At 43.7% G+C, this 72,089-nt stretch overlaps 2 protein-coding genes across 3 annotated transcripts in view; one reads left to right on the forward strand and one right to left on the reverse strand.

Annotated features, from left to right (window-relative positions):
* The first annotated feature begins 2,059 nt into the window (after positions 1–2,059).
* ZBTB5 (zinc finger and BTB domain containing 5) lies at positions 2,060–23,735 on the forward strand. Of its 2 annotated transcripts, none has more exons than XM_040361533.1 (2): positions 2,060–2,453; positions 21,276–23,735. In XM_040361533.1, the coding sequence occupies exons 1-2, from the start codon at positions 2,446–2,448 to the stop codon at positions 23,311–23,313; spliced, it is 2,046 nt and encodes a 681-aa protein (XP_040217467.1). In that variant the 5' UTR covers positions 2,060–2,445; the 3' UTR covers positions 23,314–23,735. The 2 variants fall into 2 exon arrangements, with proteins under 2 accessions (XP_040217467.1, XP_040217475.1); XM_040361541.1 differs by lacking the exon at positions 2,060–2,453 and adding an exon at positions 6,533–6,626.
* A 23,829-nt stretch (positions 23,736–47,564) lies between these two features.
* GRHPR (glyoxylate and hydroxypyruvate reductase) overlaps positions 47,565–72,089 on the reverse strand; it is a 76,653-nt gene continuing 52,128 nt past the window's right edge. The window contains exons 6-9 of the mRNA XM_040361557.1: positions 62,448–62,552; positions 62,208–62,343; positions 54,558–54,688; positions 47,565–48,247 (exon numbers count right to left, since the gene is read on the reverse strand). Coding sequence (XP_040217491.1) covers positions 48,126–48,247; positions 54,558–54,688; positions 62,208–62,343; positions 62,448–62,552 — 494 coding nt within the window. The 3' untranslated portion in view covers positions 47,565–48,125. The remainder of the gene's footprint in view (positions 48,248–54,557; positions 54,689–62,207; positions 62,344–62,447; positions 62,553–72,089) is intronic.

The following is a 72,089-nucleotide window of genomic DNA, read 5'->3' on the forward strand; positions in this document are numbered from 1 at the left end:
TGGGGCAGTGGCCATTTGTTTGTACTATTGGAATACTCATGAGGAGATGCCATGGCCGCCATTAGGGATGGTATAGGCAGTACACCTGTAAGGGGCCCGGAGGTCCCCGGGGTAGATGGCAACCCCCCTTTTTTTATTTATTTTTTTTATTAAAAAAAATTATATATATATTTTTTTATTTTTATTAAAGGGCCCGGAGGTCCCCGGATGGCAACCCCCCCTTTTTTTTTTATATATATACATTTTCTTTTATATTTTGTTTTATTTCTTTTTATAAAAGGGTCCAGAGGTTTCCAGTGCCCCGGATGGCAACCCCCCTTTTTTTATTATATTTTATATATATATATGTTTTTGTTTTTATTAAAGGGCCCGGGGGTCCCCAGATGGCTACCCCACCTTTTTTTTTTCTATTTTTTTTTGTAAGGGGCCCAGGAGGTCCCCAGGGGAACCCCCCCCCCAATTCGTGGCACCCCCTGCTTCTCAATTTGCGGCAGCCCCCCCCCCCCGCTTCTCAATTTGAGGCGGCAGCTCCCCCCCCCCCACCCCGGTTCTCTGCTCCAGGGGGTCCATGCCTGAAGCTGTGTAAGGGACCCCATAATTCCTGATGGCGGCCCTGGGAGAAGCACTAGACACCTTTGTTGCCATTGTGCTACATGCTGGGTGTCCAGTGCACCCTTGTGCCTTTAAGGAGGTCTTTCCATGTGCTCCTTGCTGCAAAAGCCAGTTATAGGCGAGGGAAGTGGCCTTTGTACTGTTGGTGTATGCTCATCACTAGGGATGAGCTCCGGCGTGTTCGCATCGTACACGTGCAGAGTCCGCCAGGAAGTCTGAATGGTGCTGCGCTAATCACAGCCAGGGAGACATTGTCCCGATCTCTGCAGCCGAGCATCGGGACAATGTCTCCCTGGCTGTGATTAGCTCAGCGCCGTGCACACCTCCTGGCGGACTCTGCACGTGTACGATGCGAACGCGCTGGAGCTCATCCTTACTCATCACTAGCTGTGATCGTAGGAGTTTACAGAGCAGGGTGGCTTGGCATACATTTGCAATGTACAGGTTGGGAGAACGGGGAGTAGGTTCAGGCCTCCTCCAAACTCACCCCTTTTTGAATATCATTGTTGTGAGCGGCCGTTCCATAAGCTTTGCATGCTGGGATAGTTGTGGGGCGCCGACTCATAGGTTTCTATGAGTTATTTTTTTTCCCCAAGCCACATGATTAGAACCTGAGGCTCTAATTGGCTTGAAAAAGTTTGGGCTCGGGTCGCAGAGCACTGCACCCCCGAACCCACCCACTTGTGACACTAGCGAACCAATATTTGCTATTGTCTTCTTCTGGCCAATCAGGACAGGAGGCGGATCGGGTTGGCCTGGAGGAGAAGCTGAGGAAGACCGTGGAGGGGTGAGTGGGGACCTGGGGGGTTTGTTTGCTGCCCCCCCCCCAATGGTTTAGCACCAGCTGCCACTGCTTGTAGCACATGTAAACAACGGGGTGGGTGCTGATGCTGGCACTGCCCTAATGACTTTGATGTTGGATAGAGATGAGGATGGAGGACGCCTAAACTCATCTCAAATTGGGAATATCCCTTGTCTTCTAATGGTATATTTTTACATTTATCTATGATTGCAGGAATTTGTGGATTTCACATAAGGTTCCAATTGCAATGAAAGGGAAATGTTATATCCTTATCCTGGTGAATAAAAAGCTCCTTTGTTCTAGATGAAGCATTTGAGCAGTGATGGCCCCCGCTAGATAACAATCTCCTCTGCAGTGAAGATCAATACCCTGCCTGCCAGCAGACTCGGATGAAGAGCTCTGCTCTGCTCTGCAGCATGTACAAATAGCCTAGGTGACAGGAGTGGGCGGGGCGAGCACAAGACAAAGAGGCGGGGCGAGCCTCTCGGTTTACTCACAAGCCATCCATTGAATGGGGGAAGCTCGTGCGCGTGTCATTGCGGCGCGGGCACGCGACTAGAACTTGGGCGGAGAAAGACATTTATGGGAAGTGAATGGAGGGCCGTGTGTGTGTGTGTGTGTTATTCGCAGACACGATTTGTTACCGTCTCACTGGCACAAATAACACGCCACATAAATACGACCGCAGGCAGCCACAGAAGGCGGCCAATCACAGACGGAGCCATAGGGGGGAATGACCAATCGCAGCGCGGCGTGTCTCCAGCGCTGGCAGTCAGCGCGGGGACTGTGTGAGAGGAGGTGACAGCCGTCTGCCAGTGTTCACTCCTCCCCGCCCCCTCTGTCTGCTGTCTCCTCATCCGCCCCCCGGTCTGCTCGTCACGTCCGGTAGCCGGAGGAGGAGGCCAAGAGCACCAGCACCCCGGGGGAGCCGTCAGACACAAAGAGGCCGCTGTGTGACCGAGGCCTGGGGGCCAGGTGAGGGGAGAAGAGGCCGAGTGACAGCTCCCCCCTGCTCCCGTGTGTTTCCACCTATGTACATGTATGTAGTGCATGTCTGTTTATGTCTGGGGTATCTTGTCATTGGGAAGGCCCTGAGCAGAAAGGGGAGCCTGGGTATCACCACATCTCATTACAGGAGGCCTGTGTGTGGTGGGAGAGGGTCACGTGTCATCCTGGATACAATGGACCTTAGAGAGGAAGAAATGTCCTCCCTATGGAAGTTTTCCTACACATGTAGCAGTGGTACCCCCTTGGCTCTAGGTTAGGGGGGGTGGGTAATCTGGTGCAGGACTACAAGTCCCATCATGCCTCTGCGAGTCAAGCTTGTGGCTGTTAACCTTGCAATGCATCATGGGACATGTAGTTCCACGATAGCTGGAGGGCTGCACTTTGCTCACCCCCTGTTCTAGGTGATGCTTATCCCTGTGCAGAATACTCCTGCAGCCTTTGATGCTCTTAACAACTTTAAGGATCCATTTATGGAAATGTTGTGTTTCTTTGTAGATGCTTTTGTTATGTGTCAACATACATGTCTTTTAAATTGATAGATTAACAGATCTTGCCTGTGGCTTGTGGGGCTTCATTCACACAGGGGGGCATACTAATGTGGAGGGCTGCGTTTATCCTCTCGGGGATGCACAGGTAGTCCTGCTCATGTCAGATGGTATATGTTCAGGGCCATAGACCCACACAGATGTCAGATTGGGAGCTGGACCTGTGTCTGTGCTGCTGCCAAGTCCCAATTGACATTAAAGCGTTACTAAACCCACAACAGTAAAATCAGTCTGTATATACAGTAAAGCATGCTTGTTATACTCACTGTGTTTGATCCTGTCTCTCTGATCCTCCCCTTCCACTGTGCCCTAATAATCTCCTGATAACACTGAGTCTATGGAGTCAGGCTGCACATACATAGTGTGTATTGCTACAGAGGTTGGTTTATTTTATTTTTTGGAAGGATGCATGTAACCAGCACAGAGCCAATCAACACTTTTCCAGACAGAGGGTCAGGGATGTTGCAGTCTCATAGGACAATCGGAAAACTCCTCCTACAAGCCTTAAAGGGGTTGTAAAGGTTAGTTTTTTTATTTTCTAAATTGGTTCCTTTAAAGGGGTTGTAAAGGTACAATTTTTTTCCCCTAAATAGCTTCCTTTACCTTAGTGCAGTACTCCTTTACTTACCCCATCCTTCGATTTTGCTTTTAAGGCCAGGTTCACACCTATGCGAATTGAGTGCGGCTTAAACCGCATCTAACTCGCAGGACATTTCAAAATACATTGTTTTCAATGAGGCTGGTTCACATATGTGCGATGCATCCGCACTGCTTATTGCCTCCAAACCGTGTGCGGTTTTTATGTCTTGCGGTGCGGTTCAGGTGCGAATTCAGTCCCATTATCTTCTATGGGTACGCAGCTGAATTCGCAGATCTGTTCATTTCTCTTCAGTATTTGTCTCATTCAGTTCAATACACTTCCCCCCTTCCCCTCCCCTCTCCCAGGTCTCCAAATTCGCACCTGATCTGCAACTAAAATGCAGTTGATCTGCAGAACACCTTATAGAGAAATTCGCAAAGACAACAGAGCTCCAAAACGCAACGCACTAGTGTGATTCTGGCCTAAATGTCCTTCTTCTTTCTTCTGAGAAATACTCACTTCCTGTTCTTCTGTCTGTAACTCCACACAGTAATGCAAGGCTTTCTCCCTGGTGTGGAGTGTCGTGCTCGCCCCCTCCCTTGGACTACAGGAGAGTCAGGACCCTCTCTATGTTGCAGATAGAGAAAGAAGCTGTGTGTTAGTGGGTGTCCTGTCTCTCCTGTACCCCAAGGGATGGGGCGAGCACGACACTCCACACCAGGAAGAAAGCCTCGCATTACGGTGTGTAGTTACAGACAGAACAGGAAGTGAGGGTTTCTCAGAAGAAATAAGGACATTTAAAAGCAAAATGGAAGGATGAGGTAAGTGAAGGAGGACTGCACTAAGGTAAAGGAAGCTATTTAGGAAAAAGAAAATTGTACCTTTACAACCCCTTTAAGCTAGTGCATTGTTGGTTCACTTACCTTTTCCTTCGATTTCCATTCTAAATGTTTTTTTCCCCCTCTGTCTGAATTTCTCACTTCCTGTTTCTTCTCAGTAAGCTTTTCACCATCATCTGAGCCGTTCTGGCTAGGGGTTAATCAGCATGCTCGCCCCCTCCCTTGGGACTACATCCCTGCGGGGAGATGATGTGAACACAACGTCTCCCTGCAGGGATGTAGTCCCAAGGGAGGGGGCGATCACGCTGACTAACCCCCAGCCAGAATGGCTCGGATGATGAGGGCAAGCTTACTGAGGAGGAACAGGAAGTGAGAAATTCAGACAAAGGGGGAAAAAAAAACATTTAGAAGGGAAATGGAAGGAAAATGTAAGTGAGCCAACAATGCACTAGCTTAAAGGAACCAATTTAGAAAAAAAGTTTAGACTGAGATCTGTGGTGTGCCGACAAGATATTTTCACTGCCTGCATGAGGATGCATTGAACGCCTGTACATCCAGTGTGGGTAAAAACAGGTGTAGGCTTCATTATGTCTCATGTGAACGAGGCCTTAGCAATGCATCAAAGCTTTTTCATACACTGACCTCCAAGGGCCTATGCACTAAAATGCACAGTGGTGTATTTTTTTTTTCAAAACTCACTGAAATGCAAACAAATACTGTTATGACAAATCACAACACAAGCGTTTATGCATGTCTGACTATATGTGTTGAAATGCAACAGTGTAAATGGGCTGGGCAGGAAGTGAGTGGTTCTAAAGGCAGAGTTTTTTTTACCTAGCTATAGGGCATGCTATACGATACTTTGCAGCTTGTTATAGGGGCACTCTGAAGGCAGGAGGAGCCAGAAATGCTGGTGAGGGACACCAGAAGAGGAGAATTGGTGCTTCTCTGTGTAAAACCATTACACAGAGCAGGTAAGTATAACATGTTTGTTTAAAAAATATATACAGGCAGTACGGCCTGGCTGCGCAAAACCGCGTACAGGTACGTGATTTTGTGCGCATGGTTTCTGGTGGGAAGGGAAAGGGATCACGTGATTCAGCCAAGTTGAGTCATGGATCCCTCTTCCTTCAGTGTGACACTGCACCTCCCTAGGGAACATTTAAAGCACTTGTATACCCGCATATTATTATTATTATTTTTTTTAAGGCAAAAAGCACAATGAGCTAGTATGCACCGCATACTAGCTCATTATGAAATCCTTACCTTAGAACAAGGCGTCAGCAGGTGATCCTGGTCCACGCTGAGGGAGCTGAAATTTTTTCCTTGGCATGTCTTCCGGGTTTTGCAACTCCAGCGCTGTGAGTGGATGGAGCCACGATGTCGTCACTCCCACGCATGCGTGCGGGAGACTTCTTTTGGGCAAGGTCTGGCAGCGTCTGCCGGACATTCGGACCGCTTGTGCCGCTGACGTCAGTGGCTGCATGCAAAGGGAATATCACCTAAACCATAGGAGATATTCTTTTTACCTACAGGTAAGCCTTATTATAGGCTCACCTGTAAGTAAAAAAAAAAGTATACAACCGCTTTAACGCTTTGATTTGTTAACCCCTTTCCTGCCAGTGTCATTTATACAGTAATCAGTGCATTTTTATGTCACTGGTCCCCGAAAATTTTCACTCGCTGTCAGATTTGTCCTCCACAATATCGCAGAACCCTCTAAAAATCCCTGCCAATACTTTTAAAAACAATAAAAAATAAAGTACCTAAATCTATCTCCTATTTTGTAGTTGCTATAACTTTTGCGCAAAACAATCAATATACGTTTATTGGGATTTTTTTTTACAAAAAAATATGTAGCAGAATACATATTGGCCTAAATTTATGAAGAAATTTCGATTTATTTTTTATTTTTTTGGGAATGTTTTATAGCAAAAAGTAAAAAATATTGTTTATTTAAAATTGTCGGTCTTTTTTTGTTTATAGCGCAAAAAATAAAAAGTGCAGAGACGATCAAATACCACCAAAAGAAAGCTCTATTTGTGGAAAAAAAAAAGGAAATCAATTTTATTTGGGTAAAGCGTCGCACGACCGCGCAATTGTCAGTTAAAGCAACTCGGTTCTGTATCGTTAAAAATGGCCTGGTCAGGAAGTGGGTAAAACCTCCCGGAGTTGAAGTGGTTAAAGACTGTGCAGGGAAGATCAGCATCTGAACCCAGAGAAGGTGGAGACTGATAGAGGTAATATAAGGCATTACAATTATATTTAAAGTAAACTTCTACCAGTATTGTGCAATATATATAAAATGATCATATCCATGAAAACGTTACGATTTATAGCTAAAATGCCCGTATATCCTACTTCTGGGTGTATTTATTATGTATATGATATAAGTAATATATATTACTTATTTTCACTGTTTCACAGTATAAATGAATCCCTTATAGTAGCGACTATCTGCTCTTTTTGTACTTTAAAGGGCTAATGTTAGGTGTTTTTTTTATATATATATATACACACACTCATGATGGCAGGTGTTAAAAATAAAGCATGCTGCTGCTACCAAACGTCTTTGGCCTGGGTCACATCTATGTGTTTTTTTTTTGGTGCCCTTTGCAGAAACGCACTACAGTTCATTAAACATGGTTTCATATGGGACATGTTATCTATGCTTTTTTTTCAGCTGCTGACTATTTGGAAAAGGTCAAGGACTATTTTCAATGCAAAACTGTGCTTTTTTTTTATTTTTTTTTGATTCAGTAGACTTCAATGGAGAAGCTGCATTAAAAAAAATGCAAATAGCAGCCAGCAGACACGAATCAAAAGCCGAACTGCATAGGTGTGAACCGAGCCTTATGCTGGCCATACACGTATCGATTTTTGGACGAGAATATTCTGACGAAAAATCTTTGTAAATTCACTGAATGAAAGAATACAATGTTGTTTGAATTTTTTATTTTTTTGTTGTACTATTCTTTATTTATGACTGTGTTCTTTGGCAAAATTGTGAGTGAGCCCACTTCCTTGGTTGAGAAGCAACCCCACACATGAATGGTCTCGGGGATGCTTCACTGTTGGCATGAAACAGGGCTGATGGTAGCGTTCACCTTTTCTTCTCCTGACAAGGTGCCCCAAACAATCGCAAAGGGGATTCATCAGAGAAAATTACCCCAGCCCCCCCAGTCCAATTCCTGTACCTTTTGGAAGAATATCAGTAGGGTTGTCCCGATACCACTTTTTTAAGACCGAGTACAAGTACCGATACTTTTTTTCAAGTACTCGCCAATACCAATACTTTTTTTTTAATCTCATGTGACAGTGACTCAGGGCACATGTGTCAGTATGTTGTGTGTGGTGTTTTTTTTTTTTTTTTGACCTATGACATCTTTCCTTTGAGACAGGGAAAGGGACTAGGGACACATGTTCCCCTGTCCCTTTCTCAGCAGCATCAGCTGCGCTGAAAATTAATAGAGTGAAGACAGCGTCTTCTCTTTATTCATAAACTGAAACATTTGTAAACACAGGAGGTTACAATGTTTCAGTTATGTGAATGGACAGAGTAAGGCCCCTTTCACATTGAGGAGTTTTTCAGGCGGTAAAGCGCTAAAAATAGCGCTGCTATCCCGCCTGAAAATCTCCTGCACTGCAGACTCAATGTGAAAGCCCGAGGGCTTTCACACTGAGGCGATGCGCTGGCGGGAGACAAAAAAATCTCCTGTCAGCAGCATCTTTGGAGCGGTGAGAGGAGCGGCGTGTATACCGCTCCTTCACCGCTCCTTCCCATTGAAAACAATGGGAACCGCGGCAATACCGCCCGCAATGCGCCTCTATAGAGGCGCATTGCGGGCGATATTAACTCTTTATCGGCCGCTAGCGGGGGTTAATACCGCACCGCTAGCGGCTGATACCCGCGGCAATTCCGGCGGTATAGCGCCGCTATTTTTAGCGGCGTTATACCGCCACCGCAGCTCCCGCCCCAGTCTGAAAGGGGCCTCAGTGATCACTGACTCTGTCCATTCTGAGCAGTAAGGAGCCGGATTTACCGGCTCCTACCCCACTCTCCATCCTGACAATTCCAGGGGGTGGGAGAGAAGCACGGAAGGGGAGAGATACACGGCGGCATGCACGGGATACACGGCGGCTTTCAGTTAAAATCGGCGGTGATCGGTGCTTGTAACTTCCCCACGCACTGATCACCGCCGACAGTACAAGTATCGGGTGAAGCATCGGGAGCATTTGCCCGAGTACAACCACTCAGGCAAATGCTTGGTATCGTTCCCGATACCATACTAGTATCGGTATCGGGACAACCCTAAATATCGGTCTATCACTGATGTTAATCCTGGAGAGAAGTGGCTTCTTTGCTGCTCTTCTTGACACCAAGCATCCTCAAAGTCTTCTCCTCACTGTGCCTACAAATGCGCTCATATCTGCCTGCTGTATGTAACAAGTGATGATTGTCTGCGCTGTGATATGGCTTGGCCAGGTGAGTGAATGAAGGGAAGGTGAAAGATCGGGCTGATTGGGCCTGCGGAGTGACAGGTGATGCAGACACGAATAAAGTAACCTGAAAAACGGTATTTAAATAGGTACGGTCCTAGCTGGGCTGTATAATATAACACAGTGTGAGTCTTCAGTGAGAAGCGAAAAACATGTATGTGAAAATCAAAACTAAAACATAAAATCCTGGATAAGTGCAAAACAAAAAGAAAAGACCACAGTTCCACACTAGAACTGATGCAGCAGTGAAAAAATAAATGGTTGAAAATGGAAAAAGTTCCAGATTCTGCATAGATGAAGATGTGCAGTCCAGACAGATCCAAAAAGCATGCAGCCCACACCTCAGTGACTCGTGCAGCTTACCTTCCAGCTGACATTCAGGATCAAACACATTACCAGTTTTCCTATTGGGTAGGTATCTTGCTGCCAGTTCTCAATGGTTGGTCATACATATGAAAAAGAATAACAAAGAAGCTGTAGCCTTATCCTCCTATCACTCATATAACTGTGGGGAGAGGGGTTCAGTTTGTAAGGTAGCAGGTCAAGTATCCAATTACACAACTTACACAGTGTGTAGGGAAAGAGTGCATATCTCCACGAGTGCCGAACTTGTTTCCTAGTACTTCTCACTGCCAACACTTTGCCTCTTTAGCTTGTGTGAAGCCGTCCGCTCGTGTCAGGGTGAAGGAGGCAGGGGAAGGAGGAAGGGGAAGATGCACATCGCATAAAACTGTACAGCAATTTTAATAAAAACTAAAAATAATCAATAAAAAACTCACATGGAGCAGTAGGTGGCGATCGTGTATCCACGAGCACCGCGCTCGTCTGCCGTTCGTTCGGTACTGCTCCCGGTTAGTGCTCTGAGTCCCATATCTGCCTGCTGCCATTCCTGAGCAAGCTCTGCACTGGTGGTGCCCCAATCCCACAGCAGAATCAACTGTGGAGATTGTCCTGGCACTTGCTGGACTTTCTTGGGCACCCTGAAACCTTCTTTACAAATGCAGGGGAAATGTTTTTTTATTTATGGGATTAAGTTAATTTTCATGGCAAAGAAAGACTGAAATTGCAATTCATCTGATCACTCTTCATAACATTCTGGAGTATATGCAAATTGCCATCATAAAAACTAAGGCAGCAGACTGTAAAAATTAACATTTGCGTCTTTCTCAAAACGTTTGGCCATGGCTGCATGTTGGGGATTCCTGTCGGATTAAATGCTAATCCTTTGGTTGATGACGTGGGATCAGTCATCTTAATGTGTTACCTGTTGTTGGAACTCTTAAAGTGGTTGTAAACCCACGGGGGAACAAAATAAACCTACAAGACAATCATAATGAGCTAGTTTGCATAGCATATTAGCTCATTTTGAAATGCTTACCTTAGATCGAAGCCCCTGCAGCTGTCCCTGCGCACCGCTGTGGCCGGCGACATTTCTACCGGAGTTATTTGCAGGCTTCAGCACTGTGATTGACAGGGGCCGCGATGACGTCGCTCCCGCACGGGACCTGCTGGTAACGGCACAGCAGCTGAAGAAACGGCATGAGCGAGCCGTTTCTTCAGTACGCATGTGCCGATGATGTCGGCACATTCTGATACAGTGAATATCTCCTAAACGGCTTAAGTTTAGAGATATTCACAGTACCTTTTTTATTATAGGCTTGCCTATAGGTAAAAGTGGTGTGTAAGGGTTTTTAACTACATTAAATTAGGGATGCACCGAAATTTGGTCGCCGAAACATTTAGTCCGAAAATGACCTTTTCGGCATTGTGCCGAAAGATAATTATTGCCGAAAATGGGGCGGGGCGCTGCCCTGGTGCCACCCATTATGGGGGTGTCCTGGCACGGCACGTCGCCCTCCTCCTCCCTCCTCCACCAATGGTGGGATATTGAATCGATGTGATCACAGGAGGTGGGACATTGTTACTGCGGCCTGTGTAGTTAAGCTCCGTGACCCACAGAGATCGCCGCGAGGAGGGAACTGGCAAGCTGCATCTGAGGGGCACACGCAGGCTGCATGACCGGTAATGGTGACGCTGCATTGATCTCTTGTACCATGTCCGCAGTCTCCGACGTCATTTTTAGTATCGGCCGTTTTCGGCCTAGTGTATTTTTCATTTTCGGTATTGGTTTTGCCACCAAAAAAAACATTTGGTGCACCTCTAGTTTAAAGTGTATGTAAACCTGATCCATAAATTTTGAGCTGGGCACATGTATCTTCAAAGCACTATTTCCCGTAGTTGTCCCCTGCTCCGTTCTTCTGTTATCATCCATATAACGCCTGACAAGTTCTCATATGATAAAAGCAGTCAGAGTTTTTTGTGTTGGGGAGGATGCTATAAATAGATTAGCACAGAGCTGAAAGTCTCTACCTAATGGAGGGAGGGGGGTGCCTTTCCTCCAATCAGCTGTTTTGGCTGTATTCCAACAATCCACTCCCAGTGCTAACCAGGAAGAGAAAGTCTAACACGATGTGTCCTTTCTATACAGTATATAAATATGAAGACAGCAGATATACATGTAAAACCACTTTAAGCTGCCCATACACAGATTTTCATTTTAACAAAGTTCTGAATAATCATCCTTTAAAGCGTTCTATGATGTCATCATGAAGTCAACTTTAAATTGAAAGTCCTTTTAAAATTTTGTGCAGTTTCAATACCAACGTATAGAACAGGGGTACTGAATCAAAATTCAAGGTCTGGTCACCAAAATTTTCTTTGGGCCGAGGTCCGAATTTTTTAAGTCTGTGCTATGACCTGTGACTACAAAGATTGTAGTCACAGGTGTCCCCATCATACCACTCCTTTACATCAGGTGTCCCCATCTCAATGCCCCTTTACGTCAGGTGTCCCCATCTCAGTGCCCCTTTACGTCAGATGTCCCCATCTCAGCGCCCCTTTACATCAGGTGTCCCCATCTCAGTGCCCCTTTACATCAGGTGTCCCCATCTCAGTGCCCCTTTACATCAGGTGTCCCCATCTCAGTGCCCCTTTACATCAGGTGTCCCCATCACAGCGCCCCTTTACATCAGGTGTCCCCATCACAGCGCCCCTTTACATCAGGTGTCCTCATCTCAGTGCCCCTTTACGTCAGGTGTCCCCATCTCAGTGCCCCTTTACGTCAGGTGTCCCCATCACAGCGCCTCTTTACATCAGGTGTCCCCATCACGGCACTCATTTACATCAGGTGGCCCCATCACAGCGCCCCTTTACATCAGGTGGCCCCATCACAGCGCCCCTTTACATAAGGGGCACTCTAAATTGGCACATTTTAAGGGGCACGATGATGGGTATATTTTTAATGTGCACGCTGATTTTATGTTAAGGGGCACTCTGATGGGCACAACAAAATATGCCAATCACTGTGCACATTAAAAATATACCCATCAGCGTGCCCCTTAAAATTAAATGTGCCCATTAACGTGCCCCTTAAAATAAAATGTGTCCATCAGACTGCCCCTTAACATTAACAACTATTGCCCAGCAGTGTGCACAATAAAAATATGCCCTTTAGTGATCACTATTGGCCCTCATACCTTGAATGCAGGAGGGCACTGAAATACCGAAGGGAGTGGAAGCTGCGAGATAAGGAGCCAGGACTCTGGAATCGCGAGCAGCAGGAGGCGGAGCGCACATGATGTCACGCCCCTACTCGCAAGGAGAGCCAGGAGTGGACACGGGAACCGCAAAAAGCAGGGGGGGCGGGGTGCGTGTGACATCACGCCCCTAATCGCTGCCCGTGAGTCTTCTGTGAACTCCGGACCAGCGGCGAGGAGCAGGGGGCAGGCACACGCACGCAGCGTCGCTGTTTGCTGGGGAAACCCCAGCGGTCCCAGCAAACCAACACTTGCTGTCATTTAGAATTATACTGACGGTCCGGGCAGAAGCCGCACTCGGACCGCGGGCCGCCATTTAGTGACGGCTGGTGTAGAACTTTAGCAACCGTTTCTCGATCATTACAATATAGTATACAAATGCAATACAAGCAAATTATTATTGATTTTTCCCCAAATTTACAGAATTTGTTTTGATCAGATCAAAAACAACAAAATTTTAATCCTGATCCTTGAAATCTTCTCGTCCATACAATTGAAAACAAATGTTAATTTGTCCTCATTAACCATTAGAAAAAAAAGTTTTTTTTTTTTTTTTAGGTTTTGTGTAAGGCTTCATTCAGACGAGGCAGGTCCGTCACTACGGAATCCGCCAGCTCAGTGGGAGATCTCTCCACTGAGCCGGTGGATGGCAAGTCCCTCTCTGCTCACTGAGCGGGGAGGGGTTTGACCAGCACTGATGTCTCTCCTATGGAGAGATCGGACGAAAAAGGACAGCTTATCCGTTTTTTCATCCGATCAGCCATGGACGGATGGCGACGTATCGCCATACCATACGTCTGATTTTAGCAGGTCAGAGGTCAGCGGACATGTCACCACTGACATCTGACGCTCCATAGAGATATATGGAGCGGCCGTTCAGGTCCGCTGACAAAACTGACAGGTGGACCTGAACGGTCCGACTGTGTGAAAGGGGCCTAATCTACAAACATAATCAGACATTGCAAAAAAGCTACTGCAAGGAAATTGAAAATACTGCGAAAAGTCTTGAGGTGCAACTGTACAGACAGAGTGGCGACAGCCAATAGTGCCATCAATAAGGTTCTCTGTAGATATACAGATTACCTTCTGTGGTTACTACTCGATTAAATTTTTGTTGGTTAGTGATGGGCCTGAGACAGGGAAGGGGGAGATCAGAGCAGCAATCATGGAAGCTTTGCATTACACTGGAACTCAGACGTTGGGGGTCCTCGGGTGCTTTACAAGAGACCAGAGCTGGGTATGCAAGCAAAGTTTTAACTGCAAAAGTTTGTTTTAAAGTGTATTTCAACCCAAGAACAAAATGTAATATATTCCTTGGCTATTTTGACAGAATTTTTTTCTTTTTTTACCTGATCATCTTGCCAATAAAGCTCTTCTGTCCTAGGATAACAGCACTTACTGTACTGTATGCATGAAGGTGCAGCCTTTGCACCCTAGAACAGGAAGTTTGTTAGTACTACAGAATGCATTGACAACATGAGGAGATGTTCTGTAGTTCATAGGAGAACTGGTCAAGGCTGATAACACTGCCGAGAGCATAGAAAGTTAAAGCTCACTGCATTTCTGGCAGGATCAAAGGGGTTTTGTTTTTACAGCCATCGTACCAATGAAACAAAAAATGGCTACAGAATTCTACTTATCTGGAGGAACACATCTTATTAGAGCAAAACAAGGGCTTCTTTAAGGGGGAAAAAAATAATTTAGCAAACCCGTAAACAATAGGTTTTATTTACTAAAGCTGAAGACTGCAAAATCAGGCTCACTTCTGCATCGAAACCAATCGGATTCCAGGTTTTATTGCTAAACCTTACTTGAACAAGCTTGAGGTTAGAAGCTGATTGGCTGCCATGCACAAGTGCACCAGCCTTTAAGGCTAGGTTCACACTGCTGCAATCAAATTTTGATCTGATTTTCAGTGTGATTATGTAGTGCAACTTGGATGCTACTTTGATGTAGTTTGCATTAGGGGTAATTTTTTTTTTTTCCAGGGCTGATACGATGCCTTTTTTCGACCACCTTTCAGCCTGATAGCCGACATCAGGTGCCGATATTTTGTACATTATGAGAATCGTGATCTTTAGTCTAAGCAAAAGAATCGTGATTCTCATTTTGACCAGAATCGTGCAGCTCTAATATCGGTACGTTTCTGGCCGATACGATATGTTTAAAAATGTGGATATTGGCCCCTGATAATCGTCCGCTCCGATAATCGGTCGACCCCTAGTTTGCATATTCTGTGGGGTTAAAATCATGCTGGAATCGCACCAAAGTAGTACAGAAACCTTTTCCAAAATGCTGAGCTGCGTTGATGTGAACAGGCACTATTGAAGACAATGTGATTTCTTTTGTCGTGCGATTCTGTGCGACTCAAGTTGCATCTGAAATTGCAGTAGTGTGAACGGCGCCTAAAGCTTTATTCAGGAGGAAAAAAAAACATTTTCTAGTAAAGGCAGATTTCCAGGTCTACATACTTGATTCAGGGCAGTGACTTAAAGCGGCAGTCCGTCCCACCCCTGCAAAAAATTAAAAGCCAGCAGCTACAAATACTGCAGCTGCTGACTTTTATTAATGGGACACTTGCCTGTCCTGGAGTCCAGTGATGTTGGCACCACAACTGATGTTTCCATAAGGGAACCCGGTAATGAAGCATTACAGCTTCACACTGGGTCTCTACTGCGCATGCACGAGGCACTGCTGCGCTCTCCTACTGGCCCAGCGGAGGAGGGAGCCGAGCTTCTGACGTAATGCGCCATGGCCTGGTCTACCGGAAGTGGGGTTAGGGTACCTGCCAGACAGATATACGCCCCCCCCCTCCCGAAAGGTGTAAAATGTGGCACCGGGGGAGGGAGAGACAAATGAGTGAAAGTTCCACTATTTGGGTGGAACTCTGTTTTAAAGTATTACATTCTGTGGATCAGCATAACAACCAGCATTTTTAAAAGTAGAGTTCAGCAACAGTAGTAAAATGATTATGTATTGTAGATAATGTATTTTATCAGTAAAGATTTATTTTACAGTGGTTGTAAACCTCTAACATCATTCTATAGTGTGTACTTGCCTCAATCCAAAGCAACAATTGTCATTTAATTTCCCTTCCCTTATATCTGCATTAGTCACTTATAAGTGACCCTCCAGCTGTTGTGGAACTACCAATGAGGCATTGCAAGTCTGATGGTTACAATCATGACTCCCGGAGTCAGAAGCATTATGGAACTTGTAGGTCCACAACATCTGGAGGGCTACAGTTTACCCACCCCTAAGCTGACACAAGAGAATGCCAGGTGATGGCCCAGCACACATCAGGTGACTGACAGCCTCAGTTTTTATTGTTTCCCTATAATTATGCATAGAGGGAGTGTGACGATTCCCTCCACTCAGCTCTCCGATCAGACAAAGTGTGACATCAGATCCCTGTTCCCTGCCATTGACTGCTGATAAATAGCCTTTGATCTGTGTACTTTAAATACATCTGATGGAGAGAGGGCTGTTTATTTTTTATTAGAACCTTTAGATATTTACTGGACCCATAACCAGATGCCTGTGTAGTCGTGAAATAATATTTCTAAATCCCCCTTGGCCAGTGTCGACACCCTAAAAGTAGGCCAACATCCACTGTGGGCAATCATCAAAAAAACATCAGTGGAGGAGGCAAATGTGGACAATCATCAAGTAGATATTAAAGGGGTTGTAAAGGTAAAAGTTTTTTTTACCTTAATGCATCCTATGCATTAAGGTAAAAAAACATCTGACAGCACGAGCTCCCGTTTTACTTACCTGACCGTTCGAAAGTCCCGGGCACGTGCTTGTCATCTTGTTCGGTTCCCAGCCTGGCCGTTGATTGGCTAGGCTGGGCGGATTGATAGCAGCGCAGCTATTGGCTGGCGCTGCTGTCAATCACAGCGGGGCTGAGTGATACAGTCGGCGGCTATGACCTCTGCTGTATCACGGGAGCATGCTCGCAAAAGCTTTCCACAATACGAGCTCGCATGAAGGTAGAAAGCTTTTGTGAGGAGGAGCCGAGACAGCCGCCGAGGGACCCCAGAAGATACGGATCCGGGTCACTCTGTGCAAAACAAGCTGCCCAGTGGAGGTAAGTATAACATGTTTGTTATTTAAAAAAAAAAAAAAAATTGTGCCTTTAGTGTTCCTTTAAGGCTTTTACATATATTTATTAGCATAGCAGTAAGTGGTTATTTTACACTTGGCTGTTTGTCTAGCTCATATAAAAATGTATCAGTAATTTTAAATGTGTAAAGGCCCTGCTTGAAAACAGGCACCACAAGTGAATATCATTATTTTATTTATTTTTTTAAGCCAGAAAAGCGTCTTTGGTCCGCCGTAACTTTACAGCGAAGCCCTAACATCGTCCTTACAACTTCCTGTCTAGTGAGAGTGTCTCAGTGGCTAATACATTTATTGGTGTCATTTACTAAACCGTAAGCTTAGCAAAGCCAACAATTAAGTTGCTTGTCTAGGAATTTTGTTTCATGTGAGGAAGCATGGTTTTTAAAGTGTGGCCAGTGTGATAACATAAATGTTCTGTACACAGGAAACCTGTCTTGCTTTGTTGTGATATTGGCAAGGAAGCACAGGTATAGCAGACGAGACCAGGAATCGGGTGTTCTTTCAAAAAAAAAAAGGGTGGTCTGCCTAAAATTCATGAGTTGCTATGCTGGATGTGCACTATGCAGCTGATTCAACATATTCAAGTAGCTACTGGGTAAATTAAGTGATCAAGCAACAAAAGGGAAGCTCATAGGCAACATAAATCTGTAGCCTACATATATTTAGTATTTGTGTACTTGCTGATGTGCCCAATTCCTGAATGTAAAAATAGGTTACTCTGGGAATTTCAACAACCCAATTAGTTGTGCATGAGTCTCCAGGGAGGGGATAGAAAGATGTTTATGACATCACTCGCATCCCTGTATATGTTTTTGATTTTGCAGACCATATTCTTGCTGTATACAAGCACCACCCAGAGTTTGAAAGAGCAATTGCACTCATAATGTTAGCCAGTAAGGCCCCGTACACACGACCGGATCTATCCGCTGGGATTGATCCGCGGATCAGTTCCAGCAGATAGATCCGGTCGTGTGTAGGCCCGAGCGGACATTTTCCAGCGGATAAAAATCCAGCCGACTGATTTTCATGCTGGCATGCTAAGAAATCTATCCGCTGGAATCCAGTCCGCCGGACTTATCCGGTCGTCTGTACAGACTCACCGGATATGTCCGTCCGATCCCATCCCTCGCATACGTCGTAATGATTCGACGCATGCGTGGAAGTATTTACCTTCCAGGGTCGCGCACGTCGCCGCGTCATCGTCGCGGCCACGTCACCGCGGATGTATTCCGCGGGTATTTTGATCTGATGGTGTGTACAGCGCATCAGATCAAAATCCGCCAGAGGATTTATCCGCTGGAAACGGTCCGGTGGACCGTTTTCAGCGGATTTCCTCTCGTGTGTACAAGGCCCTAAACAGCTTCTTTGACAAAGTTAGCGTTTGTAACCCTAAAAGAAAAATGGCACTGGCTTTTTAACCAGTTCAGCCTGGAAGATTTCACCCCCTTAATGACCAGAGCACTTCTTTTTACAATTTGGCACTGCGCTGCTTAAACTGGTAATTGTGCTGTACACAAACAAAATTTGCGTTTTTTTTTTTTTACCACAAATGGAGCTTTCTTTTGGTGGTATTTGATCACCTATTTGCGATATACAAACTAAAAAAGACAGAAAATGTTGAAAAAAAATATTTTCCATAAAAAAAAAAAAAAGTCCAATAAACTCAATTTTAGTCATACATTTAGGCCAAAATGTATTCAGCCACATGTCCTTGGTAAAAAGATAATTAAATACACGTTTATTTATTGGTTTGCACAAAAGTTATAGTGTCTACAAACTAGGGTACATTTTCTGGAATTTACATAGCTTTTAGTTTGACTGCCTATCTCATTTCTTGAGGCACTTAAATGGCAGGGAAGTACAAAACCCCTCCAAATTACCCCTTTTTTGGAAAGTAGACACCCCCATGGAATTTGCTGAGAAGGATGTTGAGCCCAAAACCTTCTCTTTTATTTATTTTTTTTTTATTTTTTTTTTATATTATATACACAAAGTTGTCACTGAAATGATATATTGCTCACGCAATGGGTAGATGTGGCATTACTAAAGGATAAACGTGTGGGACTTTATATGAGGCTATAACAAGTGTAGAGTTCATGGCCTTCATCCCTAAATTGCAAGACTAACTAGGGGGGAGTGTAGTGGGACTTTATATGAATCATGCAAGATAAATGGGTACACACATGTCTGGCCAGTAACTAGTGATGGTATGCAAACTGCTATAATAATAATACTAGTAAATTGTAAACAAGGAATTATTTTATACAAGGATAAAATATTCCACAATGTAATACAAGCATAATAAAATAGTAATACATGGCATTGGCAGACTCTTGATCCATATGAACATAATGTAAAAACATATACAATAGTACCAGTATAGTACAGTGAGGTTACAAATTGTTCCTAAATGGTAACCCCATGAGTAGCATCCAATTGCTTGATGCGTTTTGTGGAATAACGCCACTCATCGGGAGCGGATGCAATATAGGTATCTAAAGATGTAAATTGTAAATAAGCGCTATGTCTAAGCATGGGAGAGGGGGGATACAAAAAGAGGGTAGTGCTGCAAAATACTCACAATGCCTCTTAGCAAATAACTTTGGGGTGTCTACTTTCCGAAAAGGTGTAATTTTTTATTTCTTTTTTGCTATCTTGATATTTCAAACTATCATAGGCCGTAAAATCACCATTTTACGGCCTTAGAAAGCCTGAAGGCGGTGATTGGTTTTCGAGATCCTATACGCGGCTAGGCTCCCAAAAAGTCTCACATGTGGTATCCCCGTACTCAGGAGAAGCAGCAGAATGTATTTTGGGGTGTAATGTTGCATATACACATGCCATGTGTGAGCAATATATCATTTAGTGACAACTTTGTGTAGAAAAAAAAAAAGTTTCCCAAAACTTGTGGCAAAATATTCCATGGACTTGAGATGCCTCTCAGCAAATAGCTTGGGGTCTACTTTCCAAAAATGGGGTAATTTGGGGGGTTTTGAACTGTCCTGGCATTTTATGCACAACATTTAGAAGCTTATGTCACACATCACCCACACTTTTAACCACTTGAAGACAAAGCTCTTCCTGACACTTTTTGTTTACATTAATTATTTATTTTATTTTTGTTAGAAAATTACTTTGAACCCTTTTTTTTTTTTCACACAGTATTTGTGCAATGATTTTTTTCAAAGGCATTTTTTTGGGGGGAAAACACTTTTTTGAATTTGCACAAAAACACACGCTATATTGCCCAAGTGTTGGCTTAAGATCATCTTTTATATATTTTAGCAAAGTACATGGATGCCAAACACGACATGCTTTAAAATTACGCACACCCGTGCAGCGACAACAAACTACATACATTTTTAAAAGCCTTTACAGGTTACTACTTTGGATATACATTATACATCGGATTTCCCCATTCACATTGATGTGGATGAAGAAATCTCTGCCAAATAAATGATGTATGCCGAAGCATAGGTGCGATCTGCCCCTATACTTCGGCATATACAGTATCTCACAAAAGTGAGTACACCCCTCTCATTTTTGTAAATATTTTATCTTTTCATGTGACAACACTTTTCTACAATGTAAAGTAGTGAGTGTACAGCTTGTATATCAGTTTAAATTTGATGTACCCTCAAAAACCTCAATACACAGCCATTAATGTGTAAACTGCTGGCAACAAAATTGAGTACACACCTAAGTGAAAATGTTCAAATTGGGTGCAATTAAACTATTTTCCCTCCCCAGTGTCATGTGACTTGTTAGTGTTACAAGGTCTCAGATGTGAATGGGGATCTTTCTTTTTCCCGGATGATCGGAGCGCAACGCAGGGAACACATCGATAACGGCTTTCATTTAAATTGCTTTTTCCAGTCACTCGCTATCACATACAGCCCCTCCTCCTGGTCCTGGCACCTTGATGGACCTGTCCAATCCTGGGATGGGCGATCTGTCAATCAAAGTTCCCCATCCAGGGGGCAGGACTGTATATGACGTTGAGCAGCATTGAAATTAAAGCTGTTATCGCTGTGTTCTCTGCGTTCTGATCATCTGGGCGGCTTTCCTGTTCCTCTCCTCCCCACAGAAAACTAAACCTTTTTATTGATGGCGGTTTAATGACCACTTAAAGTTTACGCTGCCTGAGTTCTGTATTATCACTTTCTGAACAAGGTAAAATGCAATACACTATATACAGGAACAGTAGGAGAGCAGCAGAAATGTATTTCCTGAACCCTGTGCTGTGTAACTTGGCCATATTTTGATTTTAATAGAGCTTCAGATTCAAAATATTTGGTAATGCCCTAAAATCTGAAATGAAGTTGTGCTCCTATAATTTAACGGTCCAATGAAAGCGAATCTATTGCCCATTCGGGATCTTGTGTTGGACTGTTGAGTGTGCTTAGTTCTTGGGCAAAACCAAAGTTGAGGCCTTTTGTAGTGTGTGCTTCAGATATTGGTAATTTTTATGCCTAAACAACTCTCCTTCAAGTGTAACCATGTATTTATCATTAATTTTAGTGATCTTGTTAATAGTTTATCTGAGCTTTCAAGTTTTTTTTTTGGATTGAAAAATGCATATCATATTTAAAATTGCAAACATAAACCTTTCTATTGTGCTCAGACTGTATATTTACGTTGGTATTTGCCTTTTTGTCTTTTTCTTAGGAACATGGATTTCCCTGGACACTTTGAGCAGACCTTTCAACAGTTAAATTACCAGCGCCTCCAAGGCCAGCTCTGTGACTGTGTCATAGTTGTCGGGAGTCGTCATTTTAAAGCTCACCGCTCTGTATTAGCAGCATGCAGTACTCATTTCCGAGCTCTGTTTACTGTAGCAGAGAGTGACCAGAGCATGAACATGATCCAGCTGGACAGTGAAGTGGTAACATCTGAAGCCTTTGCTGCTCTTATTGACATGATGTATACATCCACTCTTATGCTTGGAGAAAGCAACGTGATGGATGTGCTATTGGCAGCATCTCACCTCCATTTGAATTCTGTTGTGAAAGCGTGTAAGCACTATTTGACTACAAGGACATTGCCTGTGTCTTCCCCCAATGACCGAGTTCAGGAGCAAAGCGCACGAATGCAAAGGTCTTTCATGCTTCAGCAGCTGGGATTAAGCATTGTGAGTTCAGCTTTGAATTCAGGTCAGAGCAATGAAGAACAGGCCCAGCAGCAACAGACTTCAATGGGTTCCTCTGTAAGAAATAGCATAGTGGAGCAAAGGGCTGCATTTCCTATAAGACGACTGCACAAAAGAAAGCAGTCTTCTGAAGAAAGGGCTAGGCAGCGCATGAGGGCTTCTATTGATGAGTGTCTCATTACCGATGTTACCAATGAAAGTGTACAGTCCATGGGTAATTCTCGTGAAGAATATTTTTCCCCCGATTCCCTTAAAATGACAGACGGTATGAAAGCTGACTCTGCCCCAGACAACCAAGAGGATAGCACACTTATGTTTGATCAGTCATATGGCAACCAAGAAGACACACAAGTGCCAAGCCAGTCTGACAACAGTGGAGAAAACATTATCTCAATGGCAACTCAGACAACGCGAATTGAAACGAGTTACAATCAGGAATCTGCTTGTGAGAAAACAGTTTATGCTTCAGAGACTCATGATCTTACAGTGGATGAAAAGGATCACATGAGAGTCATTGTAAAATCAGAGCCACTGAGCTCGCCTGAACCTCAAGATGAGGTGAGTGATGTCACATCACAAGCAGAAGGAAGTGAGCCAGTTGAGGTCGAAGGTACTGCAGGTGCAGAAAAAATTGAACTGAGCCCAGAAAGCAGTGATCGTAGTTTCTCTGATCCGCAGTCTAGTACAGACAGGGTTGGAGATATTCACATTTTAGATGTGACTCCCAACTTAGAGCACAAATCCTCTTTTAGCATTTCAAATTTTTTAAACAAGAACAGAAACAGCAACCTCAGCCTAAATCAAAACTGTGATGATAACATTCCAAATACAACCAGTGACTGTAGAATGGATGGAGAAGTGTCCTACCTCGTCAGTCCAGAAGCAGGTCACAGTGGTCATTCTTCCAATGTTATGTCTCACATGGATAATCCTTTCGGTGATGGCCCAGATTCTCACTTTGCTCGTCCCATGCAGGACCATATGGGTATTCCTTGTGTTCAGTCCTCCAATTACCGTGGAAATGACCCGTTTGGAATGGACTACCCAAGATCTGGATTAGGGCTTCACTCTATGTCCAGATCTATCATGGGAAGTGCAAGGGGTCGTGCTTTTAACTTTCCAAATTATCGGCGTATTGCCCCCAAAATGCCAATTGTTACGTCTGTACGAAGCACTCAGCTACAGGATAACGCCTCCAGTTCCCAAATGATGATGAATGGGGGAAACTCCTCTTATGACAATGGAAATGGTTCTCAGCAAGGTCCACCACAGTTGACAAGGGCATCTGCAGATGTCCTTTCGAAATGTAAGAAAGCTCTCTCTGAGCATAATGTGCTGGTGGTGGAGGGTGCCCGCAAATATGCCTGTAAAATATGCTGTAAGACTTTCTTGACTTTGACAGACTGTAAAAAGCACATCCGGGTTCATACAGGTGAAAAACCTTATGCTTGTCTGAAATGTGGAAAGCGGTTTAGCCAATCCAGTCACTTATATAAACATTCCAAAACTACTTGCCTTAGGTGGCAAAACAGCAATCTTCCTTCGACGTTGCTTTAATTTTATCGCCTCCTCGCCAAGATCAGTTACCATAATGTGTGACGTAGCAACATTTCCTTGTACTTAATGAAGTAGGATTATCCAGTGTATTGTGAATAAACGGGCAAATGACTTTTTGAAAAACAAAACTGTATGGTCTTGGAGGGGAAGCATATCTTCATCAAAATATTTAACCTCTCTCTGTTTTGAGGTGCAAGTACTTCATTTGTTTATGTATGTTTATGTAAAATGAAAAACATTACTAACATGCAAGGTTTTAACCAGACATTTCTGTACAATTGTGTAAACATTAATGCAACAAATGCATTTTTATCCATTTTTTTGGTAAGTATTGTTCCCTTCCTTTGAGTAAATTATTGAAAACTGTACAAGCTTTTCAATTAAAAAAGTTAAATCTTGCCAATAAAAAAAATCTACATTTACATTGTTCTTATCGCTCTTGGGAATTCTCATGATCTGGTTCCAGGGCTGCCAAACATTGGTAGTAAATCCATTGAGAAAAAAAATAAGCTGCACACACTGATAAAAAATAATAAAGCTGCTTCCTTTTTTCTCCCCATATATCTACTACAAATTTAAATATTAGGCATGCAGCAGCCCTCCTAATGCTTACCTGAGCCCCATCTCTGTCCAGCCATCTGTGACTCTCCCTCCTGATTGGCTGAGACACAGCAGCATGCATGCAGTATTGTCTCCTGCTGCTGTCAAAATCAGCCAGCCAATCAAGAGAGAGAAGGGGCGAGGCCAAGCAGCAGCTCCATGTCTGAATGGACATCATGAAATGTGACTGGGCTCGTGTGCCCCCATAGCAAGCTGCTTGCTGTGGGGGAATGCAACAGGAGGGAGGGGCCAGGAGTACAGAAGAGGTACCCAAGAAGAGGAGGATCCAGGCTGCTCTGTGCAAATCAAGTAAATATAACATGTTTATTATTTTTATTGGGGGGGGGGGAGACATTACACATCACTTTAATATAATGTGAAAACATACAATTCATATATCTACATGTAATATATAATGACAAATCCTGAGTCACTGTCTGAAAGTGATTCAAAATATCTAATCGTCATGCTTGAAACTGTACAGTTGCTTGTTTTGTTGTTATTTGTATGAAGATGGAAATTTTAAAGTAAAATAATTGCATAATATGGAGATATCATCATTGTTTTTCTTATATATTTATTGCACACACAGGTTTTGCTCCACCATAAACCCTTCACCCCAATGATCAAACCTCCCAGTTAGAAATCACCTGCATTCACCTAACTAAGGTCCCTTTCGAGCGGGGTGGTCGCTGTCATGTGCACCAGAGGATCTCTCCACCGAGCAAGCGGATGACAGCCCCGCTATGGGGCAGTCGGATGGAAATACTATAGACTGCCTATCTGTTTCCATCCGACTTTTCTAATCCGTCAGACAGATGGGAAATGGATCCCCATCCCTCTGTTTTTGGCAGACAGGATAGGATCGAATCGAGTGTAGGCGGATGCAAGTCTCCTCACCTCCACCGCTCCATAGAGCACAATAAGCTGGTCTTATGAAGAACTGGCAGGCGGACCTGATTGAACTGCCCGTGTCAAACCAGCCTAAGGGAATAAGGCAAACTCACAACAGTGAAAGTAGCACTTATAGATATATCAAAAGATAAAAAAACATGCACTCCCATTATCTCGGTGCAGAGAAGCACTTAGCAGACACTTTTGTGTACAAGAATGCCAATAGGCATACAACAAAATAGGTCCTTCAATGTCCACAGACCTGGTGATATCATTAAATCCTGCCAAACACCTTTTGTGTTAAGTCACTATTTTCAGGAATGGGTTGGGTGGGTCTTGGGTCCCTCCATGTGCATAGACATGGTGACATCACTATCTGGTATGCCTGTTGATGTTTATGTACTTGGAAATGTGTGATAAGTGCTTCTCTGAGATCATGTGAGTGAAGGTTTTTTTTAAATCCTTTAATAAACCTTTTAACCACATGCACGCAGATATACATCGGCAGGATGGCACGGGCAAGCAAAAGTACGTATACATATACACCCCCTTTAAGAAGCGACATTGTGGCCATGCATGAGCTCCGTGACTCTGGCCACGGGTCCCACGGACTCGATGTCCGCAGGCATACACGCGATCGTGTCACAGTGAGGAAGAAGGGGGAAATGCTGATGTAAACAAGCATTTCCCCAGTCTTCCTAGTGATAGGACAGTGAACACAGCTTTCTGTAATTGGAAGCGGTGATCACTGTCCTGTCACACACAGCCCATCCCCCTACTGTTAGAAGCACTCACTAGGGCACACTTAACCCCTACAGCGCCACCTAGTTAACCCCTTCACTGCTAGTGTCATTTTCACAGTAATCAGTGCATTTTTATAGCACTGATCGCTGTAAAAATTACAATGGTCCCAAAAATTTGTCAAAAGTGCCTGATGTGTCCACCATAATGTTAGTCATGATAAAAATCACTGAGCGCTGCTATTACTAGTAAAAATAAAATAAAAAATATTAATAAAAATGCCATAAAACTATCCCCTATTTTGTAGACGCTATAACTTTTGCGCAAACCGATCAATTGCTTATTTTTTTTGGGGGGGGGGTGTCAATTTTGTTTGGGAGCCACATCGCATGACCACGCAATTGTCAGTTAAAGCGACGCAGTGAAGAATTGCAAAAATTGGCCTGGTCTTTGACCAGCAAAATGGTCCGGGGGTTAAGTGGTTAAACAAAACTTTAACTAGTGTGTTTGTCTTATTCCCTTGGGTATATTCATGATGGATATCCAATTGGATGAGAAGGGTTTCAGTTAAGGGTGGAATGAGTCTCTTAACCTTCTTAGTGGTAATCCCAAGTGTGGCTCGGGGGCAATTTTCCATACCAAGAGCGGTAACCCCGAGCCACACTGGGCTACATCACACTATCCAGGGAAAGTTACTTACCTTGTCCCCTGGATCCTGCAATGTCTCCTCCCAATGTACTGTGTGTCAGGCTTTGTTCCCTGCCAGCAGTGCAATGCACAGGGATGGTGCCCGACGGAAAATTCTAAAAGTGCAAAATACAGAACACATACAGTAATGTAATCTGTAAGATTACAGTGTACTGTATCAAATTATTTCACCTCCCTTTTATCTCTAGTGGCTTGTTCAGTGACCTGCATGTAGTTTTATATTATAAATACTGTTCTTTCTGCCTGGAAACTGGAGAATTTCCATGGCAATAAAAAAAGTGTCCCTTTACATCAAAAGCAGTTTTAGACCAGCTAGAAAACAGCGATAATAAATTGGAATCACAGAATTGGTCATCAGACACTGAAAGTGACGACGGTGACAATTCTGCAACTGAGCACATTTCAGTGTTTTTGATTACATTATTAAATACATTTTTCATTATTATTTTTAAAATGATTTAGTTATTTATTACATTATAATTTATGATTTTGTGTTTTCAAACTTTATCATAGCTGGGATTTCTACTAGACTCTTGTTTGGACAGATTTAAGTGAGTTATTCCTAAGAATTTTCAGGCCTACAATATAAAATGCCATAAATTCATGCAAAACAATGTACCTCTTTCCGCATCAAAAATCTGACATAATCAGGGAGGTTAAACTGGGTTATCATAAAACACAGTCAGACAAGGGTGAGCTGCTTTCTTATAGGTGGTTGCACATTTGGCAGTGTTTTCTTTTTCCTTAATACATGTAGGTGGTGGATCAAGATCTTTATATATGCGGATTGTTTATTTTGAATCACTTTTGGATGATGGATAAAGATTTGTTGTGTATATGGACTATATGTTTTATGTATGAATTATTTGATGTACAGTGCTCAGCAAAAACAGATTTGTCAGAAAACCTTTGCTTTCCTTTCAGGATCAACATTTTGTATGGGCTTCTATACTACAAAATACTCCTCCAAATGCAGGCCACTGAGTCAAGATTTGTTAATGTGCACATACAAAAAATAGGATTTTTGTGCTCGCCGTGAAATCCTTTTATCTGAAGTTCATGGACGGACACAGCTTCCTTATACTCTTGACTCTAGGGACGTCCCCAAGCAGTGTCGGAAACGAGGGGTGGGAACAGCAATCAAAAACCAAAAGTTCACCCCAACACACTAGAGCTCCTCAATGGTGGAGTTGCAACCTTAACCACTTCAGTCTGACACCCTGCATCTCCGATCTCGGTAAAGAGCCTCCGGCGGAGACTCTTTACCACGTGATCAGCCGTGTCGAATCACGGCTGATCACGATGTAAACAGGAAGAGCCGTTGATGGCTCTTCCTCACTCGCGTCTGACAGACGCGAGTAGAGGAGAGCCGATCTGCGGCTCTCCTGACGGGGGGGTTCGCGCTGATTGTTTATCAGCGCAGCCCCCCCTCGGATCGCCACACTGGACCACCAGGGATGCCCACCCTGGACCACCAGGGTGGGCAAAAAAAAAAAAAAAGCCTGCAAAAAAAAAAAAGCCTGCAAAAAAAAAAGATGCCAATCAGTGCCCACAAATGGGCACTGACTGGCAACCTGGCAAAATCAGTGCTGCCCCAGTGTCCATCAGTGCCACCCCACAGTGTCCATCAGTGCCACCCCACAGTGCCCATCCATGCCCAGTGCCCATCTGTGCCACCCATAAGTGCCGCCCATGAGTGCCCATCTGTGCCGCCTATGAGTGCCCATCAGTGCCGCCTATGTGTGCCCATCAGTGCCGCCTATGAGTGCCCATCAGTGCCGCATACCAGCGCCGCCAATCAGTGCCACCTCATCTGTGCCCATCAGTACTACCTCATCGATGTCCATCAGTGCCATCTCATCGGTGCCCATTAGTGCTGCCATATCAGTGCCCGTAATTGAAAGAGAAAACTTATTTACAAAAAAATTAAAACGTAATTTTTTTTCCAATTTTTCAGCCTTTTTTTAGTTGTTGCGCAAAAAAAAAAAATCGCAGAGGTGATCAAATACCACCAAAAGAAAGCTCTATTTGTGGGGGAAAAAAGGACGCCAATTTTGTTTGGGTACAGTGTAGCATGACCGCGCAATTGCCATTCAAAGAGCGACAGTGCCGAAAGCTGAAAATTGGCTTGGGCGGGAAGCTGCGTAAGTGCCCTGTATGGAAGTGGTTAAACTACCGCCTGCAAAATTTTGCGGCCGAAGTGCACCTTCGGAAGCCTGCTAAAAACCTTGTAAAACTTGGTGAAAGTGTGAACGGACGACCAGGTCGCCGCCTTTCACACCTGTGAGACAGACGCTTGATGTCGGAAAGCCCAGGAAGCACCAATTGCCCTGGTCGAATGCGCCGTGACAGGAAAAGAAGATGGCTGTCCCTTCAGGGCGTAAGCCGATACTGTTAGTCTGACCTCCGAAACGGAGCCATAGCAGACAGATACACCCGCAGAGCACGTACCATGTCTAAGGAATGTAACGCAGCCTCCTTGGGATGTGACGGCCGAGAACACAAGGATGAAAGTGCAATGTCCTCAGTCAGATGAAAGGCCGAAACCACCTTTGGAAGAAAGGAAGGCTGTGGGCGTAGCACCGCTTTATCTCTATGGAGGACCAAGTAGGGGGACTTACAAGACAAGGCCGCCAACTCAGAGACCCGTCTGACAGACGTAATGGCCACTAGAAAGGCAACTTTCTGAGAGAACGTCAAGAGGAATTTTTCTGATGTTCCCAAAAGGAGGTTTCTGAAGCACCAAGAGCACCAGGTTCAAATCCCACGGAGGTAGTGGTGGTCAAACCGGAGGAGCCACATGTCGAACCCCTTGAACAAACGTACTCATCAGTGAGTGGGACGCCAAGGGTTGTTGAAAGAAAATGGCCAAAGCTAAAATCTGCCCCTTAATGGTGCCTAAGGCAAGCTTCTGATCTAATAACAGCAGGATCCTAGAAACAGAATATGTATGTGGATGCCATCCCATCTCTTCACACAGAGGTGTAGGCCTTCCACGTGCAATGGTAAATCTTCTGAGAAGATGACTTCCGTGCCCTCAGTTTGGTGGAAATAACCGAATTCGACAGGCCCCGTTTTCTCAGCACCTGGCTTTCAACAGCCATGCCGTTAAAGCCAGCGACTATAAAGCAGGATGAAGAATAAGACCTTGTGAGAGAAGGTACTCCCGCATTGGCAGTCGCCAAGGAGCATCCACCACCAGACGTATTAGGTCAGCGTGCCAAGGCCAATCTGGGGCAATTAGGATCATTGGGATCCCCTCTGATTCTGTTCTGTGGAGCAGATGAGGAAGCAGTTTCAGTGGGAGAAATGCATATATCAGCCGATACTGTCCCCATGGGGCCACCAACGCGTCTGTCGCGTCCGCTCAAGGATCTTTTGACCTTGCCACGAATCTCAACACCTTTTGATTCAGTCGAGAAGCCAGGAGATCCACTTCTGGCTCGCTCCATCTTGTGCAAAGGAGGCGGAACACACCTGGGTGTAGTGACCATTCTTCTTGGTCCAGCGTCTGGCCACTTAGGTAGTCCACTTGCCAGTTTTCTATGCCCAGAATGTATACGGCCGTTAGAGCCGGCACGTTCCATTCTGCCCACCTTAGGATGTGAGCGACCTCCGACGCTGCAGCCGAGCTTCTTGTTCCTCCCTGATGGTTGACATATGCCACCGCTGTGGCGTTGTCCAACTGGATCCTGACTGGACACCCCTGTAGGCTCCGCGACCATGTGGAGAGGCACAGCCTGATCGCTCAGAGTTCCAGAATATTGATCGGTAGGCGAGATTCTTCCTGTGTCCAGCGACCCTGTGTCGACTGAACAACCTAGACCCCCCCCCCCAACCGGTCAGGCTGGCGTCCGTCGTGATCGCCGTCCAGTGAATGGGAAGGAACGACTTCCCGGTATGAAGAGCTGGAGATCTCAGCCACCAGACCAGGGAAGTCCTGACTTGTGGGCTCACCCGGATTTGACAATCCAGGGACAACAGAGACTTGTCCCATTTGGACAGAATCTCCTTCTGCAAGACTCAAGAGTGAAATTGAGCAAACGGTACTGCCTCGAAGGAGGATACCATGATACCCAGGATTCGCATGCAAAAGTGCAGCGACGACCACCTGCGGGATGCCAACAGCTTCACCTCCGTCTGAAGAGTCTGCAATTTTTCAAAGGGGAGAACTCTCGCCTCCGAGAAGTCTAGAATCAGACCCAGATACTCCAAACGCTGAGTCGGTACCAACACTGACTTCTGGAAGTTCAGCACCCAGCCAAACTTATGGAGGGTCTGACTGGCAATTGCCACGTCCTCCTCTAATTCTGAGCTTGAAGCAGCTCTCAGAAGCAGATCGTCCAAGTAGTCCACGATAGCAATTCCTCGATGTCTCAACAAGGCCAAAATCGGGGGCAAGCACCTTGGAGCTGATGTCAGGCCAAATAGAAGATCCACAAAGTCATAGTGGCCTTCCCCAACCGCAAAGTGCAGGAACCTCTGATGCCCGACATATATGGGGACATGTAAGTATGTGTCCTTGATGTTCAAAGGACAGCAGAAAATCCCCCAGATGGAGAGCAGCAGCCACAGAGCAAACTGATTCCATCCTAAACCCTTACAAAGGCATTGAGAGCCTTGAGGTCCAGAATTAGGCGATCTCCGTCCTTCTTCGGGACCACAAACAGATTCGAGTAGAAACCCTGAAACCTTTCCCGCAGTGGTACAGGTATGATTACCCTGCAGCTCAACAAGTCCTGCACTGTCCCGATGAGCCGGAAGGAGAAGAAGGTTTGAGGGAAAGAATCTGGTGGACGAGAAAGAAACTGTCTTGTACCCTGATGAAACCACTTTGCAGACCCACTGGTCGGAAATCAGGGAGGTCCACCGATCCGCAAACTCGTGCAGACGTCTCCCCACCCGAGAGTTGGGCAGGGGCAAACCTTCATGCTGTCGCAGATTTGCTCGGCTTGTGAACCCAAGGAAGTTTCTGTCCTGCAGCAGGCTCTTTGTCGGTCTGAGGACACCTACCTGAGGGACCTGACTGACGAAAATACTGCTTTTGCATGGAAAAAAGAGGATCCCAGCCTGCGACGTGGCTCTTTACCTTTTCTGGATTGGGGGAGTAGCGTACTCTTACCCCCCCCCCCCATGGCATCCTTTATGTTGTCGTCCAGGGAGGCACCAAATAGCCTTCCGCCCCAGAAAGGCAAATCTGCCAGAGTCTTCTTGGAAGTCTGGTCTGCAGACCAGACCTTAAGCCAAATTGGGCGTCGCAGAACCACTGCAGATAGTGAGGCTCTGGAGATCAAGGGGTCTGCATCGTAGACATACTTGAGGCCCTGCACTAACTGGTCAGCCAGTTCCACGCAGGGCCTCCTGGTGCAATAGTCTTGCCCATTGAGTAAGTGTCCGACACCAGTGCTGTAGCCAAAATAGGCCGCAAAGCTGAACCCAGCATGGAGCAAATGGACCGACCTACCGATTCGGACCTCCTGTCAGCAGGGTCCTTAAAAGCAGGGGTTCCCTCAACCAGAATCGTGGTTGCCTTGTTCAACCTGGATACCGGGGGGTCCACAACCAGGGAAGATGCCCACTTTTTTTAAAATGCTCTCCTCAAAGGGGTAATGGAACACCATACGCTTGGGGACCGCAAAGGTCCTCTGCGGTTGTTCCCATTCCTTGTCTATGAACTTATCAAAAAAGGTCACATAAGGAAACACCTTATCTGTACGGGCCTGCTTGTGGGACCCAAAAGGGACCGACCCCTCAGCAGATGTCCTGGCAGTATCCTCTAGCTTAAGAGTGTCCCACACTGCGGTCATAAGAGCTCTAACCAGTGCCTTGTCTTGCGCTGACCCAGACCTGGAGTCCTAGTCACTGTCCAAAAGGTCCTGGTCCGCATCCTCTGATACCCCAGAACCAGGGCCCTGGGCCGCAGCCAGGCACAAGTCAGAGCTATCTCCGGGAAATGGTGGGGGAGGGGGTATTTTTTTTTTACCCCCCCTTGCGCCCACACACCGCTTCCACCCTGGCAACAAATGATTCCAGGACTGCCGACCAAGTGTCCACAGGGGCACCGGTTGTCACCACTGGAATGTTGGTTGGAAGACGCGCCAGCTTCTGACGCCATGCTGACCCGCTCACCTAACATCCCCCAGGAACTAAAGTCAAGGTACAAGTGCACTAAAAGAGAGAGACCCACCCTCCTTGCTGTACTGACCAAAAGGGGGTATCCCAGGGGACTCACCACCCTGACAAGAAAGCTGCATAGCACTGTGGTCCGCTCTCCTTTACATTGTGTGTGTCCGAGTGTCTCTGAGGTAAACTGCGATGTTCGCGTCGTTAAGAAAGTCCCCCCAGCATTACAGGCCAAAACCTGTTAAAAACCACACCAAGATGGCCACCGGCCACCTCAGAAAAAGAGCGCAAGCTTCAAGAAAATGGCCGCCAGCCGCATTTCAATAGAAGCACAAGAAAATGGCACTGATTTAAAGAAAAACAGCGCCTAGGGACACCGAGGTGGACGAGAAGGCCGAAAAAACATAGTGGCCCCCGAGCGGAGGACCCCCCCATGGCAGACCACCCACACAGAGAGCAGGCTCAGAACACCCTGCAGCCCCCAGCCAGGATAGGAAAAACAACCCCTCAGGTACAACCCAGGTCAGTCACAGCAGGCCCATGTATGGTGGAGGAGGGAAGGAAAGGGAGGACACAAGACCCCCTAATCGACCCCCCCCTTAGAAAAGCACAGCTATTCCATCCTGCCAAGACAGGAGGAAAAGTACTTACCCGTCCCTGCAAGGACTGCTGGCGCGTTTCTGACAGACCCACTTCCATAGTATGGAGCAAAAAGCTCACTGGCCACCCCAATGGGATATGTCGTGGCTGACCCAGTGCATAGCTAAGGCCTGCTCACGCTCGATGGCTGGACTGGGGGGACTACAAGGATCTATATTATCCAGCCGGCAGTTGATAGATCTCAAGATCAATAAATAATTAGAATCTTTAAAAATAAGTTCTTCAGGACCATGGGCCCAAGGGAAGCCAGGTCCTTCTCTACTAGGCAGAAAAAAAAAATGAGCTGCTCAGTGCAGTGAGAGGGGTTATGACCAGAGGGGCCACCCCCTGGGCGGGGCTGTTTCAGCTTTGCTAAAGTTTACATGTTTTAACCATTAACATGTCTGCCTAGTCCTCTGCCTAGACGGAACATAACCCTACAGTCAAGAGTATAAGGAAGCTGTGTTCGTCCATGGACGAAAGAGAAACTGAATTTTTTAGGAAAAATACTTAAGGACCATGTTGCAAAAATGAATACACTCCAATGAAAGTGTTAGGAGCAAAGCTAAATTTTAGACAACAAAATCTTAATTAACAAGATATCGGCTACAAGCGAGTAATTATTCATTAAACAGATGTGCAGCAGACAGTTGTTTCTAAGAGCGTTACTTAAGAAAACCCCTTCCCATTTCATGCTGTCAGCAATGGCACCACATGAAAGAAATGTCACAAGGTCTGAGAAAGAAAATAAATTATTTGCACAAGAAAGGTGAAGGCTAGAGAAAGATCAGCAAATCTTTACTCCTTAAGAGACTTCCAAGCTATCCACGGAAGTCAACACCTTAACAGGAGCGTCTTATGATGAGACAGGTTGAAGAAAATTGCTATGTAAGTTCACTGCAGTTAGCTAAAGAAGTAGAAAGCCAAACTGGGGTGATTGTTTTCTGTGACACAATACGGTGTACACTGCAGAGGAATGGTATGCATGAGTGTAGTCCACACAGGAAGCCACTCCTAAATCCCATGCACAAAAAAGCTCACCTAGAATTTGCCACAGCCTATGCTGAAAAAGAAGATGGTTACTGGGACTCTGTACTCTGGAGTGATGAGACAAAGCTAAATGTTTTTGCAACTTATGGCTTCAAAACTGTATGGCGTCGCAAAGGTGGGGAGTACAAAGAAAAAAAAATGCATGGTGCCTACAGTGAATGGTGGTGGCAGTGTTCATCTGTGAGGCTTCATAAGTGCTGCTGGTGTCGAGGAGCTGCATTTCATTGATGGTCTCATGAATTCACAGATATACTGCTCTATATTGAAAGCAGATGCTACCATCACTCCGTGCCCTTGGTCATCGTGCACTTTTCCAACATGACATTGATCCAAAACACACATCTAAGGCCACTGTTGCAATTCTGATGAACATGGTGAAAGTGATTCAGTGGCCGCCAGGTATGTCTCCTGATCTCAACCCAATCGAACATCTATGGGAAACTCTGAAGAAACAAGTTGAGCATCACTCTCCATCCAGCATCCAGGCTCTACAAGAGGTCGTTCTTGAAGAATCGAAAAAGATAGATGTTGCAATATGTCACCAACTTGTTCATTCCATGCCTAGAAGACTTTGTACTGTCCTTACAAATCATGAAGGTCATACAAAATAATAGATGTAGTAGTTTTTGTTGTGGGGTGTATTTATTTTTGCATTAAAGTGTAAGTAAACCCTTCTATTGTTTTCAGCCAAGGAAGCTTCCATCTTGGCCTCTGTTTAATCTGCAACTGCCATATTGCTGCACATGTGATCCATTATGACACCGGTCATTGGATGGTTTGACAGTTTGGTTGAGAGCACAACCAATGTGACGGCTAGCATTTCCGGCATGCTAACTGTTTTTTGAAACTATAAAATAGAAGGGTTTACTTCCGCTTTGAGTAAAACTGAAGATTTTGTAATTTAATGTGGATGTAAACTCTTGGGGCTTATAAAAGAAATACGGAGCAAGAGAGACACGGGACATTGCTTTGGAGGGAGATACAAAAAAACACTGCAGATGTGTCCAGCTCAAATTTCATGAATCGGGTTTACATCCACTTTAAGTTATATTATTAACCCTATTTTTATGCAATGAGCTAAACAAATGTTCATATTTTCATTTTTCTTTGTTGCTGGCAACTTGAATCATTCGCCTTCTCTTCACATCTCAGGAATTTGAGTGGGGAGTTAATAGTTCCCACGCATGGGTGTTCCTAGCCCAGTGATACTGTCCTTAGCTTTTAATTAATTCTGTATTGTTTAACCATTTGCCAATCAACCGCCAATGTTATACGGCGGCAGGCCGGCTCTCCTGCGCAAATCGCTGTATCGTGGCTCATGCGGGTCAAGCGGACTCGATGTCCACCGGCGATCACCTAGTACAGAGGCAGAATGGGGATCTGCCTTTGTAAACAAGGCGGATCCCCATTCTGACAGGAGACATTACCGATCCACTGTGACCGGGAACAGGGATCTCTGTCGTGTCACTGCCAGCCCATCCCCCCTACAGTTAGAACACACCTAGGGAACAGTTAACCCCTTCTCTGCCAGTGTCATTTTTACATTGATCAGTGCATTTTTATAGAACTGATCAATGTAATAAAATGTCACTGGTCCCCAAAAAGTGTAATTTGGGGTCAGATGTGTCCACTGCAATCCAGCCAAAAAAAAAAAAAAAAACGCAGAACTCCACTGTTACTAGTAAAAACAATTAAAAAAAAAAGTCCCTAAATCTATACCATAGTTTGTAGACATGATATGTTTTGCACAAACCAAACAATATATGCCTACTGTGATTTTTATGTATTTTTATCAAAAATATGTAGAAGAATATAGATCAGCCTAAACTGATAAATACTTTATTTTTTTTTAATAGACTACCTGGTGATCCTGCCATAAAGGTTATTGTTCAGACACTTCCTGCTATGACAAATTTTAGAATAGACACTCCAAGATTAACCCAAAAATCACCCACAGAGATTATAATAAAAAAATTTAAATAAAAGATAAATAGCTCTAAGCAGTTGGAGTGTATCGGTGCATATACAACTAGAAAAACAGAGTTAAAAAACCTGATTTGAACTTAACCACCAAAGAACTGCATAGAATATATAACGTTACTCACTAGACTAATTAATGAATTCACATTTTATTAATCAAGAAAAAAACCAAAATGTATATATGCAAATTGTATAATGCATTAAAATGGTACCAAACTCACATCATACACCCCTAAAAACATGCATCCCCCTTTCTCACTACATACTCAATAAGCCCCTTACAGGTAAAATTATATATTGATTTAGACAAAGTAAAATAATCCAAAAAATCAAAAATAATGGTGATCTCATGCATGGTGGATAAATGGAACTACGGAGACAAAGAGTTCAAGATTTTGTGAGGCAAAAGAAAAACAAGCCAGTAGCCATTAAATGGCGATATCCTTTGTGAAAGATTGATACAAAAAAATCACTGGCGCTCAATGGGAAATAACTAATATCCCATGAAATACTTGAAACCCTCGTATGGGCTGAGAACAGTCCCTGCTGCAGAGATCCGGATACCCTGAAGTACCACAAATACACCAAAAAGGAAAACTCTGCGCTCCTGAAAGTTCACCAATTATAAATCCACTTAATGTTTGTGAAGAAAAAAACATACATTAACACTTTAATTTTCGGAAGATCCAGTCCTTTATATGGTTAAAAAAGGGAAAGTTTCCACAATATGATAAAAAAAGTATAAAAAAAAATAAAATAAAAAAAAAAAAAAACTTTCCAAATGTCTGCATCAGACCAGCACCCTCTTCAGACTTCAAATGGTTAAAGCTTGCGGTTTTAGTTTGTGGGCTGTCTAGCAAGACATCATTAGTGCAAATGGTGAGCACAGTACATTACCCAGCCAGATGTAAACATCGATCGAATGTCCTTCTCCTGGCTGATGTAACAATGTCCGGGATCCTAAGCTCTCTCCTATGCGGGTCTGGAAGCTTCACAGACCCGATAAATGTGACTGCTGGAGACACAGGGTGGATCAGCCTATCAGAAAGGACGCTCTCCCTGGGTGAACATGCAAGCGTCCCACGTCTGAGACACTGTTTCAGTAAACCAGCTGTACTGCAGGGAGAAGTTTAGGCGCCCTCCAGTGGGCAAATTGCAGTATGCGCTTGTTGAAAAATCAACAGCGTTGCATGGCGATTAAAATAATCGGATATAAAAGTTCTTATGCATGAATAGGATCTTCCATCATAAAAGGGGGATATTAAGAGGGGTCCTAGACGACGCGTTTCGCCCTTACAAGAGCTTTGTCACAGTCAATAGGACCTAGGTATAAAGTTTAATTAAATAGACTAAGATAGGGGGGGGGAATTTGAGGAAGGGGAGGAGAAAGGGGAGGTGTACCAAACCGAGAGATTTAACCCTTTGGACATCCAAAAAGACAAACAGACAAATAAATCACATATATATTGCAAGAGAATTATTTTTAAAAAATATATAGCAAGAGAATTCGTTTTTTTAAAAAAACATATTAGCATATCATAAATTACTAAAAGATAAACAGCAGTTTTTTTGTGTCTTAACTGGTCACTAGATCTCATTATAACAAATCTATATTGTTGCAACATAATATCCACAATAGGTTGTATGGGCACTCTATCCAGATGGTGCCCTCTAGTGGCAATTCATAAAAACTATATTCTAAAAAATGTTATAGAATATAGAATAAAAAGCTATATATAAAATAGGAAGAGTTAGATAAGAACGTTAACTTCAATTTCCTCATTTAACCCCTTAGGTGCCAAGCTGTCGAACTTATGTATCCAGAAGACCTCCCTTCTGCAAAGAAGGGAGAATCTTTCATTGGTAGTCAGAGTTCCTTTCGGAATGTGCTCAATTACAAAAACTTCAAGATATTTAAAATCCCTGTTGTGACAACGATCAAAGTGCCGAGGAACGCTGTGTTCAGTACAGCCCTTTTTAATCAGGCGACGATGATCGCCGATTCGGGCGCGTAGAGCTCTGATAGTTCTGCCAACATAGAAAAGACCACAGGCACACCGTAGGACATAAATAACAAATTCTGTAGAACATGTCACAAAATGTTTGATACCAAATGATTTTCCAGGAGATAGATGAATCTTCTCTGTGCCATGGGAAATGAATTGGCATGTCAAGCATGCCCGTTTTTTGCACTGAAAGATCCCCTTACGGTCATTAAAATAGCTTCTAATATCTAGTGGAGAACCTGATGGTTTCTTCTGAATTTTACTAGGGGCTAAGATATTTTTGAGTGTACGGGCCCTCCGAAAAGTAACCTGCGGGATGGCTGGAAGTATAGGAGCCAATCTTTGGTCTAAGTGAAGTATTTTAAAATGTTTCTTTATAATATTGGCAACTGATTTGTAACAATCATTGTATGTAGTAACAAATCTAGTGGTATATTCACTAACCCGTTGTTCTTTGGTTGTTACCGTCTCAGGGGGTTTCAGAAAAAAAGAAAAGGCCTCATTGACTAACTTTTCAGGATAGCCCTTCTCTTCAAATTTCTTCTGCATTAGGATGCTCTGTTCAATATATTCATCATCCCGAGTACAATTCCTTTTGAGTCTATTGAATTGTCCTTTTGGAATATTCTTCTTCCACACAGGATGATGGCAACTGTCATAGTGCAGATATGAGTTACCATTAGTTGGTTTGTTATGATTCTTGGTAATTATTTTATCTTGTTCATGTGTTACCACTAGATCCAAGAAGACTATTTCAAGGGGATCTATTACATATGTAAAGGATAAATTGAAAGTATTGGAATTACAATACGAGACAAAGGAGAGAAAAGTCTCCATTGTCCCACTCCAAATGAGGATCACATCATCAATGTAACGTCCAAAATAAACTATAAATTCAGCATAGGGATTGTTTTGCCAAATATATATGTCTTCCCATTGGCCCATGGTTAGATTGGCATATACAGGTGCATAATTAGCTCCCATCGCCGTCCCCTTTAATTGTAAATAAAACTGCTCACAGAACGTAAAATAATTGTGTTTGAGACAGAACTCCACTGCCTCCAATAAAAACTGGGACTGTAAAGAATTAAAATCTCCACTCTTGTTTAGGAAATATTGGACAGCTCTAGTTCCTGTCTGGACTTTGTTCACATGGCTGCTCTGGGTTAATCCTTGACTGTTGTTAAGTGTCAATTTCCCTTCAGTTTTTCATCATCACCATTGTAATTTTTTATTTATTTATTTATTTTTTTTTTTTTTTCGAACCGAGTTTTTTCCGCCCCCCCTCTTTTTTTTTTTTTTTCTTTTGTGTGTTTTAATAAAATCTTAAACATTTTAATATCTTAACATTATAGAAAAAACCTTTTAACTTTTGAATATGAGTAATTGCATAGCTAGAAATGCTATACTTCAAGCCATTTTTAATAATATTGACTGTAACAGTAAAAATCTTTCGGTAAAATATAATGAAGTTCCAATAAGCCGTAATCAACCACATAGCGAGCTCTTCGAGATACGTATGAGAAAAGCCTTCCTCCAATCACAGGATGCTAGGCTCTACGAGCAAACGCAATGGTGGGATTTAGCTTTTTTAAACAAATATCTTGAATTAGGCATTACACCACGCGGCTTACGTATCAAAAAACAGTGTAGTTTTCTGGATGAAGATCTCACCAAAGAATGGAGATCTCTAGCAGAATTCTGTACGATGAAATGGATTAAAGTATTAGTCACACAAAGAGAGAGGAAGTTGGAACTAGCGCAACATCAGGTCAGCGAAAAAGAAATACTCTTAAATGAATATAGTTCCTCTTGCTTGTTCACCAAATGGTTGGAAGTACTTAATAGAAACATTAAAAAAGATGAGGATTTGCTAATCTCAAAGAAAACTAATAAGCTTGAAAGAGATCTTTTCGACTATAGTAATGGTCAGGTATTCGAATGGAAGCGTCCACACTATGAAACACAGGGCATTCCCCCACAGAATACACAAAGCAAACCGAGAAATAAAAATAAAAAGAATAAATATAGATCCAGAATACCTAATAATGAACATATTCAATACTCACAAAGGGTTGATGAACCCTCACTGCCACAGAGTAATAGTAATCTTATTCCCATAGGAGCTCAGCTCACTTGGAATCAATACCCTCCTGGAACAATTGGAGAAGAGAGAGACTTATCCACTATGGACATTGGAACAACGGACATTGTCCCTCCCTTCCCTCTTGAAACCTCCATTCCTACTAATTTAGATGTCGACAGGATGAGGCCTATTAACACTAACAGACCTACAGAGATTTTTAATATTCCAATTCGGAATAGTTTTAGCCCCCTCTCTAGGGACCTTGAAATCTACAAAATACAAGGAGCTAGACCAAAATCCTCAGAAGACAATACGTCTATTCCGTCTCAATTGGATCCCTCACTAGGAGAGCTATCTCCCTCAGATCAAAATTTTCAGAGGCCACCTCCAAAGGGAGGAAAAGAAAAGAGAAAACTAGAAGAGGACGAAGAGCAGGAGCTCGACAGACGAGACAACAAAAAAGAGAGAGTAGAAAGGAACCAAGTACTGACACCATAAAAATCTACAATCTCTCTTCACACATATTGTCTCCCTTCGAAACTCGGGTCCTCCAGAAAGGGTTAAGTTTCTCACCCTCTAATGGCCCGAATAAATTTGGCTTATTTAAAGACCTACATGTATTTATCAGGCAGCTTACTTTGAAGCGTCACTTTGCGACTAATCCTTTGGTGCACCATAAAGGTAATTACAACAGCCAAATGGTGGCAGTAACACCTTTGCCATCAATTATGCCGGAGGAAGAGGTACTACAAATCCTCGAGGACCTATGGCAGGATGGTCACGTAGAGGGGGATGTCGCCATATCACAGGTGGAGCCCCCTATGCTAACCACCACTTTTAAACCCAAATCCACATTTTACCCCAGTTCCTCTAAAGGGCCGTACATCGAGACCTACTATCAAGCGGTCTACAAAGATCTGGTCGTTTTGTGTGAAAAACCAAAAAATACAAAACATTTGAATTTATCATTTGAGGAGAATCAAGCTCTTAAAGTTTTAAAGAATAATGCTGACCTTATTATTAAACAGGCGGACAAAGGGGGCAGCATAGTGATCCAAAATAAGGTAGATTATCTGAAAGAAGCCAGCCGTCTTCTAGCGGATACTGACACTTACCTTAAACTGTCTAAAGACCCTCTCCCCGAATACCAACAGCTACTGAAAACGCTGATTTATACAGCGTGGGAAAGTGGTGTGCTCACGAAAAGAGAAAGGCAGTTTTTCCTCCCCTTTGAATGTAGTACCCCCCATTTTTATTTTTTACCGAAAATTCACAAATCTCTTGTAGATCCTCCAGGCCGCCCTATTATAGCCAGCACGAACAGCTTCCTTAATGGCCTTTCAATGTATATCGACCATATGTTACAACCTCTGGTTCTCCAATTGCCGTCATACATAAAAGATTCAAAAGAAGTGATAGACGCCCTCCAACATTACAAATGGGAACCAGGATACTTTTGGGCATCTCTGGACGTGGCATCGCTATATACCTCTATTCCGCACGAAGTGGGAACTAGAGCTGTCCAATATTTCCTAAACAAGAGTGGAGATTTTAATTCTTTACAGTCCCAGTTTTTATTGGAGGCAGTGGAGTTCTGTCTCAAACACAATTATTTTACGTTCTGTGAGCAGTTTTATTTACAATTAAAGGGGACGGCGATGGGAGCTAATTATGCACCTGTATATGCCAATCTAACCATGGGCCAATGGGAAGACATATATATTTGGCAAAACAATCCCTATGCTGAATTTATAGTTTATTTTGGACGTTACATTGATGATGTGATCCTCATTTGGAGTGGGACAATGGAGACTTTTCTCTCCTTTGTCTCGTATTGTAATTCCAATACTTTCAATTTATCCTTTACATATGTAATAGATCCCCTTGAAATAGTCTTCTTGGATCTAGTGGTAACACATGAACAAGATAAAATAATTACCAAGAATCATAACAAACCAACTAATTGTAACTCATATCTGCACTATGACAGTTGCCATCATCCTGTGTGGAAGAAGAATATTCCAAAAGGACAATTCAATAGACTCAAAAGGAATTGTACTCGGGATGATGAATATATTGAACAGAGCATCCTAATGCAGAAGAAATTTGAAGAGAAGGGCTATCCTGAAAAGTTAGTCAATGAGGCCTTTTCTTTTTTTCTGAAACCCCCTGAGACGGTAACAACCAAAGAACAACGGGTTAGTGAATATACCACTAGATTTGTTACTACATACAATGATTGTTACAAATCAGTTGCCAATATTATAAAGAAACATTTTAAAATACTTCACTTAGACCAAAGATTGGCTCCTATACTTCCAGCCATCCCGCAGGTTACTTTTCGGAGGGCCCGTACACTCAAAAATATCTTAGCCCCTAGTAAAATTCAGAAGAAACCATCAGGTTCTCCACTAGATATTAGAAGCTATTTTAATGACCGTAAGGGGATCTTTCAGTGCAAAAAACGGGCATGCTTGACATGCCAATTCATTTCCCATGGCACAGAGAAGATTCATCTATCTCCTGGAAAATCATTTGGTATCAAACATTTTGTGACATGTTCTACAGAATTTGTTATTTATGTCCTACGGTGTGCCTGTGGTCTTTTCTATGTTGGCAGAACTATCAGAGCTCTACGCGCCCGAATCGGCGATCATCGTCGCCTGATTAAAAAGGGCTGTACTGAACACAGCGTTCCTCGGCACTTTGATCGTTGTCACAACAGGGATTTTAAATATCTTGAAGTTTTTGTAATTGAGCACATTCCGAAAGGAACTCTGACTACCAATGAAAGATTCTCCCTTCTTTGCAGAAGGGAGGTCTTCTGGATACATAAGTTCGACAGCTTGGCACCTAAGGGGTTAAATGAGGAAATTGAAGTTAACGTTCTTATCTAACTCTTCCTATTTTATATATAGCTTTTTATTCTATATTCTATAACATTTTTTAGAATATAGTTTTTATGAATTGCCACTAGAGGGCACCATCTGGATAGAGTGCCCATACAACCTATTGTGGATATTATGTTGCAACAATATAGATTTGTTATAATGAGATCTAGTGACCAGTTAAGACACAAAAAAACTGCTGTTTATCTTTTAGTAATTTATGATATGCTAATATGTTTTTTTAAAAAAACAAATTCTCTTGCTATATATTTTTTAAAAATAATTCTCTTGCAATATATATGTGATTTATTTGTCTGTTTGTCTTTTTGGATGTCCAAAGGGTTAAATCTCTCGGTTTGGTACACCTCCCCTTTCTCCTCCCCTTCCTCAAATTCCCCCCCCCTATCTTAGTCTATTTAATTAAACTTTATACCTAGGTCCTATTGACTGTGACAAAGCTCTTGTAAGGGCGAAACGCGTCGTCTAGGACCCCTCTTAATATCCCCCTTTTATGATGGAAGATCCTATTCATGCATAAGAACTTTTATATCCGATTATTTTAATCGCCATGCAACGCTGTTGATTTTTCAACAAGCGCATACTGCAATTTGCCCACTGGAGGGCGCCTAAACTTCTCCCTGCAGTACAGCTGGTTTACTGAAACAGTGTCTCAGACGTGGGACGCTTGCATGTTCACCCAGGGAGAGCGTCCTTTCTGATAGGCTGATCCACCCTGTGTCTCCAGCAGTCACATTTATCGGGTCTGTGAAGCTTCCAGACCCGCATAGGAGAGAGCTTAGGATCCCGGACATTGTTACATCAGCCAGGAGAAGGACATTCGATCGATGTTTACATCTGGCTGGGTAATGTACTGTGCTCACCATTTGCACTAATGATGTCTTGCTAGACAGCCCACAAACTAAAACCGCAAGCTTTAACCATTTGAAGTCTGAAGAGGGTGCTGGTCTGATGCAGACATTTGGAAAGTTTTTTTATACTTTTTTTATCATATTGTGCACATTGTGGAAACTTTCCCTTTTTTAACCATATAAAGGACTGGATCTTCCGAAAATTAAAGTGTTAATGTATGTTTTTTTCTTCACAAACATTAAGTGGATTTATAATTGGTGAACTTTCAGGAGCGCAGAGGGTACCTTTGTGAAAGATGATGGCAAGTATCATAAGTATCAATACTCCAAGGTGCCAGGTACAAGAACAAATGGAGACACATGGATCTCTCTGGTTGACTCATATTGTGAAACCTCCCAAAATGGTAATAATTTGTTCTTGTACCTGGCACCTTGGAGTATTGATACTTACCATCATCTTTCACAAAGGATATCACCATTGAATGGCTACTGGCTTGTTTTTCTTTTGCCTCACAAAATATTGATCTCTTTGTCTCCGTAGTTCCATTTATCCACCACGCATGCGATCACCATTATCATTTTAGTTTTTTTGATCAATTTCGTTTTTGTCTACTAAATCAACATATAATGTTACCTGTTAGGGGCTTATTAAGTATGTATATGTAGTGAGAGGTGGATGCATGTTTTTAGGCGTGTATGATGTGGGTTTGGTACCATGTTATTGCATTATACAAATTGGAATATATCAATTTATTTATGTTTTTATGTGAATTTATTACAGTCTAGTGAGTAATGTTATATATTCTATGCAGTTCTTTGAAGGTTGAGTTCAACAGGTTTAACTCTGTTTTTCTATAGGGTGAAAACACTCCCAATTGTGCTCCTGCGTCATCATACAGGAGCTAACATATGGCCATTTTAGCACACATCACATGGAATGTCCCACTGTTAGCCAAAGTGGTGTTCTCTGCTCCTCCCAGAGGCGATTCAGTTCGCATGTGCTGCGCTATATAAGTTTCTCACTCACAAGACCTCCTGCTCTACAGCTCCCTTGTCTCCCTCCTTTCCCATGCACAACTCCAGGATTTCTCCATCCTGGAACCTCCTACCCCAATCTGTCTGGCTAGCTCCTACTCCGTATACTTTTAGGTGATCCCTAAAAACTCATCTCTTCAGGACAGCCTTAAAAGCCCTTCACCTACAAAATTAACTTTTACTTTCTCCATCAGCTCATCCCTCATTAATTGCCTTTTAGATTATAAACTCGAAGGAGCAGGGACTTTTAATCCTGCTTGTATTGAATTGTATTGTAAATGTATAGATGTAGAGGGGAAGTGGCTGCTAGAGCCAAGAAGCAGCAACATAGTATGAAAAAAAGTATTTTTTTTGTTGTTCCATACATACCTTAGCAAATGGAATGCCATTCAGCTAGGGTTTACACCTATTTAACCACTTCAATACAGGGCTTTTATACACCCTTCCTTCCCAGACCAATTTTTAGCTTTCAGCGCTCTCACACTTTGAATGACAATTACTCAGTCATGCTACATTGTACCCAAACCAAATTTTTATCATTTTTTTCTCACAAACAGAGCTTTCTTTTGGTGGTATTTAATCACAGCTGGATTTTTTATTTTTTGCAATATAAGTTGAAAAAGCGATACATTTTTGAAAAAAATTTTTTTTAGTTTCTATTCTAAAATTTTGCAAATAAGTAATTTTTCTTCATAAATTTGGGCCAAAATGTATACTGCTACATATCTTTAGTAAAAATAATAATAAAAAAAAAGTGTATATTATTTGGTCTCTGTGAAAGTTTTCTTTTCTTGAGACTGTAACAAGCCAGGAAAGTAAAAATACCCCCCACATGACCCCTTTTTGGAAAGCAGACATTCCAAGGTATTTAGTAAGAGGCATGGTGAGTTTTTTTAAAGGTGTAATTTTTTCCCACAATTCTTGGGGAAAAACATTTAAAAAAATAAATAATTTTTTTTTCACAAAATTGTCATAAGTTATTTCTCTTACACAGCACATGCATACTTGCAATAACACCCCAAAATACATTCTGCTACTCCTCTTGAGTATAGCTATACCACGTTTGAGACTTTCACAACCTGACCACATACAGGTATAGAGGTCTAACATCCAAGTAGCACCGCCAGTCGTTCTACTAGCATAAAGTGCACATCTTGTTTGATGACAACCTATCACACTTTTAAAGGCCCTGGAGCACCAGGACAATGGAAACACCCACAAAATGACCCCATTTTGGAAAGCCAACACCCCAACATATAATCTATGAGGCATAATGAGTCTTTTGACTGGTTCATTTTTTTCCAGAAGTTTTTGGAATATGTGGGAAAAAAATGAAAACACATTTTTTTTTAATACAAAGTTTACATTTATAAGATATTTCCAACACATAGCATGTACATAGCAAAACTGACACCCCAAATACATTTTGCTACTCCTCCCGAGTATGGCGATACCACATGTGTGAGACTTACACAGCCTGGCCACATACAGAGGCCCAACATTGAAGTAGCACCGTCAGGCGTTCTACAAGCATAAATGACACATCTCATTTCTCAACCAGGTACTGGTTTCTGGCAGGTGGTGAGGTGGCGGGTACTCTGGTGGTGGGTACTCCGGTGGCAGGTACTCTGGCGGCAGGTGGTGAGGTGGCAGGTACTCTGGTGGTGAGGTGGCAGGTACTCAGGTGAGGTGGCGGGTACTCTGGTGGTGAGGTGGCGGGTACTCTGGTGGTGAGGTGGCGAGTACACTGGTGGCAGGTGGTGAGTACACTGATGAGGTGGCGGGTACTCTAGTGGCAGGTGGGGAGGTGGCAGGTACTCTGGTGAGGTGGTGGGTACTCTGGTGGCAGGTGGCGAGTACACTGGTGAGGTGGCAGGTTCTCTGGTGGCGGGTACTCTAGTGAGGTGGCGGGTACTCGATGACAGGTACTCTTTATTTAGGGGGGGGAAATCTGGGCACAGTAGTACATTTCAGATGTGTAACTGACTATTAGCTGATCTCCTCCTCACACTGGATCTGTGTGAGAAGAGGAGAACAACAACAGTAAGTTACACACACTCACAGTGTTGTGTTTACATTTAGTGACCGGCTGTGATTGGACACAGCCGGTCACGTAGTAAAGAGCCAATTTCATTGGCTCTTTACCCTGATCGGGGCTGAGCTGTATCCAAAGGAAAAGCCTCAGCCTCGATCGCCACATTTTGCGCCGCCGGGGGTGCGCGCGGTCCACGTGCACCCTGCTGTGCAGCTCTGCATCTAATCCAGTAAGCTACACCGGAAAGTGCCACTGCCCGCCGTTCCTACATTACCGTGATTGGAGATCGGCTGTGTCCCGAGGGCCCCCCTGATCCCCGATCGCCGTGCTGCGTGCCCCCGGGGGCGCGTGCGGGAGCCATGCACGCCGCTGCATGTTAGGCTCCGCCGCCACCACTCAATTACCCCCATTGGGGAACGGCTGTGTCCCGAGGGACACACCCGATCGCCGCTCTGCGGGCCCACGGGGGTCCGCAGTAGCGGCGGAAAGCCGAGGACGTCATATGACTATGGCTGGGTATTGAAGTGGTTAAGAAAAATGTCATATTTACTGCATTATAGTTGTGCAGTTTTGTCGTGTTTTTTTTATTTTTTTTTTATGCATGCACCGAGTAGTAAGTTTACCCGACACAATTACTGTGCATTTCACTTTTACAGGCTACTGCAACCTTAGAAATTAGATCTCATCACATGCACACATGATTGTGATCAAGCTTGCATGGTCAGACTGGGTACACAGTCCAGTGAAAACAGTAATGACTATGCAAAATGCTATCTATATGGAGGTTCTATGACTTATCATAGCAAATACATATTTTAATCAAAAGTTCAAAGATGTACAAAAAGGTGGAAGATTTTCTCTAACATCTGTTAAACCTTATCACACTGAAAAGCCAGTAGTGTTATTTAACCCACAGTGACAGGCTGCAAGTGAAGTTTTGGGGGGTAGCAGGTGGTGTCTAACTGTCTATGTCTCAGGTTAAAATGTATGTTTTCCTTTTTACTGCACTTATCGTGTATATACCAATTTCTTCAGACAACTGTAGTTGTTTTGTGTTTTAATTATTCAGAACTACAAAACAATGGGTTAACCAAACAACAAAATTATGAATTATCTAGCACAAAGTACAGGCATGATGTTCGCATCCAGCTTGCGTCTTCAGAGCTTAAGTTCACTTGGAATCTCTTGCCCAGCCAAGCCTCTCAGGAGATTATTTACTGCCAGCACAGACATGGTATTCCTTGTACTATATGTGGCACTTCCAATGTGTGGTAAGATAACTGCAGGAACAGAAACACTGAATGAATTCTATAACCAAGAAAATTATACATTTTCAGATGGTTAACTGTACACAAAACCATAATTTACAGACTACATGCATAAATGTGCAAGTGTTTTGTATTCAGCTAAAGTTACTTCCTCTTAAAGTGTTACTAAACCCACAACACTAAAATCAGTCTGTATATGCAGTAAAGCATGTTTGTTATACTCGATGTGGAACCTAAGGGGTTAATCCTCTGCATTGTATAAAAAGGCCGTTTGATCCTGTCTTCTCTCATCTCCTCCTTCCACAGTCTCCAAAAAATAATCCAATATTTACAGAGCCAGGGGACAGGCTGCATATGCATTGTATTTCTTGGTAGAGTGCACGTGATCAGCACAGGGCCAATTAGCACTGTCCAGCTAGAGGGTCAAAGGTCCTGCATTCTCATTGGACAATCATGGGAAAATGAAAACTCCTACAAGCTTTTATAGAAGTCACAAGTTTACGCTAACTACTGATTTACGCTAACTACTGATTTTAAAACAAAGTTACATGTTCTGTGTACTGTGGGAAACCAGATATAGTGAATGCAAGGTCCTGGGTTTAGTGACACTTTAATCTTTTTCTGAACTGTACATGTAACCCTGGCATGCATAAGAGAAAAACATATTACAACAGTAAAAAAAACTTTGGGGGCATATGAGAACCCCATTTTCCACACTTGGGATGTGGACAGCTTCCCTCATAGTAAGTTCAGCCAAGCCAATGATGCAGTGATCAAGGTTGAAGGCAAAAGTTCCAGCTGACTATGGGCAAAAGGATCTGTAAGGATGAAGATGCTCAGTCCAGACAGCAATGAGCTGGACCAATATCTGGCCCTGGCTAACGTTAAGGCACAAATCTCTGCCTTGGTCATTCTGTTTCAGGGATCTTTGGGCCTAGTTATTTGGCTCTTCAAAAGCTGCCCTTTGAGCCTTTCAGGGATATTGCCTTTTTTGACCTTATCTGTAAAGTAGTCTTTCCTGTGGTCATCACCTCTGCAAGGAGAGTCATCACCTCTGCAAGGCAGCCTTATCCATAAGGAGTCCTTAAGCCTTGTACACACGATAAGAATATTGGGCAAATTATAGTTTTTTTTTTGTTTTGTTTTTTGCATGCGAGTCTCATGTGGAAAAACAATAGGTTACCAAAGTTAAGAAAATTGTCTAAGAATTATACTGTCCCTTTAAATGTTATTTATGACGTCATTCTGGCCCTGAAAGTCCACAGAGGCAGTCAAAGATAATCAGATTTTTTTATCGCCTCTGTGACCAGCCGGCTGCACCATTGGATCATTTCTCCAGCAAGCCAGAGAAAATGGTAAGCCCGAGAGACAGCAGTGGGAGGGGAATTTCCTCCTGCCCCTTCTGAAAGCGTTCCAGCGGCTCATGAGCCACTTGGAATGCTTTTAAGAGAAAGCCAGCCGCCGGCTCAAAAAAAAATAAAAAAGGAAAAAAAACAACACTGGGGTTATGGCTGATGTCTTCAGTCATAATCTCGGTAAACCACTTGCAACGTTTTATATATATATAAAAAATACACACACACACACACACACACACACACAGTATCTCACAAAAGTAAGTACGCACCTCGCATTTTTGCAACTATATTATATCTTTACATGTGACAGCACTGAAGAAATTACACTTTGCTACAATGTAAAATAGTGAGTGTACAGCTTGTATAACCGTGTACATTTTTCAGTTCAGTGTACGTGCTCAGTGTCATATCCAGAGGTTGTCTTTGGGAAATAGACGTATGAGTGCTGCCAGCATTTCTGCAGAGGTTGAAGGGGTGGGGGGTCAGCCTGTCAGTGCTTAGACCAGGCATGTCCAAAGTCCAGCCCGTGGGCCAATCTCAGCCCGCGTTCCGGTTTCGGATGGCCCGCCTGGTCATTTTGACATCTATATCTTTTGTGGCCCCCAAAGAATACCAGAGCGCCGGGGGCCACAAAAGAAATACATGCTGGCTGCCTTGGAGGAGGCGCTGCCATTGGACGACTTCTGTCCATCACAGGAAGCGGGACTTTCGATTAAAGAGGCCACAGATAAAACAGGAAATTCCCCATGTATTTTAGTGGCATTTGATGTGATGGACCAACACAAAGTGCCACATAATTGTGAAGTAGAAAGGAAACGATAAATGGTTTTCAAAACTTTACACATAAATGTGAATAGTGTGGCATGCATTTGTATTCGCCCCCCCCGTCAATACTTTGTAAAACCACCTTTCGCTACAATTACAGCTTCAAGTCTTTTTGGGGATGGCTCTACCAGCTTTGCACATCTAGTAGAGTGACATTTTTGCCCATTCTTCTTTGCAAAATAGCTCAAGCTCTGTCAGATTGGATGAAGAGCATCTGTGAACGGCAATTTTTAAGTCTTGCCATGGAGATTTGGACACGGGCACAATTTTAAATATTTTTGGCTCTGTAATGCCACTAGAATAACATTAAAATTAAACAAACAAACAATCTAAATGAAGTTGAAGTGCAGACTATCAGCTTTAATTCAAGGGGGTTGAACACAAATATAAAGTACAAATTTTAGGAACTGCAACCATTTTTATACACAGTCCCCCCATTTTCAAGGCTCAAATGTAACTGGACAAATTAATATAATCATAAATAAAATGTTAATTTTCATTATTTTGTTGAGAATCCTTTACTGGCAAAGACTGCCTGAAGTCTCTAACCCATGGACATTACTAAAGACTGGGTTTCCTCTTTTCTGATGCTTTGCCAGGCTCTAACTGCAGCTATCTTTAGTTGTTCTTTTTGGGTCTTTCTGCCTTTAGTTTTGCCTTCAGTAAGTGAAATGCATGGTCAATTGGGTTGAGATCAGGCGATCGACTCGGCCACTGGAGAATATTCCACTTATTTTACTTCAAAGGCTCCTGGGTTGCTTTTGCAGTGTGTTTTGGATCATTGTCCATCTGTACTGTGAAGCACTGTCCAATCAACTTTGCTGCATTTGGCAGAATTTGGGCTGACAGTATATCTCTAAACACTGCAGAATTCATCCGGCTGCTTCTGTCTTCTGTCACATTATCAATAAACACCAATGACCCAGTGCCACTGGAAGCCATGTAATCTGGCTTTTCTATTCTTCAGGCTTATGAATGGTTTGCACCTTGTAGTGAACCCTCTGTATTTGCTCTCTTGAAGTCTTCTCTTGATTGTAGACATTAACAATGATACGCCCACCTCCTGGAGAGTGTCCTTCACTGGTCTGGATGTTGTGAATGGGTTTTTCTTTACCATAGAGAGGATTCTGCCATTATCCACCACTGTTGTCTTCTGTGGACGTCCAGGCCTTTTTATGTTTCCAAGCTCACCTTTTCCTCACAAACAGTTGATTTGGCCACTCCTAATGTTGCTGCTATCTATCTGATGGATATTTTTTTCATTTTTTTAAGCCTCACAATGGCCTGTTTCACTTGCATGGATTCACAGCAATAGATTCCAAATGCAAATACCACACTTAGAATTAACTCCAGACCTTTTACCTGCTTAATTGATAAAGAAATAACGAAGGAGTAGCCCACACCTGGCCATGAAACCGCTTTTGATTTAATTGTCCAATTACTTTTGACCCATTGAAAAAAAAAGGTGGCTATTCTTAAGAGCTGTAATTCCTAAACCCTTCCTCCGATTTGGATGTACATACTCAAAAAAAAAAATTAAACCCGAGAGTGTGCACTTTCAGCCTTTATCCATTGTATACCTTGAATACCTTGAATATGGTTTGGTAAATAGATGAAAAAAAAAACAACAATTGTGCCTGTTTCCAAATATATATGGCCCTAAGAGCCGGTTCACACTGGGGCGATTTGGGATCAGACTTGAAATCGCCTCAAGTCGTCCCAAGTCGTGCTGTCAAGAAAAACAATGCAAGTGAATGGGAGTGGTGTTAATACACACGACTCAAGGCGATCCGACTTCAAAAGAAGTTCCTGTACTACTTCAATCCGACTTGTAGGCGATTCCTACCCATTGATTTCAATGGAAGTAGCTTTCAAGTCTGATCACTGTTCATAGTGAGGCGATTTTGCCAGAAGCAGAGAGGAATTTACCCAGAAGCCCCCAGGTACTCCCCTGTCCCCAGGCAGCCCCCACCTTCTTCCCACCTTCTTGGCACGGATTACTTTCACTTTCTTAGTACGTTGTCTCTGTTTGCAGCATGGCTGCCAGAGTTAGGAAAGAGGCCGTGGATAATGAGTCCCTTATAAGGCTGGTAAAAGAGAGACCATGCCTCTACGACAAGATGGACCCCTTTTACAAGGACCAAATGAAGAGGGACAATGCCTGGCTGGACATTTCTCGCCTGACCTTTGAGGATTGGGGCATATTGTCTGAGACCAACCGCACTGCCAAAAGTAAGTTTAACCTTTTTATTATATGTCTATTTTCCTTGCCTAGGCATGCTGGTTGTAGTTCCATACATGCCACTTGTTTGCACAGAGAATGGCGGCATGAACTCCCTTACCGGCATCAATAGATCCCCTGGTAGGAACAGTATATCCCATGCTGGCAATAGTAGATGCAGACAGGAACCATAGATTCCCCAAAAAAGTAGATCCCCAACAGGAACACTACTTCAAATGACAAGAACAACAATAGATCCCTAATTGGAACACTAGTTCACATGATAACAACAATAGATCCTTGACAACACTAGATCCCTGGCAGGAACAATTAGGTCCCCCAAAAACAATAGATCCCTGATCGGAAAACAAGTTCACATGAGAACAACAATAGATCATTGACAACATTAGCTCAATAGCATGAACAAAAGATCCCCCAACAACAATAGATCCCTGATCGGAACACAAGTTCACATGAGAACAACAATAGATCCTTGACAACACTAGATCCCTGATCGGAACACAAGTTCACATGAGAACAACAATAGATCATTGACAACATTAGCTCAATAGCATGAACAAAAGATCCCCCAACAACAATAGATCCCTGATTGGAACACAAGTTCACATGAGAACAACAATAGATCCTTGACAAAACTAGATCCCTGGCAGGAACAACAGATCCCTCAACAACAATAGATCCCTGATCGGAACACTAGTTCACATGAGAACAACAATAGATCATTGACAACATTAGCTCAATAGCATGAACAATAGATCCCCCAACAACAATAGATCCCTGATCGAAACACAAGTTCACATGAGAACAATAGATCCTTGACAACACTAGATCCCTGGCAGGAACAACAGATCCCTGATCGGAACACAAGTTCACAGGAGAACAACAATAGATCCTTGACAACACTAGATCCCTGATCGGAACACAAATTCACATGAGAACAACAATAGATCTTTGACAAAACTAGATCCCTGGCAGGAACAACAGATCCCCCAACAACAATAGATCCCTGATGGAAACACAAGTTCACATGAGAACAACAATAGATCCTTGACAAAACTAGATCCCTGGCAGGAACAACAGATCCCCCAACAACAATAGATCCCTGATCTATTGTAACGCACAGAGAGCATTTTAGACACAGAGAACAGGGAAGAAGAAATCAAACAGGAAGAAGAATGTCAGAAGAGCTTAGTAGCTCTGATTGGCCATTTCTGACATTCCCTGTCCTGGAGGCGATTTATAAATCGCCCCAGATCGCCCTGTGGTTCACATTCAAGTCGTGTCGGAATCGCCTCTGGAAGTCGCGCTGGAAGTCGGATCGCCCCAGTGTGAACCGGCTCTAACTGTATGGATGTACAATATATATTAATACGTTTGGGGGTTTAAAGTAATGTAGCAAATAATACTGAGTGTCAGAAAAAGGCCTAGTCTGGAAATGGATATGTAAATGCAATGCATAAAATACATCACATAAGCTTATGGAAATAATTTTGTTGAAATTAATGGTTTGGCGACAGATTTTTTTTGAGGGATTAGGAAATTAATCTGCAAATTAGGCATAATTTAATTTGTTTTTATTTTGCCTAAACAATACAGTATTCAGGCAGAAGCATAGTTTATTAATCAAGACCATCTGTATTCCTGACTTGCGCAGTTCTCTGTGCATCAGAGAGCTACATGGATATATTTAGACAAAACAAAAATTTGCATTTTGAGGATTTGCCTAATTTTATCTGATATAATTCTTCACATATTGAGAATTAAAAAAGTTATTCACTATTAGCACATTTAAAATCAGACTGGCTGTAAGGATTATCCTTTTTTTTTTACATTTTCAGAGTGACAATTCAATACATGAATCTCTTTAAAATAATTGGTGAAAGTTTTAAAACCGTACCGCAATTCTTCAGACTCAGCAATGGGTGAGTTGTTGGCAGGGGTTCAGGAGTAGTAACATCTAATCCAGCAGCTGCAATCTGTCCACTGACCAGTGCCTGGTACAAGTCTTCCTGGTTCACTGCAGAGCCTCTGAAAATAACAGGTTAGCATATACATCTAGAACTCTGTGTAATCTGGAAACTCAAGAAAAAAGTTGCAAACCATCATTACATTTTTATAGTTGCAATTTGGCACACATTCCTAAATGTTAAATAAATCTACACATTTAAAGCAGGACAGAGAAGCTGAAGGCAGCTGACGCATATTTCATGCCTGCGAGTGCTATTTTAAGACTGCCACTGCTTCCAAAACCTTGATCAATGTCATGCCCTTTGACATGTCTTTCAACAACCTGTGATACTGGCTTGCATGAATATACTGTATACTACCATCATGGCAACAGGCTTTTCTTCAAAAACACTTAACTGTGGTCACAGTTATCTTACAGAATTGCAATGAAAATGCCAGAGCAGATATCTGTAAGTACATGTACAGCATTTACCCCATTAAGGAACCAGCAGGCTCAAAGCCCACTATGCTGTATTACGCAAGTGGTGGCTAGCTCCTATGGTCAAAAGCTATGGCCCACCCCATCTGCACTGCTGCAGCAAAACTGGCATTTGTAAAGAAAAAAAATAAGACATTTAAATTGGATTTCCCTGCAAGCTTTCTTAAATTTGTAAACAACTGCTTGGGGAGCCAGTCTGTATGATGAAGCCACAATTTAGCGCACTTGGAACAAGATTATAGTTTTTTTTGGATACATCCTGGTCTCTCTTTGGCAGCCTTTGGATGGAAATGTCAAATTTTTGCACCACAGTGAGCAAGAATTATATGAAGAAGCCAAATTATTAGTACACTCATCCAGGAAAGTCCTAGCGATACTGTCGTGATTGCACATCCAATTCCCCCCGCTCTTAATACTACTAAAACCCCCTAGATTCCCCCCGTGCTGCCCCTGATATCCTCCGGCGTCCCCGCACCCCAGCCCCCGGCTCGGGCCTAGTTCCCGGTCTGCGGCTATTCTTACTGCTGCCAACAATTTTAAAAACACTCCCTCTCCACAGCCCAGCCCGTTTTTTTTCCTGAAACCAACTCCCATAGTTTAACACATGGGTACGTATAAACCCCCCCAATACCCCCCCCTAGGCAATTGATCCAGGGTTGCACTGATCGCCCGTTGAGGGGTCAGGAAGGAATTTTTTTCCCCGGTCGCTGCAGATTGGCACAGCACGCCTGGGGTTTTTCGCCTTCCTCTGGACCAATCGGGGAGAGAAGACTTAATGAGTGACGTTCACTTGGACAGTCTTTTGCCCATCACCATAAAAGACCCCCCCAATCAACATTAGTTCCCTGCATTTTTTCTGCGACCATGGGTTACCTAAAATACTCTGCAGAAACCATCCAGGAACTAAAACCATTTGCCTCTATACTCCCAGCTGTCCCCAAAAAAGGAATGAGTGACTGTTGAGAATCAGACGATCAACAGTCAAAAACTACGCGCAGGTACCCCAGCCCAAGCGCATATTATGCGCTTTGGTCAACACAAGATCGGCAGTAAAACACAGACAAGAAATCTATGATTTCATCCTTCAACACGATCTAGACTGCCTCTTCATCACAGAAAGCTGGCTCACAGCCGACTGCAATACCATTCTAACAAAATTAGTGCCAGCAAATTATCGCAGTCAAATGCAAAACAGAGTGGGGCAAAGAGGGGGGGGCCTGGCAGTGATCCACAAGATTCACCTCTCGATCACCAAACCAGTCCTTCAAAACTCGCTTCCATTCATGGAAACCCTCACTCTGCAGCTGCAAACAAATCCCCAAGATACGGTCCATATTCTACTTTGCTATAGACCACCAGGCCCAAAAACGCACCTTCTCACGTCGTTGACGGAATTCATCTCCACATATACCCTAAACATCAAACACCTTTTGGTGCTTGGGGATTTCAACCTCTGGGCCAACTCTTCGCTGGACCCCGTCGCCGACGCCTGCATAGACCATCTGGAAGGATTAGGTCTGCAGCAACTAATACAAGGCCCCACTCATGCCTCAGGCCATACGCTCGATCTCATTTTCAATCAAGATTTGGAAATTGACGTCCTGGAAAATGAGCTGCAACCATGGACCGATCACCATGCCATCAAATTCACAATCACCAAAAACGCCAGCCCAAAAAAAACGACAAAACCGGTGACAACTCACTGGACTAGATCTCAGAAGAAGCTCCATTCAGAAACTCTTCAAAACAACACTAGGGAACAAAATGAAAAACAACCCAACAAAAACACACAGCCACAGAAACACTTGACGCCATCAACAAGGCGCTACTACAATCAGCTAACTTGGTAGCACCAAAACGCAAAACTTGCATCCAGAAAAACAACTCCAGCTGGTTTAATGACCAGCTGACGTTGCTAAAGCAAGAGCGTAGAAGAGCAGAAGCTGCTTGGAAAAGGTGCTCTTCAGATAAAAACCACACCATTTACAAGAAAGTAACAAAGAAATATCACAAAGAAATCTTCACGGCCAAAAAAAATAATTTCTCCAACATCATCGCAAATGCCCTTAACCGCCCCCGAGAATTATCGGATTATTTCATTAATAAAATTGAAAAAATCCGGGAAAGTATTCAGCAAAATGGAAACGTCACCAACTCCCCCCCTCCCAAATCACAAACCTAATACCCACATAAATCCGCCGCAATCACCAAAATTCACTCCAAAACCCATTTCCATCAATGCCACTAAAAACATCATCGGGACTCTGCGTAACAGCACAGCACCCAATGATATCCCCACTAAACTGCTGAAAGAAAGCGCAGATATACTGGCACCAGCTATCACACAGCTCATAAACCAATCATTCAAGGAGGGCATGGTGCCCAACTTGCTGAAACAAGGTACAATAAAAATCAATTCTAAAAAAACCTACCCTTGACCCCAAACAACCGGAGGCTCATAACAGGTCTAAATGTTTTCTCCAAGGTAATGGAGAAAGTAGTTGTACAACAGCTGCAACTTCATTTAGACACCCATAAATTACTCGACCCGTTTCAATCAGGCTTCCGTCCAGGTCACGGAACAGAAACGGCGCTGCTCTAGAGGCCGCAGACGAAGGAGAATCGTGTCTCCTGATACTGCTGGACCTAAGCGCGGCTTTTGACACTGTAGACCACGGACTACTACTGGCTAGGCTAGCTGAAGTAGCCAGAGTCGCTGAAGGTGTTTTACCCTGGTTCTCCTCCTTCTTGGAAAACCGATCACAAATAGTGAAACTGGGATCTTTCACTTCTGAAAAACGTACGGTATCATGCGGTGCCCCTCAGGGATCTCCCTTGTCGCTCGTATTGTTTAATATCTATCTTCGCCCTCTCTTTGAAATCATCAGTAACCAGAAGTTACTTTACCACTCCTATGCAGACAACACACAACTGTATTTCCGCATCTGCAACAAAAAAGATCACTCTCTTGGACTAGAGAAATCTCTTACTCTAATACAGGGGTCCTCAAACTTTTTAAACAGGGGGCCGATTCACTGTCCCTCAGACCGTTAGAGGGCCGGACTATTAAAAAAACTATGAACAAATTCCGTTGCTCACGATCATTGCAACCCCCCCCCTTCACCATCATCATTGTAAGCCCCTCATTGCAAGTGCCCCTTCACCATCATCATTGTAAGCCCCTCATTGCAAGCCCCCCTCCCATTCATTAATTGCAAGCCGATCAAGATCATTGCAAGCCCCCCCCCCCATCATCATCATTACATCATAAGCCCCTCACCAACCCCCCTCACCATCGCAAGCCCCTCATTGCAAGCCCCCCTTCACTATCGCAAGCCCCCCCACCATCATCATTACATCATCAGCCCCTCATTGCAACCCCCCTCACCATCGCAAGCCCCCCCTCACCATCATCATCAGCCCCTCATTGCAACCCCCCTCACCATCGCAAGCCCCCCCTCACCATTATCATTACATCTTTATCAGCCCCTCATTGCAACCCCCCTCACCATCGCAAGTACCTCATTGCAGGCCCCCCCCCTCACCATCATCATCATCAGCCCCTCATTACAACCCCCCTCACCATCGCAAGCCCCTCACTGCAAGCCCCCCCCCACCATCATCATCATTACATTTTTATCAGCCCTTCACTGCAACCCCCTTCACCATCGCAAGCCCCCCCTCACCTCACCAACATAAGCCCCTCACAGCCTTACTGTGCTGAACTGCTGCTGTGTCACGGTCCCACTGTGTCACGAAGCCCACAGTGTTAACAGTTAGGGCGCGCTGTGATAAAAGTCCCGCCCCCCTCCTCCTAGACCAGCTCTTGTGATTGACAGAACACTGGCTCCATCACATGAGCTAGTCTAGGTCAGGAGGAGGGCGGGTTCATTTATCATAGCGTGCCCGAACAGCGTGCCAGCGTTACTGAACTGCCTGAACTGTTAACACTGTGAGCTCCGTGACACAGTGGGACCGCTGTGTTACAACCTGCTGTGCAACCTGCCGTGCATGTCAGATTGGGGTGGGCCGGTTAAATGTCCTCCGCGGGCCGCATGTGGCCAGCGGGCCATAGTTTGAGGACCCCTGCTCTAATAGATAACTGGATGACAAACAGTTATCTTAAACTCAACGGTTCGAAAACAGAACTTCTCCTGTTTCACGCTAACCGAAAAAGTCACCCTGTGTCAACATGGACCCCCCCCGCCCATTCTGGGCAAAACTATCACCCCTAGCACCAAAGTCAAAAGTCTCTGTCATTTTCGACACCTACATGACAATGGATGCACAAATAGGGTCAGTAGTCAGCGGATCCCACCATCTGCTGCGCCTACTACGCAGACTCACCCCCTTTATCCCGAAAGAGGACATTGCAGTCGTGGTGGAAACAATCATCAATCCCAGACTTGACTACGCAAATGCCCTCTATCTAGGACTCCCCAAATACCAAATCACTCGTCTGCAAGTCGTTCAAAATATGGCCGCTCGACTAGTGACCGGCACAAAAACATGGGAATCAATCTCACCTTCACTGAGATCCCTTCATTGGTTGCCAGTAAAAGACAGAATCACTTTCAAGGCACTCTGCCTAATGCATAAGTGTATTCAAGGCAACGCCCCCCTCAATATCTATGCGAAAAAATAAAAGCCCATAACCCCAATCGCATTTTGCGATCCACTAATCAAAACCTACTCCAGATACCCAAAGCCAGATATAAGTCCAAAGGAGATCGAAGATTTGCAGTCCAGGGACCTCGGCTGTGGAATGCACTATCAACCACCATCCGACTGGAGTCGGACCACTTGGCCTTCAGGAGAACGATTAAAACCCATCTCTGAGGTCAAGGGGTTCCTTACCCATTGAAATGGATATAGCGCCCAGAGGCGATTCAGTTCGCATGTGTTGCGCTTTACAAGTTTCTCACTCACTCAGGTCAAGATTAATAATTCATTTTTTTTTTTTTATAGATAAAGTCAGTGACCTCATCATCATCATCCCCTCTCCATCCTCATCATCACTGGAGGCAACCTGTCAATAAGCGGCGGCTGGGGGAACATGACTGCCAATTTGTTGCTTATCAGTCTTCTTCCCTCTCTGTAGGCTTGTGTTACTCTCTTCCTCAACCTCAGAATCAACATTAGAATTAAGTAATCTCTGTGCATCGTCAAGGAGCAAGTGGCCAACGCTGTGTTCAAATAACTCAGGTGACTCCTCCATTCATGATGCTGGGGCTATGGCAGGAGTAGCTGTGGACAAGGAGGCAGAATAAGCCACTTTGGCAGCCACGGTGGACTGCACACTAGTCTCAGTGTGGGTGATGGAGGATGGGGATGGTTTAGTAAGCCAGTCCACCACCTCCTCTACATGCTGGGACTGTATAGCACAGGCAACATCACTAAACAGAGACAGAGACAAATATGCCCTGCTTGAGGACGGACCACGTCCACCTTTGCCTGTGGACACATATGCTGCTGGCCCCCTCATAGTGGCCTGGGAACATCTGACCCTTCTTGTTAGCCTCCCAGACATGATAAGGGGCTTATCACCCAAATTGTATAGAAAATGGGAAATGTGTGATTGGATGCCCTTTATTGAATAAAAAGTGGTGTGCTTTAAAATTGAGGACTGACACTGACAGAAATGTAAAATCTATTAAAATAAAAACTGGGGGAACACCAGTCAATCAGAAAAACTGCGGCTGACAATTAGAAAAAAAAAAAATTAAAGAATCGCAGAAACCAAAAAAAAGGGGTTGTACAGCACTAAATGTTATGTAATGCTGTGCAATAACACACTTTATTGACACTACACTATACCGACACACTATACACTCAGTCACAATAAGTGAACATACTAACTCACTAGTAGCACATGGAGTCCTACTCTATCTCCACTCCAACAACACTGCAAAAGGTTCCTATGGGAAGGAACCTTTTATAGTGTGGGATGGGGCTATGAGCACTAAGCCGTGATTGGTCAAAGACATCATCACTTTGTCCAATCAGGGCTCTGACAGTGCTCTGTGCTCTAATTGGTAAAGCCTTGCACCTGACCAGTGGTCAAGTGCAAGGCTTCATCCAATTAGGGCCCTAGAATGCACTGTGCAGCACGCAGGGCATTGTGGAGCGTTTGGCAGTGAATGCCCTGCAAATTTGGGTGTTCGCCGAATAGGTGAACAGGCGATGTTCTGGCCAAACTTTTGCTCGGCCTGAACCATTAGCCCAACACTACTCTCTAACCCCTCGGCTCTCTCCTGCTGAAAGCCTGTCCCGGTCAACAAATTTGCATGCAAAACACCTGATTGCCTGCCAATGCTGCTACTCCAAGTCTGAGTTCTGCCTATAGAGGAGATAGCAAGAGGCTAATATGAAGTCAAGTTCTGGTACTTAGAGTAGTTGCAAAAAAATATTTTTTATTTATTAACGCATATATAACTGCATCTATGGATGTCTTTTACATCTAACTGGATTACTGATCTATGTTGCAGCAACAATATGATCTTTTGTCTTGCAGAGTCAATACGAAACCCAGCAACCAACCACCTCGGTCACATCATGCACCCTAGATTACTTTAAAATGCAGATACATGGTAAAAACTCACATTGTATGCATGTGGCTAAAGACATGCAATGGCCACAGAAAATAATTCCTGAGCAGGCACCAAAAGGAAGATCAGGCTATAGCTATTCAATGTGTGTAGCCCTTGCGTATGTGCCAGGTTCATGCTGATCGCGTGCAGTTACAGAGAGAAGGTTCTGCTCAATAGGGCAAAGCCATTGTGAGGGAAGCTGAATTTTACAGTCATTTAAAACACTATTTCTTTTACCGTTGCTGAGGACAGCAGTTGCTGTGTTTCATATAAAAGCAAACTTATCCTTTATTACAGGGATATGCAATTAGCGGACCTCCAGATGTTGCCAAACTACAAGTCCCATGAGGCATAGCGAGACTCTGACAGCATCAAGCATGACACCCAGAGGCAGAGGCATGATGGGACTTGTAGTTTGGCAACAGCTGGAGGTCCGCTAATTGCATATGCCTGCTTTATTATCTTAACAGGTGAGCTGAGGAACAAGCTGAATGTATTACAATTGACCTACCTACTGATGTTAATGAAAACTGAAGTTTTCTTCATTCTTTGAAAGAAATCCTTGTTACATAGGCCTTCAGTCTCAGGGGTTAAAGAGCAGGACACTATAACAAAGTCTGAATCCACTGTAAGCTTTTCACAAGATACTAAATCGCAGAGAAGAAATAACACATTTGATTATTAATACGTTAACTATTAACATGTCCTTTGTCTTTAGAGGAAGTAGAAATGTAGAGGTCATTAATATTACCATATTCAGCATTAACCTCTGCAGCACATTCAGGCCGGGGCTGGCGTCCTGTGTATAAAAACTTTTTCACACCAAAAGGTTTAAGACGTTGGGCAATAGCCAGTCCTAAAGATAGGGGAAAAAAAAAAAACACACACACATTAGTTAGACTTACCAGTAACGGTATTTATATGAGCCTTTGAAGACAGCACTATGGCAAGAGCGTAGCTCCACCTCTTTACAGGAAACACTGCCGTGACAAAGCCCCTTTAAAGCAGCCGCTTCCACCATGCCGTCAGTCGTATATAAGCAAGATATAAGCAAAACATCGGAGCACTCAAGATTACATATCCCTATACCAAATGTATACCGGGCGGGAAGTAGCTGCTGTCCTGAAAGGCTCATAGAAATATTGTTACCGGTAAGTCTAAGGTTTTTCGCTCTTCGCCTTTCAGGACAGCACCATGGAAATAACCGAGAACTTACTTTAGGGTGGGACTACAGCTTGTAGGACCTTTCTGCCAAATGACTGATCTGAGACCAACAGAAGATCCAACCAAGTGTTGCCTTATGAACGTGGAGAAGCTAGGCCTTATAGATCTGTTCTGGTGATGCCCCAGCTCTGCCCAGGAAGCCGCCACTCCCAGTGTGGAGTGTGATAATACCCCCTCTTTGATGTTTTACACCGCCTACAAGGTACGCTTCTTTGATAGCTTGATTGAGCCATCTTCCTAAGGTACCCTTGGATGCTCTTTGCCCTTTATGCATCCCTAAGTACAAGACAAGCAAGGAAGAGGCTTTCCGGAGATCTTTTGTTGATTCTAGGCATTTCAAGAGGCACCTCCTGACGTCCAAGGTGCAAAAAGCCTCTTCTCCCAGCCTGAGGGCGCAACAAAAAACGTTGGTAGCACAATCTCCTGCATGAAGTGGAACATGGAGGGCACCTTTGGAAAAAAAACTGGATCTGTTTTCAGAACTATCCTGCCTCAGAGGCATCTGAAAAAGGGCTCAGCGTTTGATAGGGCCTGTATCTCACTGATCCTACGGCCGAGGTAACCACCACTAGGAGAATCGTCTTTAACGTAAGTAGCTTCAAGGAGGCCTCCTCTAACGGTTTAAAAGGTGCTTTTGTGAGGCCATGTAGACCCAAAGACCAATCCCAACTCGGGAAGGTTTGGCTTAATTCTGGCCATAGCTTTGAAAAACAAAGAATTATTAGCAACACCCTGGATAAAGTTTTTTCCCGAAAAAACGATAATGCTACCACTTACACCTTGAGGGTGCTTGCTGTCAGGCCTTTCTCCATACCCTTGTGGAGAAATTCTAGCACAGAAATTAAACTATTGAAATCAAAAGCTTTCCTGGAACACCAGGAGTTATAACACTTTATTATAAATTGACCTGGTCACCTTTTTTCGACTTGACAGAAGGGTGTTGACGAGTCTATCAGACAAGCTTCTGCGTCTTACAGGTCCTCCTTAGAAACCAAGCCGTCAGATTGAGGTATGCCCGGTCTGGATGATGAAGATAACCCTAACTCAGAAGATCCTACCTGACCAGTAGTCTCCAGGGGGCTTCACTGCTCAATAGTGCCGAGAACCAAGGCCTTTTTGGCCAGTAGGGTGCGATGAGAATCAGATCTGTAGAGTCTATTCTGAATTTTGCTAGTACCTACGGAATCAACTGGAATGGGGGAAAAGCATAGGACAGGGGGAAGTCCCATTTGTGGGCTAAAGCATCCAACCCTAGCGCTTGATCCTCTTTGGAACGAAAAGAAGGCAGGCGTCTTTGCGTTCTCCTGGTTCGCAAATAAATCTACCTGAGATAACTCCCAATTCCTGGTAATCATCAGAAATATTTCCTGGTTCAACGACCATTCGGACACCCTTACTTTGTTTCTGCTGAGGAAGTCCGCTAGGAAGTTCTTGGTACCTTTCAGGTGAATTGCCACTAGTGATGCTAGATTGGGTTCTGCCCAAGATAGGATCTGATGCGCCAACTCCATAAGTGCCCTTTTCCTTTTTCCTCCCTGTTTTGTCAAGTAGAGCACATCTGCCATGTTGTCTGACAGCACTTGTACATGGTGACCTAAGGACCACTGAAAGACTAGGAGACTCAGGTGAATCTTTCAGCTCCCTCCAGTTCGAAAATCTCCTGGCCTCTGCTTTGGACCATTCCCCCCATCCTCATGCATTTTTGTCTGTTAAAAGCTTGGATATTGGAAAGATCCAGGGAAGACCCCTTGCGAGGTTCCTCCGATTCCCCCCCCCCCCCCATAGGGACATTTTTGCTCTTGCCCCCAACTTGATCTTTTTCCCTAGCGACTCTTGATGGGGCCATTTTTTAAGTATATCCCATTGAAATCGGCGAGCATGAAGTCTGGCCCACTGCACTGCTGCTGTAAATAACCCCAGTACCAACATGGTCCCTCATACAGCTACTTCCATGTTGGACTGAACAGATTTTAGGACTAGCTGAACTTTCTCTATTTTCTCTGTTGGAAGAAAGATCCTTTGTTTTGTTGAATCTATTTTATACCCTAGAAATCTTACTCGCTGGGCCAGTATCAGATTTGATTTCTGAAGGTTCAGCAGGAAACCCAATCTGTTCAGGTGCTTCTGGGTTATTTGCAGATTGGTTGCTACTTTCACCTTGGATTCCACAAAGATTAGCAAGTCGTCAAGGTAGGGTACTCTGGCAATCCCTTTCAACCTCAGGGGCTCCAAGGCCTCTGCCAGGACTTTTGTAAACATCTTGGGCGAGGAGGAAAGGCCAAAGGTTAGGGCCCTGAACTGGAGATTAGAAAACTCCCTTCCCAGGTTGACTGCCAGACGTAAGAACCTTTGAGACGATTTTGCAATTGGGATGTGCAGATATGCGTTCCTTAAGTTGATTGACGACAAAGAAGTTGGGGGTAAGCAGATTTCTCACAAAAAGATGGTGTCCATCCGGAATCTCTGGTATCTTATGGATTTGTTCAGGATTTTCAAATTTATGATTAGGGGGAACTTTCCCGAAGGTTTCTTGATCAGAAATATGTGGGAGTAGAATCCTTCTCCCTCCTTCTCCTTGGGGACCTGTATGATGTTCCCCTGTTGCATTAGTTCCCTCAGAAGGAACGTCGTAGCCAGGGATTTTTCCTGATCTCTTTGGAGACTTGTTACATAGAAACTATGTGGGGGAGTCTAAGAGAACTCTAGGTCGTAACCCTGTCTTATGATGTTCAATACAAAAAAAAAGACTCGCTGTAGCTGAAGCCTTTCGCCCACCGGAAGGCAATCCTTATTGCTTATTTGCAACTGGTTCTGGGGGTCTGAAAAAGCACTCGCCGCTTGCCTCTACCTCTCTTGGAATTCCAAGGCCTCTTTTGGCTCTGATATTTTTCTTTTTTGGGTCTGTTGAAAAGAACGAAAATTCTTCCTTGGTGGGATTTATTTTTTATCCGCCGTTCTATCTAGTACGGTTTCTAATTCTGCCCCAAAAGAGAAGGTCCCCTGTAAAGGGAATTCCAGAGTTTTACCTTCGAAGCTGTGTCCCCAGACCAGGTTTAGAGCCACAAGGTGCGTCTGGCCGAATTCTGTGAAGTAGAGAGAGACACAGAACAAAAACAAACAAATCCAGGGCAGTGTTTTGTTTTTAAAATGAATCTGATTGGTTCTGAGGAGTTTTAGACACACCGCTTGGACCACAGTGAAAAGTTGCCATGAGATTTTTCATAAGGAGCCAGACAAGCAGGAAGTGTGGAGATCAGAGCAGAATTACAGCTACTTCAAATCAACGAACAATGAGGACATGAAACCAGGACTGCAGTAAGGTAAAGGAAGCTATTTAGCTAAAAAAATATGTTCCTTTAGTGATCCTTTAACCGTCTTTAAAAGTGTAGGGAAGGATTCTAGGAAATCTTTCTTGGAGGTGCCTGCCTCCACATGCCCCTTAAGCTATTCCACCCAGCATTCGAGGTTCCTCGCCACTACTGTAGATGCCATGGCTGGCTTCAGATTGGACAGGGAGGAATCCCAGGCCTTCCTTAGGAGGGAATCTGTTCCTTTGTCCATTGCGTCCTCAAAGGCTAAAATCGGTACGCCTTGAGATCTGGGAGAAGGCCGCATCAATTTTTTCAATTTTTTTTATTCCTGATGAACAACTCATCCTCTTCAAAAGGAAATTTCCTTTTTAGGGACCGAGAGTAAAATTGTCCCTTCTCTGGGTTCTTCCACTTATGGACTGGAAAAACTATGTTTAGTCCCCTCAAGTCCTTGATACATTTTATCATGTAATGATAATCAAGTCTTTTCCTCCTGAATATCCAGGGGGTATATAGACTGCCTTTATTAGGTCTTCTACTTCCTCCAATGAAAGTTTGTAGCGAGAGGCCTTTGTCTCCTCCTCTGCATCCTCCTCCTCTGAATCCTATGTTGAGGGGGGATACTATCTCTCTCATCCTCTGCCCTCTACTTCGAAACAAATCGAAAATGAGTCGGAGGATTGGAATGGGAGCTCAGGCTTTGAGCGGACCCGTCCCTGCTTTTTCAAAAGGAAACGCACTGTCTCTAAAGTCTCTGCAAGTTCGTTTCTTACAGAGAAGAGCTCTTTGTACTCTTCCGTGGACTATTTTTTCACAAGTCCTGCAATGCAAGACCAGCAAAGTGATGTGGGCCAGAAGTCTTAGTGGGTTCTTACAAGAAGGGCACGTTCTTGCTGAAGGATCCCTTTCTGATTTGGCAGTGGCTTTCTAAAAGACACAACAGTAAAAAGCACCTTACTAGGGCTAAGGACCAGTGCAACAACCACTGCACACTCAAAAGAGGGGAAAGGGGGGACCCAGCCACATAGAACTCTATCATTCCTGCTGAACAGAAAAAGACAAAATACTCAACAGTCAGCTGCAAGCTTCCTATAGGAAGGTAATAAAACACACCAAAAAGATACCCAGACTGTAAAGATAAGAGGTACCCGCTGTACTTCTCCTACCTGGGTCTGGCTGGGGTTCTGGGCATCTGCATCCACCATCCCCGATGATGGCTCTGACTCCTCCATCACAGGACAGCTTCACTTCTAAACTCTTTTTGTTTTCTTTTTTATAATCTTTATTTATCGTAGACAAAACAAAGTAACGCAGCTCAACAAATATTCTTCATGTTGTAAGAATATAAAATCTCAAAGTTACACATAGTATATACAAACATACAGAGCTCCACTATATGTGGCAGCATTTTCTCCGCATGGGTGGCAATAATATCTGTAAAATGCACAAAGCGACGATCTATAACATTTCAAATGATCAAACATGAAGGCATCAGGGTCTAACCCTGCCCCTTGAAAACAACTCAACACTAAAATAATAACGTGGACCTGCAGGTCCTGTTGCCAAGAGGGGGGTCAAATTACCTTCATCTTTACTCCCCTAGAAAACCGCCAGCACCAGGACCACACGGTCAGGCATTAAAAATGTTGAAACAAGGAAGTAGGATCCACCCCGGACAAGGGACCCTTCCTACCATTACAAGACATTAGGTCAGACAGTAAACTGTATACAGTCCTAATAATAATAATAAAAAAATATGAAATAAAAAATAAAACAATATAAGAAGCAAAACAGTGCCAGTGCCCATCGACCTGCCAATAAATTGTTAGCATGGGTGCCACAGGGGAGCATCACGGTACCATTTGCATAAGAAAAAGAAAAAGAAAGAGAAAAAGAAAGAGAAAAAGAAAGAGAAAAAGAAAAAGAAAGAGAAAAAGAAAGAGAAAAAGAAAGAGAAAGAGAAAAAGAAAGAGAAAAAGAAAAAGAAAGAGAAAAAGAAAGAGAAAAATAAAAAGAAAAAGAAGAAGGAGTATCCTTGGGAGGATATTTATCATCTTTATAATATTCACCCACCCTATGCACGTAAAGGCTATTTTAGTCCAGGAAGCCAAGTCCCATCTAACTGCGGCTAACAGCGTAGGATAATTATGAACATATAGGGTGTCAAAGTCAGTCGTGAGCTGTATGATCAAATACTTCAAAAAAGTTTAAGCCCAGGGTAAGCAGCTTGTAGGCTATTTGCTAAGGAGGAGGGTAGTTGGATGGGTAAAATCTCTGATTTAGAGTAGTTGATTTTAAAATTGGAGAGCGTTCCAAAAAGTTAGAGTTCCCTCATCAGGTTAGGCAACGAGACAAGGGGGTGTGTGAGGTGGAAGAGTAGATCATTAGCGTAAGCTGAAAGCTTGTGTTCAGTATTACCCACCGTCAGGCTGGAGATATCCGGGTTTGCCTGCACAGTGCATAGAAGTTCGAGAGCCAGGAGCGAGAGGTGACACCCCTGCCTCATGCTATTCCTGATGGGGAATCCAGATAAGAAAAGACCAATTTATCTTAACCTTAGTACTAGGTGTCGAATACAAAGCCATTATCCAGGTCAACATGTTCGGTCCTACCCAGTGGGTCTCTAAGACTATAAAAATATAAAGTGTAGCGCTGTGAATGTGAATGAATGGGATCAACCATCAAAAAAAAAAGGTGACACAAATAAAACTATATAGGTGTGATAATCATAGTGTGCACATGAAATCATTAATGGACCCCTCACATATATGAACAATGCATACAACCCAAAAAAGAGAGGGGATATATTGAAGTGTAGCTCCACATATATCGTAAATATGTGAAAAAAGGTGAGATCAGCACCGATGCCCTGTGTCAAAAAAAAAAAAAAAAAAAAAAGGTACTTCTAAACGATCTCCATATGCTTGGTGTGCTACAGAAAATGTCACCCAGGAGTGCCTTCACCAATGGGCAGGGGGAGAAATAAATACTCTTACCCTCCGGAGTGGACCCAACTCACCATACGGCGGTGGACCACCTGCGCTTAGTCACACCAAGGACCGTAAAGACTGGATCTATGGAACACCTCCTTTTCTCCACTAGAAATGAACTTCTGTATCAGATCAACTGCTGCAGCATCAAATACCGATATATTGAGACCAAAATGTGTCAAGCTAGGATTCCGCCAAACTTGAGGGGCATGTAAAAATAACAAAAGGCCTCCACATAGTGTAAATCCAAAAAAGCTGAGAAGCTTTATTCAAAATTGCCAAACAAAAAACTCCAATGTGAAAACGATAAAAATTAAATATAAAAATACAAAAATATAAAATGTATAAAAAAAAATTAATCCGAAATGTACAGAGAACAGAGAGAGGATAAATCTTTGCATGGTATAGGCAGCTGGTGCTGGCGTGCGGACCCAACGCGTTTAGTCTAAAAAGACATCAACTCTAAGACTGCCTTAAGGTAGGCCCAATCCACACGATCAAGCGCTTTTTCCGCGTCAGTCCAGGGTGGATCGCTGGTCATTACTAAAAGGAGGCCTGCTGAGATCAAATAGGTATGTATATTAGAAAACTTGGCTGCCTGGGCATCAGGAGCTAGTTGCAGGCCCAGGTTGTAAAGGTCAGCATAGTAGTCACGGAACACCAATGCCATTTTGGAGGAGTGAGTAATCGTATCTCCACCAAGGGGAGCGGAGCTGGTAGATATGGCCCTGCGCCATAGCCAGGATCCAACCACACTTGTTCCCGCGTTCATAATATTTGTGAGACAGGTAACGGTGGCGTTTTCTGATCTGGCGGTCCAGTAGGCGAGCAAAAAGTTCTCTAAGTTCCGTTAGTTTGTTTGGTGCCTCAGGGTCTCCAGGACTCCTATGCCAGACCTCCGCCTCTTGGAGGGCACCAAAGACCCTCAGAAAGTCCACCTGGCGGGCCTTCTTACTACAGCTTTGTGACTTTCGCAGACTATTCCCCCACTAAGGCCAGATGTGTTTTCTCTAAAATAGTGGGTGAGAACTTCTGTGACCCCCGACACTACTGCAGTGTCATCCAACAAGTTCTCATTCAGCCACCGGGACCTGCGAGTACCTTCTGGCAGGTTAAGGATAACAGTGATCGAAGCATTGTTCGAGATGGTAATGTTCTCAATAGATGTCAACTGCAGTGACGCAAGGGTAAAGTGGTCGACACATAAGAGGTCGATACGAACATTTATATAGTGGAGCTTTGAATAATAGCTAAAGGCTCATCGAGAAGGGTGGAGAGTTCTCAGTCTATCCATTAGAAGGTGGTTCTGGAGGGTTTAACGGAAGTGTTTAATGAAGGTATGGGAATGAGTCACTCGACTATGACGTGTCCAGGAGGAGGGATCAGGACTTACAAAGTCACCACCTAATATCAAGGAGTCCTCCTGGAATTCCCCCAATTTTTCCAACACAGCATCTATGAAGGTAAGCTGGCCTGAGTTGGGGGCATATATAGAAGCAAATGTATATTTCCTCCCATGGAGTGTCCCCTTCACGAACACATAGCAGCACTGAGAGTATATCCAACTCCACCCCTCAGGTTGAAAGGGGGCGAAATCTATGGATTGTTATAGCTGTGCCCTTGGACATGGCCACTGGGGACGTACTAAGAAACCATTTGTTCAATAAGTGATGGGGTAGCTTAGGTACTGACTGGGTAGTAAAATGCGTCTCCTGCAAGAAAACTACCTGGGCTTTCAGCCCCTTTAGCTCCCACCATAGCTTTCTTCTTTTGTGTGAAGAACATTATATGAGATAACCTTGAGCGATGCCATGGACAACTATGGAGGGATGGCGCTCTTTGGTATAGAAGGCACATCCTAAGACCACAGGGACAGAAAAAAGAATGAGAAGCAATAAAAAAGAAACACGGGTAAAATGAAAATAATAAAAAAATAGTGGAGTATGACATAAAACACACAATGGACTGGGGGTGACCAGTCCCTTAGTTGGGATAACTGTAGATATAGCAGGAGGGGTCTTCCCATAGAAAAGTAGTCACCCAGCTGCCACCCGTGATCCATTTCAGGATCTACACCTATAGAGGTGCGGCCTACGGTTGGGGGAACGTGTGCCAGCATGAAAGGGTCCGAGAGGCTCCTCCTCAGACCACCGCAGCCGATTAGGTGCTATGGAGGCAAGGGGAGAAAACTTATTGGGCCTAAGAGTTCCAAACCTAGACATGGGCCCCAGGTCCAGGGTGTAGACAGTCTGGGGAAACACCACAGTTTTGCTTTAAAAGTTCAAGCCTTGGACCCGGACCCAGCAGGCTGGCCTTGTCCGCCAGAAAAAATAAAAATAAAAAAGGGGGGAGGGGGTAGGGAATCAAGTGTGGCCAGCAATAGCATACAACAGGGGAAGTCTGCCAGAGTATAGTCAGGTCTTCACTCCCATGAAGTAGAAAGACCAGTGGAAGAACATGGGCATTACATTGATGCTTGTGGTTTCTGCGTTTAGCAGGTATCCAGGGTTGAGGGAGTTGAATGGCAGGGAAGTCCACTGCCCCTCTCCAGTCCAGAAAATCAAACGGGTCTAGCTCTAGGTCAGTCAAAAAAGAATGGTAGGTCATCCTTGGTATGCAGCGTTGTTTGGTGGCCCTCCTTGATGACCTGCAGATTAAATGGAAATCCCCAGTGGTAGGTAAGGCCTGCTTCCTGAATGTCAGCCAGCAGAGGGCGAAGCGCTCTACGTTGCATGAGAGTACGGCTGGAGAGATCTTGGTAAAAGAAAAGATGGGCCCCATCAAAATCAAAATATGCTTTCCCACGCATTTTCTGCATTTTCTGCAGGATGCGGTCTTTAAGGGCATATTAGTGTAGTTTGCAGACAA

This window comes from Rana temporaria, chromosome 1, assembly GCF_905171775.1.
Source record: "Rana temporaria chromosome 1, aRanTem1.1, whole genome shotgun sequence".
In the NCBI taxonomy this organism is placed as follows: domain Eukaryota; kingdom Metazoa; phylum Chordata; class Amphibia; order Anura; family Ranidae; genus Rana; species Rana temporaria.